The following is a 56,665-nucleotide window of genomic DNA, read 5'->3' on the forward strand; positions in this document are numbered from 1 at the left end:
TGATTTTTTGAAGCACAAGGACATCAATATACTTAACTTGCATAAAGCTGTAAGGAATAAGCTCAACAGTGGTCTAAAAATTGCAAAACAGGAATATTGCGCAAAAGCGTCCGCTAATAAACTTGCCCCTAATCAGATATGGAGGTCATACTACAATTTAGTATCAAAACGAACCGAGCCAACTCCAGTAGAGATTGTGGTAGATGGCGTTCCACTCAGAGGTCGTCCCTTATCAGACATGTTTAACGAACACTTCCTGACAGTTGGTGAAAATAAGTCTGCGCGAACAACATGCACTGCTCCAATGTCATATCTTAAAGGCAGACCAAAGCCTCCGATATTTCTTTCCCCAACAAGTGCAGCCGAAATCTCCTCGTATATAATGCGTCTAAAAAATAACTGTTCCGTTGTAGCTGATAACATCAAGGGTGAGGTAGTGAAAGCCGTATCTGATATTATAGCACCTTTGTTGTCCCATATATGCAACCAAATGCTCAAAGAAGACAGGTTTCCAGATAAATTAAAGACAGCAAGAGTTTGTGTGATACATAAGACAGGCAGCTATAATGATCCTAATAATTACCGCCCAACATCCATTTTGCCGGTTTTCTCAAAAATTGCTGAACAAGTCCTCAATACCCGCCTTACTTCGTACTTCATTAAGGCCGGAGCTATTGCGAAAGAACAATATGGCTTTCAGAAAGGGAAATCTACGGAAAAAGCTTTACTTCGCATAAAGGACAAAATAATTAACAATATAGAAAACAGAATTTTTACACTTGGGCTATTCTTAGACTTTAGAAAAGCCTTCGACTCGGTCTGTCACGAAATTTTACTGCGAAAATTACAATTCTGTGGGATACGAGGCTCCGCACTTAATCTTATTAAGAGCTACTTATCATCCAGAGTACAATTCACAATGATTAACGACATACCTTCAAGCTACGGCCTTATACGCACTGGTGTGCCACAGGGCTCAATACTGGGTCCTATTCTATTCCTAGTTCACATAAATGACATTGTTAATATTCTTCCTTGCTCCGAAACAGTTTTATACGCTGACGACACAAATATTTTCTTTCATGACACAAATTTACAAGCAATAGAATGTAGAGCAAATCTATGGTTAGAAAACCTTACATTATGGTTGAGGGCCAACAGGTTAGAACTAAACATAACGAAGATGAAGTATGTAATATTCAGAGCTAAAAATAAAGTCATAGATGATGAGCCAATCATATTATACAATTCAAATGTTTTACAACGAGTACAGTCAATAAAATTCCTTGCAATTATATTTAATGAATACCAGCTGTGGACTGACCATATTAATCAAGTAAGATAAAAAATTTCGCAATCAGTGGGCCTTCTAAATAAATTTAGGCTTCTATTACCAGTATGGCTCAAAAAGCAACTTTATTTCAGTTTAATTCATTCGCATCTTCACTATTGTTTACTGATATGGGGAGACTCAACACCGACAAACTTAAATGCTTTGTTTTTACTACAGAAAAAGGCCATACGAGCAATACCTAATCTAGGCTACATGGATAGCACGAACCCGTGGTGGAACAGCTTGGGGTTACTGATTCGTGTTCAAGAAGATTTATGTAGGCAGAGACATCATCAGCTTTGTTCCTTAGGCTTCGAGAATTCAGGCAAAATATGGAATAGAGTCCATCTTTTGAAGAAACGGGTTGTAAAAGGGTTTTGAAATCATCGACACTATAATATCTTTTATTGAAAGGGAGGCTATAATGGCACATTTCCATTCTGTTCAGGGATCGCGTATTTAGTTTAAACAGGCATCTTACTAAACGGTTTCGTTCTGAGTGGCATCGGTAGCTACAGATAGTGGGCGTATCTTAGATAAGTAAGCTTCACTAGTGATGAGCAATGCCAGACCACCGTGGAGCCCTTCAAACAAACACTCTGCCGTTGTTTTGCCATGTGAACTGATAAATAATCTCTTGAGCGCGTGTGCGTGCCAACCAAAGCAGGTGTTTGTTTTGCGGTGTCAGGTTATCGTACAAACTAACTTCAGCGCATTTTGCGTCACATTATCATACAAGCTTACTCCTGAGCCATTTCTCCGCGTTTGTTTTGTTTTTTCTTTTCAATTTTCTTTCGTTTTCCGCGCGACAAAACGAATCAAAACTAGTTGCCCGCGCTCACTCTTTGATGGAAGGCGATGCAGGCCATCCAGGTCTTCCTTCAGCGGAGGAACGCCAATGGTTGTTGCCAACTTATTCACTTTAGCGAGAAGGTTCTCATTTTCTTTCAATTCAACACCATGGCTCTCTAGGTTATTTCTCCGACCATGTTGTTCTAGGTTATGGAGTTGTTCTTTGAGGCACAAAACTTCTTTTTCTTGGGTGGATTTTTCCACGCGCTCAATCCGAGCCGTTATGGTGAAAACAGCCTGGTCTTGCTGCACTGTCTTGCTTCACTGGTCTTGCTTCTTGCTTCACTACTGATCCTGCGTCCGTACACGCCAGTGGCCGGAAATAGAATCAACTGAGCTATTCCGGCACGGAATCACCCCCATTGGCGGCTGTGTGGGTACTCTGCTCAGTGTTGGAGCGAAAAGGAAAAAGAAGCATTGCCGAAACCCGGGATCGAACCATAGACCTTTAGATCTTCAGTCTAACGCTCTCCCAACTGAGCTATTTCGGCACGGAATCACCCCCATTGGCGGCTGTGTGGGTACTCTGCTCAGTGATGGAGCGAAAAGGAAAAAGAAGCATTGCCGAAACCCGGGATCGAACCAGGGACCTTTAGATCTTCAGTCTAACGCTCTCCCAACTGAGCTATTTCTTTTTTTTTTCTTTATTGCCTGGCTTTGACACAGAAAATCAACAAACACAATAAACGCTTTGTACATACGCCTCGTGGTCAGCCAGCATGATTCTGGCTTCGTCGAATTAAAATTCACGCAATGTACAGAGCGGCTCTAGTCTTGAGAGCCACTCTGGAGGGTCCGCAGCGGCTTTCTGAATGGCCAGAAACATATCCATACATTCGCGAAAGTAAATTCTGGCAGGTCTTGCGTCTCTGTCACAATGCCAGCCTGCCATTCTGGAGCGCCATATACAGTGGAGGCCTGTCAGCATTATTAAGTCAAAAGGCACCCCATCCTCATTGTCAACACATAAGTACCGGATGCCATACGGGTCTAGTGGAAATTCTTTCTTTAGGGTTCGCTGCAATACATCCCAAAAATAAACCCCTTCCCAACAGTGTAAAAATACGTGGTCTATTGTTTCCGGCTTTCTGCAAATTAAACAGTGAGATCCCCAGGGTAAAAATAAATCCTTCCCCTCTAAAAATTTTTTAACCGGCAAGGTTCCGGTGTGCAGCTTAAAAAAGAAGGTTTTTGTTCCTGGCGGCACCTGCATTTTTTTCACTCTCTTCAAAACATCTTTGCCTTGGCCTCCACTGTACAAGGCCCTGTACAAGGGCACTGGGAAAACAACATCGCACAAAGCATGGTACAGTTTCTTTCGTTTCACAGTCGACAGAAAGTCATTTGAAAACCACGCGGAAAGAAACCTTACACTGGCTACGATTTCCCGATAAAAACCGGTGACCCTACTGTAAATCTCAGCAGTGCCGACTATGTATTCTGGAAGCAGATGCCGCAGCCTAACTTGGCATACGGTACGCAAAAACGGGTCTCTGGTGTCCCGAAAGAACAAAAAACGATTGACCAGCTGTCTCAAAAACAAATGGCCCAGTCCCAGCCCGCCGTCTTGTACCCGTCGGAACAGGTTGGTCCGGCTGCAGCGCTCCCATTCAGACGACCAGATAAAAACGGCGAAAATTCGGTGCAGCTTTTGAATGCTTAGCCGTGAACAGTGCAACACCTGCATTACGTACCAGAGCCTGCTGATAAAGAACAAGTTGCAAACAGTGGCTCTGGCGAAAATCGACAAGGTTGTTCCTTTCCACTTATCTGCTCTCTCCCGTGTGTCTTTGACCTGTCCTGTCCAATAGTGTTCGCTGTCACGATAAGCATCGAGCGGAACGCCCAAGTATTTATCTGGCGTCGTCGTCCAAGGCACACTGGCAAACCGTTCGGGCGTAGATGCCCAGCTTCCGTGCCAAAGCCCGAGGCACTTCGACCAGTTAACCCCGCTTCCTGTAGCTTGGCTGAAATCGCGTACACATTGAACAGCCTCGCTTATGCCTCCCTCGTCAACGGCAAACACAGCTATGTCATCAGCGTACGCCAAGAGCTTTACTTCGGCTGCTTGTAAACTGAAACCGGTAATACTACTGTTTTTCAGTATTTTCAAACAAAGGGTCTCCACATAAATACAAAATAAAAGGGGGCTGAGGGGACAGCCCTGGCGCACCGAACGCTGCACGCTAATGGGGGCCCCCAGACTCTTGTTAACGATCAATCTCGTCGTGCAGTACCGCTATGCCAGGGCCACACCCTCGCTGATAACAGAACCAACATTAACATGGCCTAATACAGCAAACAAAAGTTCGTGGGCAACGCAGTCAAACGCCTTTTCTAAATCGATCTGGAGAATAGCCACCTGACCATTAGTGTCATCACAGGTTTCCAAGACACTGCGCGGAACGTGAATGTTTGTAAAAATAGACCGCCCTTTAATCCCGCAGGTCTGATGCGGACCAACTAATAAATGGATCACGGTCTGCAACCTTCGTGCCAAAACCTTCATGTAAATTTTGTACTCGACGTTAGTGAGTGCTAAGGGTCGGTATGCTGCTACCAGTCGTAATCTGTCTGTGTCGTCCGTTTTCGGAATCAGCACAGTATGGGACGAGCCATAGGACGGAGGCAGTGATTTTAGTTTAAAGGCTTCATTAAAGATGACCGTCCAGACCGGGGAAATTACATTTTTGAATTCTTTGTAGAATGCCGCGCTGAACCCGTCCGGTCCAGGCGACTTTCCTGGGTTTAAACTGTCTATTGCTTGCTCAACTTCCAATTGAGATATCGCCTGCTCTAATCTGTCTTTAGTTTCATCGTCCAGGCGCGGCATCTCGGCCAGAAACGCCTCCTTAAAAGTGACAACATCTACCGGATGCAATGCGAAGAGCGCCTGGTAATGCTCGAAAAAAGCTGCTTTGATATGATCGATGTCCGTTTTAGAAACACCTCTCCATTCTATTTCGTTTATGTGGTTTCTTTCGGCACGGCCTTTTTTCTAAACCAAGCGCTTGTTTCGTTGGCGCTTCCCCTGCGGCCGTGTCTTCTGTCCTAGCCCTCACCAACGCTCCCCGATAACGTTCTTCTTCGATTAGCTCTAGCTTTTGTTTGGTTTTGCTTATGTCCTCCATCCATTTACCAGGCGCTCGGCATTCCTGTTTTATCATCTTCTGAAGCAGTGCCTTAAGCTCCATTTCCTCTTTTTTTGCTTCATGACGTATACAGGTGGCTCTTTCTATTGCTTTTAATTTTAAACTTTCTTTAGTGAGCTCCCACTGCTGCCAAATCCTCATGTTACTACTTGGTTCTATTTTTGCTATTTCTTCCCTTACAACTCGGTTATAAAATTCGTCCTGGAGTAACTTGTCATTTAACTTCCACATTTCCCATGAAAAACCATTCCCCTTCCTAATGAATCCTATGCAGCATTGAACCAAACAGTGGTCAGAAAATTAAACCGGCAGAACTACATAACTATTGCATTTAGGTACAGTTTCCGCGGATGCATAAATTCGGTCTAGCCGTGCGTGACTTGTGCCCTCGAATCGTGTGTACTTTACAGCACGCGTTCCTTCAAGACACTCTGCTACATCCTCGAGGTTGCAGTTCACAACCATTCGTAACAACACTTCAGTGCTTTTATCCCTGAAACCTCGGACGCTTGTCTTGTCGCGCGCACTAAGAACACAGTTGTAATCGCCCATAACAATCAGCTGTCTGTCCGTGCGAAGCCGTTCTTCCACGCTTTCAAAAAACGCGGCTCGGCCATCAACCACATTAGCTGCATACAGACAAACAATGCGCCAGTCGATGTTACAGAGCGAAAAATCGATGGACACGTATCGACCCGACAGGCACGAGTGATGACCGTGTACCTCTATGCCCGGCAACTTCTTAACAAAAAGAATACAGCCAGCCGATGTGCCTACAGCATGGCTAACGACGGCAAAATACCTAGACGTGAAACGTTGCACCATGCTCCCGGTCTCCTCCTCCCCGTCGACTTTGGTCTCCTGCACTGCCAGTATATCGATATCTTGCTCCGTTACAAGTCGGTACAGCTGGCTTTGTTTTCTTTTACCTGCCAGGCCTCTGACATTTAGGGTGGCAACTTTAAACGGAGTTGCAGAAGCCATTTTAACTTACGAAGAAGAGACCGAAAGCATGGTGCTTACCTCCCGCGCCTAGCATGTCGCTAGACGATGCCGTCGCCGCCGGTGTCATCCGGCGCGAGCACGTGCTCCTGGTCAGGCGGCGCCCTCTCGCCGCCACGCTTGTCAGTCGGGACCTTTGGTCGCGGCCGCAGGCTGGGCCGTCGCGCTTGCGGCGTCTTTGCCGGCGGTTCCTCCACGCTGGGCTGTGCTGCCTTCTCCCCGTCGGCCTTGGTCTCGGCGTGCGAACGCTTCGCTGGGGTGGTCACGCCGGTGCTCATGCGGGCGTCGGTCTTCTCGTCGCGGCTCTCGCTGGCCGCCTTCGATTCCACGTCCACTGGTACTGGCGGGTTCGCTCTGTCCTTGGGTGCCTCCAGAGGCATTAATGAAGGGTCACTAACTGGCGGCCCGCTCTCCTGTGAGACCACGGTGTCGGTGCCGCTACTCGCAACAGCTGGCTGAACCGCCGCCCCCTCCGTTTTGCCCGTGTCGTCGGCACCGCTCGCTGCTTCCTCTGCTTCGACGACGTCCATCAGTTCTGCGGAGTCGCTCGCTGCTACACGGCCGGTAGCCGACGCGTAGGTACCAACGCAGTCAGCCTCCGAGTGTCCATAGCGTCGGCATTTCGAACACCTGGGCACCTTGCAATCGCGGCGAACGTGCCCCGTGCCGCCGCAACGAAGGCACTGCATCGGCCGCCCGGGAACCACCACGAGAGCCAACTCGCCAGCGACTCGTACCTGGTGAGGCAGGTCGTCCACCTTCACGCCTGGCTTCAGTTTCAGGAGCACGGTCCTCGTGGTGGACCCCTTCTCTTTCATGCCGGCGACGCGCCAACGCTCCCGGGTGACCTCGGTCACGTTGCCGAACGCCGCGAATGCGGTACGGATGTCCTCGTCGGCGACGCCGTGTAGCATCCAGTGGAGGCGCAGCTTTACCTGATGGTCTTCTGGGTCAAAAACGATGCAGCGGCGTCCCTTCACTTCCAGCTCCTTCATGGCGGCCAGTTTCTTTGCGGCGTCAGCGCTGCTGAAGGTCACCGCCCACACATGGTTTATCTGGTACGTCCCCAACGCCACGACGTCGGGGAGCGCACCAACGTTGGCGAGGGCGTCTCTGAAGTCTTCGACCCTGTAGGGCCTCACACGCACGTCCCCGTGCAAAAAAACCGTGCTTAAAACAACACGTCCGGTGGGCAGGGTAGGCAGAACGATCTCGTAATCCTTATCTGCGTCGCTGGCAAACCTGTTTCCGCGGCCGGCAACGGCCGCTATCGCCGCTCCGTGGGAGCCCATGATTCTGCGTCCGTCACGCTCGGTGGCTGGAAGTAGAATGACTGAGCTATTTCGGCACGGAATCACCCCCATTGGCGGCTGTGTGAGTACTCTGCTAAGTGTTGGAGCGAAAAGGAAAAAGAAGCATTGCCGAAACCCGGGATCGAACCAGGGACCTTTAGATCTTCAGTCTAACGCTCTCCCAACTGAGCTATTTCGGCACGGAATCACCCCCATTGGCGGCTGTGTGGGTACTCTGCTCAGTGTTGGAGCGAAAAGGAAAAAGAAGCATTGCCGAAACCCGGGATCGAACCAGGGACCTTCAGATCTTCAGTCTAACGCTCTCCCAACTGAGCTATTTCGGCACGGAATCACCCCCATTGGCGGCTGTGTGGGTACTCTGCTCAGTGATGGAGCGAAAAGGAAAAAGAAGCATTGCCGAAACCCGGGATCGAACCAGAGACCTTTAGATCTTCAGTCTAACGCTCTCCCAACTGAGCTATTTTTTTTTCTTTATTGCCGGAAAACAATACATGCGCAGGCATAAAAAGTCGCTAGCCAGACTTGGCTAAGGCGACGGATTAAAACATTTTCATTTCGATCAATTTGTCCATAACTGCCACCCACTCCGGTGGCTGAGGCTGACTGCGGAGAACATCTCTCAGAGAAACTACACTTTCTATAAAGTTTTCCCTGACTGGTTTCACATTTGCGTCTGCGTGCCTAGCCGCCATCCTAGTTTTCCAGATGCTGTGGAGGCCCAGTAGCATAAACATATCGTATGGCACTTCGCCACTTTCTATAGGTAGGAACCGGATGCCATATGAAGTAACAGGTAGCTCTTTTTTTAAAGTTCTTTGCAAGATATCCCAGTGGAAAACCGGGTCTCAGCAGTCGATAAAGACATGTTCGATGGTCTCGGGTTTTTTTCACAGTGTGCAGTCGACGTTCCATGGTACGAAAATGCCTTTATCGTTTAGCCATGTTTTCACCGGAAGGGTACCCGAGTGTAATTTAAAGAAAAAGGATTTGACGTTCGGTCTTACCGGCATCTTCTTAACTCGATTTAGCACATCTTTGCCTGGGCCTCCGCAGTAAAAGGATCGGTATAAGGGTACAGGTATAAAGATATCTAACAAATCCTTGTACAATTTTTTCCTGGGTACAGCAGCCAGATATTCAGTCGAAAAATGAGAGCTCAAAATGTGAAAGGCAGCCACAACTTCACGTAAAAACCCAGTTACAGCACGATTCGTGGCTGGGAAACTGGACACAACAAATTCCGGTAACACATTTCCTAAGCGCACCTGCAACATTGTGCGCAACAAAGGATCGGTTTGATCACGTAGAAACAAAAATCTTGAGACAACTTGTTTCAGAAACAAGTTGGAAAGTCCAAGGCCACCTCTTTTGACCGGTAGGAACAAATTAGCTCGACTAGTTCGCTCCCAATTCGAGCTCCAAATAAAAACAGCAAACACTCTATGCAGCTTCTGCACGTTTGCTCTGGTGATGAGCAAAAACTGCAAAAAATACCAAATTCTGGCTATCAAAAATACATTGCACACACTTGCACGCGCGAAAACAGAAAGGTCACATCCTTTCCATCCATCCGCTTTTTTCCTTGCACTCTGCGTTACCTCACCCCACAACTCTGTACTGTTCTTATAGTGCTCTAAGGGTACCCCCAAATACTTCGCAGGGGAGGTCGTCCATTGCATGTTAGCAAACACTGCGGGTGTGCTCTCCCAATCACCGTGCCAAAATCCAATGCACTTATCCCAGTTAACTTCGCACCCGGTCTTTTTGCAATAGGCCCGCGCAACTTTGACAACTTCTTTAACGCTTTCTTGGTCCGCGCAAAAAACAGCAATATCATCAGCGTAAGCAAGCACTTTTACTTGCACCGACTGAAGAGTGAAACCACAGATCCCATCATTGTGTAACAGCGATAACAGAAAAGGCTCAAGATAGATCGCAAAGAGCAGAGGCGAGAGCGGGCAGCCCTGCCTGACCGAGGAACAGACAGGCACAGGTTCAGTAAGCTGTTTGTTCACTATAATACGCGTAACACAGTTTTCCTATGCCATCTGTACACCTTGTAATATTACAGAGCCGACGTTGGCATATTCTAGAACGGCGAAAAGAATTTCGTGTGACACGCGATCGAAGGCCTTCGCCAAGTCAAGCTGCATCATGGCAACTCGTCCCACGAACGCATCGCAACATTCAAGAACAGTTCTAGCAATGTGCACATTCGTTCCAATGGTGCGACCTTTAATACCGCACGTTTGGTGCGGCCCTACAAGGTCCTTTATAACCTTTTGCAGTCTATTGGCAAGAATCTTCATAAACACTTTATAGTCGACGTTGGTCAGGCTTATCGGCCGATAAGCCCCAACGGACAGCAGTTTAGCCTGGTCTTCACTCTTGGGCACTAAAACCACGTGTGCTGTTTTAAATGACGGCGGCATTTTCTTTGTTTCATACATTTCGGTGAAGACGCAGTGCAGAGCATAAGTGAGTTCGGCTTTGAAACTCTTATAAAAATCACTGCCTAGGCCGTCAGGACCAGGAGATTTTCCGGTACTCAGTTCTTCGATCGCTCTTCCCACTTCGCTTACGCTGAATGGTACCTCCAGCCCTTGTTTTATTTCATCTCCAAGCTTTGGCATACGAGACAAGAACGTTTCTGTAAAGCCCTCTTCTTCAAGCTGACGGCGCCCAAACAATTCCCTAAACTGTTCAACAAAAGCTAACTGAATCATCTTGCTATCATTCGTTACCTCGTTTCTGTACCTAATTTGTTTTATTTCATTTTGAGTCGCATACTTCTTTTCGTCACTAAGCGAGCGTTTAGTAGGCACTTGGTCAAGCCAGAGACGTTCAGCACGCGCCCTTATAACGGCAGCTGCATACTTGTTTTTTTCGATAATCTCAAGTTTGCTTTTTGTTTCTCTTATCTCTTTCTTATATCTTCCCGGCTGGGAACTTTCCAGGCTTACGAGCAAGTCAAGTTGGCAATGTAGTTGCTTTTCTTTAACACGTTTATCATGGCAAATAACGCTTGCTCTTTCAATCGCGTTCATTTTCACTTGCTGTTTGAAATCTTCCCATCTAATTACCCAGTTCCCAGGCTCTGCTGATAGCAATGCTTTAATACATTCATTAACTTTACTACCAAAAAGTTCATCCTCGAGTAACTGTGCATTAAACTTCCAAAGATCCCACGAGAAACGAGATTTCTTTTCTTTTTTTCCCAGGGTAAACGCAACTAAGCTGTGGTCGGTAAAAGACATGTTTTTCACCTCGTAGCTGTTGCACAAAGGAACAAGATCAAGGGACACATACGCTCTGTCCAATCTCGCGTGACTTTCACCCTGAAAGTGAGTAAAATGCGATGCTACCGACAGAACTTCAGCAACATCATCTAAACCATTTTCGTGCACAAGCGAATTCAACAATTCCGCACTTTTGTCGCGGACAAGTCTTTTTGTAGTTCTGTCCTCTGCTTTACATACGCAGTTAAAGTCACCCAACAGCACAATTAACCGCTCACAGCATACGTATTGTTCAAGACGCTCAAAAAATTCCTCGCGCTCGTTCTCTTTGTTAGGGGCATACACACATATGATCCTCCACAGTAAATTGCAATAAAGAAAATCAACTACAAGCAAACGGCCAGTTTGACACGCAGTTAAATTCTGTTCGACAATCCCCATGGAATTCCTAATAAAGACAGCACAACCCCCCGATGTGCCAGACGAATGGCACACACAAATATTGTAACGTGTCGCAAAAGGCTGCACCATACGGTCCGTCTGTTCCTGTCCTTCGACTTTGGTCTCCTGGACGGCTATTATGTCGAGGTCATTATCGAGGAACAACCGGCTTAGTTGGTACTGACGTTTTTTAGAAGCCAGTCCCCTGACATTAATTGTTGCAATGCGCAACGCTTCAACAGGTGTCGAAGCCATCTAGTTTAAGTACAGGAGCCGTATGGTGCGTACCTGAGGACACAAAGCGACGGCGGAGGGCGACTTGCCTAGTCCATGGTGCTCGATGGGTACAGTGCCGGTATTCCAACGTCTCTTGCACCTCTGCGTCATGCGTACGGACTGGAGACCCAGCCCATGCAATACGTCACCAAAAAAGGCCATCTCGCGTCCACAGAAGCCACACACAACGCACTCACTCAACTAAGGCGGCGGCTTAGCCGCCGCTCGTTGATCGGCCGGTATATTCGGCCGCGGTTTCAGCGTCGCTCGATCGCCTCACACCAACAGTCTTCGGCGGTGGCTCGTCGCCCTCGCTCGCCTTAGGCTCTCCGTTCGCACTGTGCTCGTGCGGTCGCTTTCCTCCCTGGTTGCTGGTTGACGCATCCGTCACTTCCATGCTTTCAGCATGTTGGGGAACGACGGGAAGTGACGCCCCACTCCCCGAGAGGACTTCGCTCTTTGACGTCTTAACATCTGCAGGCGGCGCTTCCTGTTGCTGCAGCTTACTGCTGAGCGTCTCCGCGGTTGCGGATGTTCCAGGAGTCGACACAGCCGGGGATTTTTCCTTCTCCGCTCCGTCGCCTGCCTCTGCTGCAGCGTCTTCCGCGTCAGCCTCGTCCATGACAAGCTCGGACGAGATGTCATTGTTGACTGGGACGGCAGCGCTCGCGTACGTGCGTACACAGCTGCTATTCTCATGTCCGTAACGGCGACAGGCGCCGCACCTTGGAACTTTGCACTCACGGCGAATGTGCCCAGTACCGTGGCAGCGCAGACAGAGCGGAGCTCTGCCCGGTACAACCACGAGAGCCAGCTCACCGCCAACCCTGACTTCGTGAGGGAGGTCTTCCAGTTTCACGCCAGGATTCATTTTCAATGAAACCAAGCGCGTCGTCGACCCCTTGCTGGCGACACCCTGGACGCGCCACCGTTCCTTGGTGACTTCGCTCACCTTGCCGTACGGGGCGAAGGCTACCCTCACGTCTTCGTCGGGCACGTTGTGCAGCAGCCAGTGTAGCTTGACGCGGACGTCTTGGTTTGCCGGGTCAATAACTAGACAGCGGCGGTCCTTCACTTTTACTTCCCGGGCAGCAAGAATTTTCTTCACCGCATCAGCACTGGTGAAGGTAATAGCCCACACATGGCTCATGCGATACGCCCCCAAGGCGATAACCTCGGGGAGCAGCATCAGCTGAGCCAGCGCATCCCTGAAATCTTCGACCCGATAGGGGCGGGCCCGCACGTCAGCGTGCAAAAAGACTGTGTTTAACACAACATTTCCTGTAGGAAGGGTAGGCATAATCACCTGATATTCATCTTCCGAGGCAAAAATCCTGTTTCCGCGGCCAGACATGGCCGCTGTAGCCGCTCCAACGGAGCCCGTCATCGCACGTCCGTCACGCTCGGTGGCCGGAAGCCGAATCCTGAGCTATTTCGGCACGGAATCACCCCCATTGGCGGCTGTGTGGGTACTCTGCTCAGTGATGGAGCGAAAAAGAAAAAGAAGCATTGCCGAAACCCGGGATCGAACCAGGGACCTTTAGATCTTCAGTCTAACGCTCTCCCAACTGAGCTATTTCGGCACGGAATCACCCCCATTGGCGGCTGTGTGGGTACTCTGCTCAGTGTTGGAGCGAAAAGGAAAACGAAGCATTGCCGAAACCCGGGATCGAACCAGGGACCTTTAGATCTTCAGTCTAACGCTCTCCCAACTGAGCTATTTTTTTTTCTTTATTGCCGGCTTGGCGAAAAACAATATCACTGTACATGGAATGTTAAAATACGTCCTCCGACATTTGGTGGAGCGTTCATTAAAAGTGTTTCAAATTTGCAAGTTCATCCATGATACCAATCCATTCTGGGGGGTCATTTTGGGCCTTGAGTGTATCTCTGACATATAAAATGCTCTCAATAAAGAACTGTCTCGCAGGGCGAGTATCAATGTCTGCATTGCGGACTGCCATACGCACTTTCCACAGACTGTGCAGGCCCAGCAGCATGACCATATCTAGGGGTATACTACCAAGATCTCGGACAGGTAGAAACCGGATGCCGCGAGGTGACAACGGGAGGTCTTTTTTTAAGGTTCTTTGAAGGATGTCCCACAAGAATACGGCATCCCAACACTCGAGGAAGATGTGTTCTGTTGTCTCTGGCTTTCTGCACAATAGACAGTTTGTAGACCACGGAACAAAGATTCCCTTTGCTTCAAGCCAGGGTTTTACCGCCAGTGTATTGCTGTGGAGCTGGAAGAAGAATGTTTTGGCTGAAGAGCGAATTGGCATCTTTTTAACTCTTTTTAGGACGTCTCCTCCTGGGCCAGCACTGTATATGGTACGATACAAAGGCACGGGCATCATTAAATCACATATATCTTTGTACAATTGCTTCTTAGAGACAGTACACAAAAATTCTAAAGAAAAACGAGCTTTCAACATCTGGAAAGCAGCAACCACCTCAAACAGGAAACCGCGGACACACGTGCTTCTTACGTCACTCGTCGACACAACGAAATTTGGAAGGAGTTCACGTAGCCTAACTTGTATGACGCTTCTTAAGAAAGGATCACTTTGGTCCCGCAGGAACATAAATCTGGAGACGACCTGCCTCAAAAACAAATGGGCTAGCCCCACACCTCCCTCTCTCACCGACCGGAACAAATTGGTCCGACTCGTTCGCTCCCATGTAGAGCCCCACACAAAAACGGCGAGAACTCTGTGCAGTTTCTGAACATTTACACGCTTCATGCACATAACTTGAAGCACATACCAGATTTTCGCCACTATAAACAAATTGCATACTGTGGCCCGAGCAAACACTGACAGCTCACGTCCTCCCCAGTTTAGTGTTCTCTCTCGCGCTTTGTTAGTATCGCAGTTCCAATATTCAGTAGCGTCCTTATAATGCTCAAGGGGTACCCCTAAATAGTTTCCCAGTGATTCAGTCCATTGCATGTTTTGGAAAGATACAGGTTTGGACTCCCAGCTCCCGTGCCAAAAACCCAAGCATTTACCCCAATTCACAGTGCTCCCTGACATTTTACAAAATTTGTTTACAATGCTCCCTGTTTCGTTGATGCTGTCTCTGTCTGTGCAAAACACTGCTATATCATCAGCGTAAGCTAAGAGTTTAACTTCAGTCGCCATTAGACGGAAACCCCTCACTTGTTCATTATGAATAACCTTCAAACAAAACGGTTCTAGGTATATCGCAAACAACAGAGGAGACAGTGGGCATCCTTGCCTCACGGATGTCAACACCTGAAAGGGTGTTGTGACGCACTTGTTGACAATAAGGCTCGTGAAACTCTCGGCATATGCCATCTTAACGCCTTCCAATATCACTGAACCTACATTAACGTGTTCTAATATGCTGAAGAGAATTTCGTGTACGACGCGATCAAAGGCCTTTTGCAAATCGATCTGCATCATGGCGACACGTTCCCCCCAAGCATCACAACACTCCATCACGCTTCTGGCCACATGTATGTTTGTAAAAATTGATCTTCCTTTAATTCCGCATGTCTGGTGGGGCCCAACTATTTCTTTCATCACCCTCTGGAGTCTTCTCGCCAAAGCTTTCGTGAAAATTTTATAATCGACGTTTGTCAGGCTGATGGGGCGATACGATGTCACTGAAAGCTGTTTCACGGGATCGTCAGTTTTAGGAATAAGCACAACGTGCGTTCTCCGAAAAGACAGGGGCAGTCGCTTTTCGTCATAAGCCAGCTTCAGTACTCTGTGCAGTGCAGCTGCTAGTTCATCCTTGAAAGATTTATAAAACACCGCGCCTATGCCGTCTGGTCCAGGCGTTTTGCCAGGGCAGAGTTCACCAATTGCTGTCCTTATCTCTTCCACCGTGATTGGCTTTTCTAGCGCAGACATCACATCCTGATCTAACTTCGGCATGAGGCTTAGAAATTCGTGTTCAAATCCGTCGTCTACACTTCTCTTCCGACCGAGTAAATCACGATAGTAATCTACAAAAGCTTGCCGGATTAAATCGGGGTCAGTGGTCACAGAATCCCCGTGCCTTATCTGTTTGATTTCATTCTTTGCTGCGTATCTCTTTTCGTCTGATAGGGATCGCTTCGTTGGTGCCTCTCCTAAAAGCAGTCTGTCGGCACGTGCCCGCACAACGGCTTCCATGTACTTTTCTTGGGCGATAACTTCTAGTTTATTTTTGAGTTCTTTGATTTCATCCGTATACCTGCCCGGATGTGCACTTTCCAAACTCAGGGCAAACTTTAGGTCGCACTGCAAATCTTTTTCTTTTTTCCTTTGACTGTGCCTTAGGAGGCTACTTCTTTCAATGGCTTTCATCTTAATTTGTTCTTTAAACTGTTCCCACATCTCGATTGATCTTTCTGGCCGAGCTTCTAGTAGCAACTGAATACTTTGCTTTACTTGGTTTAGAAAAACTTCGTCTTGTAGCAGTTTAGCATTCAATTTCCATAACTCCCAGTTGAACAGCGACTTCGTTTGCTTTAATCCTATTGTGGCAATTACTATACTGTGATCGCTGAAAGATACATGTTTCACTTCATAGCGCGTGCACACTGGCAAAAGATCAGTGGAAACATACAGTCTATCGAGTCTCGCATGGCTTGTTCGCTGGAAGTGCGTGAACTCTGGTATATCACCACTGGATAAAGCGTATCCAATGTCCTCCAAGTCATTTTCAAGCATCAGTTCGCTCAATAAATGCGCACTCTTGTCTCGAACAGCTTGACTACCAACTCTGTCTTCGGCTCTGCATACGCAGTTGAAGTCTCCAAGAAAAATAACGCATCTGTCACATTTCAGGTAAGGCCCTACGTTTGCAAAGAACAATCTACGTTCTTCCTCCCTATTTGGCGCATAAACGCAGATACTTCGCCACTCAACGTTTGACAAAGAAAAATCACAGACAATAAATCTACCATTTTCACACACAGTCAAGGCTTCCAATTGGACAGCCAAGGATTTGCGAACAAATAACGCACAGCCTCCCGAAGACCCAACAGCATGGCACACACACACGTCGTATCTTTCTCAAAAAGGCTCGACCATGCGGTTCGTCTGCTCTTCACTTTCAACCTTGGTCTCTTGCACTGCAATTAAATCTAGGTTGTTTTCTAAAAAAGCACGTCTCACTTGATACTGCTTACGCCTCGCATACAGCCCTCGCACGTTCAAAGTGGCTACACGCAGTGCTGTGATGGTATTTGCTGCCATTTTCGCTACAAGTGAAACGAGCCGCATGGTCTTACCTTGAGCTCGTCGGCAAATAGAGACGTCCCATGTGCCGCAACACCGTTCCAATGGTCTAGTGGTTGGCGCCTCGGCAACTGCTTAGGTGTCTCGGCCTCGTCACCGACGCCACAGACACCTCTTAGTTCCACGCTGGTAACGAAAACACTTTCCCCCGTCATGACGGGGGCGTTGTTCCCGCAGGTCTCCGTTCCGGTGGGATGGTTGGCTTTGGCTTGAAGCTTGGGCGCCGAGTTAGGACCGTCTTTGCGGGCGGTTCCTCATTCTCGGTGTTCTCTGAACTGCCTGTCAAGTTGTGGTCGTCCTCACGAGTACGCTTCGCCGCACCGCCGCTGCATACATCCTCACTCGCGTCCATGGGGACTGTGTCTTCCTTGGCAACGGCCTCCAAACCATCGCCCAAAGAATTCCCTCGTGCGCTAGAGTCCGGTGCCGGAGCATGCTCATGCTGCACGGTGGGTGGGGCCTGAACGCTGTTCTCGCGGTCTTCAGGCACGTGCTCAGAAGAAAGAGGCGTGCTGGCCGCCGCATCCGCTTTTTTGAGACCCCGTTGGGCCCCTGACGCCTCTTCGGCCACTATTTCGTCCATTAAATGTTCTACAAAACCATCACCTTTGCCAGACTCCGCCGCACTTGCGTACGTTTTCACACACTGCCCCTCGTTATGTCCGAAGCGGCGGCATAGGCTACAGCGCGGAACTTTGCAATCCCGTCGAATGTGCCCGGTCGACTTGCACCGCAAGCAGAGCGGCGGCCTTCCCGGCACAACAATAAGTGCGGGCTCACCTGAAATTCTCAGCTGGTGTGGAATGTCGTCAGTCTTGACTCCGGCTTTCAGTTTCAAGGTGACGGTACGCGTTGTGTTTCCTTTGTCCACCACGCCTTGTGCCCGCCACCTTTCCTTCGTCACGTTCGTCACCTTTCCGTACGGGGACAGGGCCTCGTGCACATCCTCGTCCTCGACGCCGTACAGCACCCAGTGAATCTTTATCCGCAGGTCTTGGTTATTCGGATCCACGAGGATACACGGGCCGTTTTTCACTTGAACATCTCTGGCAGTCAAAAGCTTCTTCGTAGCGTCGGCGCTCTTCATTGTGACAGCCCACACATGATTCATCTGGTACGCCCCCAAAGCCAGCACTTCGGGGAGCAAACCTAGACGAACCAACGCATCCCGGAAATCTTCGACACGGTAAGGCCTGTTCTTCGGATCAGTGTGCATAAAGATGGTATTCAAAACAATTTTCCCTGTTGGTAGCGTTGGCAAGATGACCTGGTAATCTTCATCCGACGGAGCAAAAAACCTTTTTCCGCGGCCAGCAGCGGCCGCTGACACCGCTCCTTCGGAGCTCACGATAGCACGTCCGTCACGCTCGGTGGCCGGAAACGGAATCCCCAACTGAGCTATTTCGGCACGGAATCACCCCCATTGGCGGCTGTGTGGGTACTCTGCTCAGTAATGGAGCGAAAAGGAAGAAGAAGCATTGCCGAAACCCGGGATCGAACCAGGGACCTTTAGATCTTCAGTCTAACGCTCTCCCAACTGAGCTATTTCGGCACGGAATCACCCCCATTGGCGGCTGTGTGGGTACTCTGCTCAGTGTTGGAGCGAAAAGGAAAAAGAAGCATTGCCGAAACCCGGGATCGAACCAGGGACCTTTAAATCTTCAGTCTAACGCTCTCCCAACTGAGCTATTTCGGCACGGAATCACCCCCATTGGCGGCTGTGTGGGTACTCTGCTGAGTGATGGAGCGAAAAGGAAAAAGAAGCATTGCCGAAACCCGGGATCGAACCAGCGACCTTTAGATCTTCAGTCTAACGCTCTCCCAACTGAGCTATTTCGGCACGGAATCACCCCCATTGGCGGCTGTTTGGGTACTCTGCTCAGTGATGTAGCGAAAAGGAAAAAGAAGCATTGCCGAAACCCGGGATCGAACCAGGGACCATTATATCTTCAGTCAAACGCTATCCCAACTGAGCTATTTTTTTTCTTTATTGCCTGGCTTTGACACAGAAAATTGCACAAAACAAACTATCAACAGAAGACAATAAACGCTATGTACACACCACACATGCCCAGCCAGCATGAGTCTGGCTTCGTCAATTTAAAATTCACTCAAAGTACAGAGCGGCTCTAGCCTTGAGAGCCACTCCGGAGGCTCCGCAGCGGCTTTCTTAATGGCCAGAAACATGTGCATGCTTTCGCGAAAGTAAATCCTGGCAGGTCTTGCGTCTGGGTCACAATGACAGCCTGCCATACTGGAGCGCCATATACAGTGGAGGCCTGTCAGCATTATTAAGTCAAAAGGCACCCCATCCTCATTTTCAACGCATAAGTACCGGATGCCATACGGGTCTAGTGGAAATTCTTTCTTTAGGGTTCGCTGCAATACATCCCAAAAATAGACCCCTTCCCAACAGTGTAAAAATACATGGTCTATTGTTTCCGGCTTTCTGCAAATTAAACAGTGAGATCCCCAGGGTAAAAACAATTCCTTTTCCTCTAAAAATTTTTTAACCGGTAAGGTCCCGGTGTGCAACTTAAAAAAGAAGGTTTTGTTCCAGGCGGCACCTGCATTTTTTTTTACTCTCTTTAAAACATCTTTACCTGGGCCTCCACTGTGCAAGGCCCTGTACAAGGGCTCGGGGAAAACTACATCGCACAAGGCACGGTACAGTTTCTTTCGTTTCACGCTGGACAGAAAGTCATTGGAAAACCGCGCGGAAAGAAACCTTACACTGGCTACGACTTCCCGGTAAAAACCGGTGACCCTACTATACACCTCAGCAGTTCCGACTATGTACTCTGGAAGTAGATGCCGCAGCCTAACTTGGCATACGGTACGCAAAAAAGGGTCTCTTGTGTCCCGAAAAAACAAAAAACGATTGACCAGCTGTCGCAAAAACAAATGGCCCAATCCCAACCCGCCGTCTTGTACCCGTCGGAACAGGTTGGTCCGGCTGCAGCGCTCCCATTCAGACGACCAGATAAAGACGGCGAAAATTCGGTGTAGCTTTTGAATACTTAACCGTGAACAGTGCAACACCTGCTTTACGTACCAGAGCCTGCTGATAAAGAACAGGTTGCAAACAGTGGCTCTGGCGAAAATCGACAAGGTCGTTCCTTTCCACTTATCAGCTCTCTCCCGTGTCTCTTTGACCTGTCCTGTCCAATATTGTTCACTGTCACGGTAAGCATCGAGCGGAACGCCCAAGTACTTATCTGGTGTTGTCGTCCACGGCACAATAGCAAACCATTCAGGCGTAGATGCCCACCTTCCATGCCAAAGCCCGAGGCACTTCGATCAGTTAACACCGCTGCCTGTAGCTTGGCTGAAATCGCGTACACATTGAACAGCCTCGCTTATGCCTCCCTCGTCAACGGCAAACACAGCAATGTCATCAGCGTACGCCAAGAGCTTCACTTCGGCTGCTTGTAATCTGAATCCGGTAATACTCTTGTTTTTCATTATCTTTAAACAAAGGGTCTCCACATAAATACAAAATAAAAGGGGGCTGAGGGGACAGCTCTGGCGCACCGAACGCTGCACGCTAATGGGGGCCCCCAGACTCTTGTTAACGATCAATCTCGTCGTGCAGTTCCGGTGTGCCAGGGCCACACATTCGCGAATAACAGAACCAACGTTAACATGGCCCAATACTGCAAACAAAAGTTCATGGGCAACGCAGTCAAAAGCCTTTTCTAAATCTATCTGGAGTATAGCTACGTGATCATTAGTGTCATCACAGCATTCTAATACACTGCGCGCAACGTGGATATTTGTAAAAATGGACCGCCCTTTAATCCCGCAGGTCTGATGCGGACCAACTAATAAATGGATCACGGTCTGCAACCTTCGTGCCAAAACCTTCATGTAAATTTTGTACTCGACGTTAGTGAGTGCTAAGGGTCGGTATGCTGCTACCAGTCGTAATCTGTCTGTGTCGTCCGTTTTCGGAATCAGCACAGTATGGGACGAGCCATAGGACGGAGGCAGTGATTTTAGTTTAAAGGCTTCATTAAAGATGACCGTCAAGACCGGGGAAATTACATTTTTGAATTCTTTGTAGAATGCCGCGCTGAACCCGTCCGGTCCAGGCGACTTTCCTGGGTTTAAACTGTCTATTGCTTGCTCAACTTCCAATTGAGATATCGCCTGCTCTAATCTGTCTTTAGTTTCATCGTCCAGGCGCGGCATCTCGGCCAGAAACGCCTCCTTAAAAGTGACAACATCTACCGGATGCAATGCGAAGAGCGCCTGGTAATGCTCGAAAAAAGCTGCTTTGATATGATCGATGTCCGTTTTAGAAACACCTCTCCATTCTATTTCGTTTATGTGGTTTCTTTCGGCACGGCCTTTTTCTAAACCAAGCGCTTGTTTCGTTGGCGCTTCCCCTGCGGCCATGTCTTCTGCCCTTGCCCTCACCAATGCTCCCCGATAACGTTCTTGTTCGATTAGCTCTAGCTGTTTGGTTTTTCTTATGTCCTCTACCCATTTACCAGGCTCTCGGCATTCCTGTTTTATCATCTTCTGAAGCAGTGCCTTTAGCTCCATTTCCTCTTTTTTTGCTTCATGACGTATACAGGTGGCTCTATCTATTGCTTTTAATTTTAAAGTTTCTTTAGTGAGCTCCCACTGCTGCCAAATCCTCATGTTACTACTTGGTTCTATTTTTGATATTTCTTCCCTTACAGCTCGGTTATAAAATTCGTCCTGGAGTAGCTTCTCATTTAACTTCCACATTTCCCATGAAAAACCATTCCCCTTCTTAATGAATCCTATGCAGCATTGAACCAAACAGTGGTCAGAAAATGAAACCGGCAGAACTACATAACTATTGCATTTAGGGACCGTTTCCGCGGGTGCATAAATTCGGTCTAGCCGTGCGTGACTTGTGCCCTCGAATCGTGTGTACCTTACAGCACGCGTTCCTTCAAGACACTCTGCTACATCCTCGAGGTTGCAGTTCACAATAATTCGTAACAACACTTCGGTGCTTTTATCTCGGAAACCTCGGACGCTTGTCTTGTCGCGCGCGCTAAGGACACAGTTGTAATCGCCCATAACAATGACCTGCCTGTCCGTGCGAAGCCGTTCTTCGACGCTTTCAAAAAAAGCGGCTCGGCCATCAACCACATTAGGTGCATACAGACAAACAATGCGCCAGTCGATGTTACAGAGCGAAAAATCGATGGACACGTATCGACCCGACAGGCACAAATGATGACCGTGTACTTCTATCCCCGGCAACTTCATAACAAAAAGAATACAGCCAGCCGATGTGCCTACAGCATGGCTAACGACGGCCAAATACCTAGACGTGAAACGTCGCACTATGCTCCCGGTCTCTTCCTCCCCGTCGACTTTGGTCTCCTGCACTACCAGTATATCGATATCTTGCTCCGTTACAAGTCGGTACAGCTGGCTTTGTTTTCTTTTACCTGCCAGGCCTCTAACGTTTAGGGTGGCGACTTTAAACAGAGTTGCAGAAGCCATTTTAACTTAGGAAGAAGAGACCGAATGCATGGTGCTTACCTCTCACGTCCAGCATGTCGCTAGACGATGCCGTCGCCGCCGGTGTCATCCGGCGCGAGCACGTGCTCCTGGTCAGGCGGCGCCTTGTCGCCGCCACGCTTGTCAGTCGGGACCTTTGGTCGCGGCCGCAGGCTGGGCCGTCGTGCTTGGGGCGTCTTTGCCGGCGGTTCCTCCACGCTGGGCTCTGCTGCCTTCTCCCCGTCGGCCTTGGTCTCGCCGTGCGAACGCTTCGCAGGTGTAGTCACGCCGACGTTCATGCGGGAGTCGGCCTTGTCGTCGTGGCTCTCGCTGGCCGCCTTCCGTTCCACGTCCAAGTGCACGGGCGGGCTCGCTCCATCTTTGGGCGTCTCCCGAGGCGTCGAAGATGGGTCAATGGCTGGCGACCCGCTCTCCTGTGCGACTGCTGTGTCGATGTTGCTGCTCGCAACCGCTGGCTGAACCGCCACCTCCTGCGTATTGACCGCGTCGTCGGCCCCGCTTGCTGCTTCCTCTGCTTCCACGACGTCCATCAGTTCTGCGGAGTCGCTCGCTGCTACCTGCCCGGTAGCCGACGCGTAGGTACGAACGCAGTCAGCCTCCGAGTGTCCATAGCGTCGGCATTTCGAACACCTGGGCACCTTGCAATCGCGGCGAACATGCCCCGTGCCACCGCAACGAAGGCACTGCATCGGCCGCCCGGGAACCACCTCGAGAGCCAACTCGCCAGCGACTCGTACCTGATGGGGCAGGTCGTCCACTTTCACGCCTGGCTTCAGTTTGAGGAGCACGGTCCTCGTAGTGGACCCCTTCTCCTTCATGCCGGCGACGCGCCAAAGCTCCCGTGTGACCTCGGTCACGTTGCCGAAAGCCGCGAATGCCGTACGGATGTCCTCGTCAGCGACGCCGTGTAGCATCCAGTGGAGTCGCAGCTTGACCTGGTGGTCCTCTGGGTCAAAAACGATGCAGCGGCGTCCCTTGACTTCCAGCTCCTTCATGGCGGCCAGTTTCTTTGCGGCATCCCCACTGCTGAAGGTTACCGCCCACACGTGGTTAATCTGGTACGCCCCCAACGCCACGACGTCGGGGAGCGCACCAACGTTAGCGAGGGCGTCTCTGAAGTCTTCGACCCTGTAGGGTCGCACACGCACGTCGCCGTGCAGAAAAACCGTGTTTAAAACAACACGTCCGGTGGGCAGGGTAGGCAGAACGATCTCGTAGTCCTTATCAGCGTCGCTGGCAAACCTGTTTCCGCGGCCGGCAACGGCCGCTATCGCCGCTCCGTGGGAGCCCATGATTCTGCGTCCGTCACGCTCGGTGGCTGGAAGTAGAATGACTGAGCTATTTCGGCACGGAATCACCCCCATTGGCGGCTGTGTGAGTACTCTGCTAAGTGTTGGAGCGAAAAGGAAAAAGAAGCATTGCCGAAACCCGGGATCGAACCAGGGACCTTTAGATCTTCAGTCTAACGCTCTCCCAACTGAGCTATTTCGGCACGGAATCACCCCCATTGGCGGCTGTGTGGGTACTCTGTTCAGTGATGTAGCGAAAAGGAAAAAGAAGCATTGCCGAAACCCGGGATCGAACCAGGGACCTTTAGATCTTCAGTCTAACGCTCTCCCAACTGAGCTATTTCGGCACGGAATCACCCCCATTGGCGGCTGTGTGGGTACTCTGCTCAGTGATGTAGCGAAAAGGAAAAAGAAACATTGCCGAAACCCGGGATCGAACCAGGGACCTTTAGATCTTCAGTCTAACGCTCTCCCAACTCCGCTATTTCGGCACGGAATCACCCCCATTGGCGGCTGTGTGAGTACTCTGCTCAGTGATGGAGCGAAAAGGAAAAAGAAGCATTGCCGAAACCCGGGATCGAACCAGGGACCCTTAGATCTTCAGTCTAACGCTCTCCCAACAGAGCTATTTCGTTAATTTTTTTGTCTTTATTGCCTGTTTTGACAACGATAGCAAACAAACACACAAACAAACCGCTAAAACACGTGAACCGGCCTACGGTCAACGTGGTTGTTTAAAACTTCTTGAGGGCTGCAAGTTCATCCAGCACGCCAAGCCATTCGGGTTTTTTTTTCTTTATTGCCGATTTTGACGTACAAATCAAGAGGTTACAAGAAATAAAACATGGCGGCCACACTTCGGCCGACACGACTTTAAAATTTTTTGAGCGACATTAATCCATCTAGTACAGTTATCCATTGTGGTGGATCAGGCAGTGCGTTGTACACATTTCTTAAGCGCACAACGCTCTCAATGAAATGTTCGCGAACCGGGCGAACAACCAAGTCCGCGTGTTCAAACTGCATTCGTGTTTTCCACACCGCGTGGAAAACAAGTGAGCCAGGCCAAGACCTCCTTTCTTTACAGGCAAAAACAAATTCGTTCGACTGGACCGCTCCTAAGTCGAGCAACATAGCATAGTGGGCGAGTTGGTATTGCATCTTTAAGAAACGAAACAGCGCAACTAAAACGAAGGACCAAGAAAAAGAGAGACACGAACACGCGCTGACTTACAACTGACTGTTTTAATCGGAAGACCACATATAAATATAAACCACATATCTCTAATCGCTGCGTCACAGCCTCACGTCGTCATCGCAAACTACTAACATAAAAAGAAAGGAAAAACCATTGGCGAAAGGTAAGCACCAACAGGCTCCCACGCTTTTCCAACAGATATATCTCGCGCTTAGACAAGGGCATCGAAGTGCTGCTCACACATGAGTCAACCTCTGTGCAGATATGATACGCCTCTACTACTTCCCGTACCAGTTGTTCTTTATGGCGATACAGCACAACAGTGTTGTCAAAGTACGGAGTGCATAGGCAGGATTTGCAATGTGCAGCCAGTTTTGACGAACCGGAGCCACGCAAAGCCACCCAAGTCGAGGCCCAAATAAAAATAGCAAAATCCGGTGCATTTTTTGAATGCTCATCCTCGCCGCACACAACACATTCATGACGTACCAGATTTTTGATATCAAAAAAAGGTTGCAGACAGTGGCTCTAGAAAACATCGACAGTTGCTTGCCTTGCCACCCGTTCGCCTTTTCTTTAGCCATCAAGGCTTGATCCCTCCAGTACGGTTCAGGGTCGCGATAATTTCCGAGAGGCACACCAAGGTACTGCGTTGGCACCATCGACCAGGTGAGCCGACAAAAGGCTTCTGGTGTGTCCACCCAATCGCCATGCCAGAAGCCATGACTTTTATCCCAGTTTATCTGGGCTCCAGTCGCATCACAAAACTTTTCGACGGCATTAGTTGCCTCTCTTATGCTATCTTTGCTGGCGCAGAACACCGCGATGTCATCCGCGTACGCCAGAATTTTGACTTCGGCAGCCTGTAGTCTGTAACCTGTTATGCGCGCATTATGTTCCATCGCCAGACAGAGTGGCTTAAGATAAGCGGCAAACAGCAGTGGTAAAAGGGGGCATCCCTGCCTCACCGACGAGAGCACGCACAAGCTATCAGTGAGCTCACCGTTAACAATAATACACGTTGTACATTTTTTGTACGCCACCGTGACGCCTTCCTTAATCACACTGCCCACATTCGTGTGTTCAAGTATGCAGAGCAATGCCTTGTGTGAGACACGGTCGAAGGCTTTTGCCAGGTCAAGCTGCATCATCGCGACGTGATCGCCCAGCGCATCGCAACACTCGAGCACGCTTCGAGCCACGTGCACATTCGTCGCGATAGTGCGGCCTTTAATGCCACAAGTCTGGTGTGGTCTAACCAACTTCTTAATAAAGCCTTGCAGTCGCTTTGCTAGAACTTTGGTGAATATTTTATAGTCGACGTTAGCGAGAGTTATTGGGCGATATGAGCCTGGCAACAAACGTTTCTGAGCATCATCACTCTTCGGGATTAGCACGATATTCGAGGTTGTGAAGGACAAGGGTAGTCTTTTCTGGTCATACGCTTCGCTAACAACGTGATAAAGAACTTGGGCAACCTCAGACCGGAAGGTTTTATAGAAAATGGCCCCTAAGCCATCCGGCCCAGGTGCTTTCCCGACTGCCAGCTCATTTATTGCGCATTCTATCTCACTTGGTGTGATTGGTTGTTCTAGCTGTGTCCTTACTTCTTCGTCAAGCTTTGGCATCAACGGAAGGAATTCTTTTTGGAAACAATCTTTAAGGTCCCGTGGATGGCTTAGAATTTCTTTAAAGTGCTCGGAAATCGCATGCTTAATTTCATTTCTGTTAGACGTGACGTTTTCACCTATAGCTAGTTGGCGGATTTCTTTTTGACATGCGTATCTTTTTTCATCTGAGAGAGCCCGCTTGGTTGGCATTTCTCCCACCCACAGCTTCTCGGACCTTGATCTCACTACTGCCGCCTTGTACTTCTCCGAATCTATCCGTTCAAGTTCAGTTTTCACTTCCTTTATTCCTCTAACACACAGACCAGGTTCGACATTCTCCATACTAACAAAAAACTGCAGTTGCTGGCGAAGCTTTGTCTCTGCTTCTTTCTGATTGCGTCGAATGACACTACTTCTTTCAATAGCCATTGTTTTTACTTTCTGCTTAAAATCTTCCCAACGAATGGCGTAACTTTCTGGCTCGCTTGCAGTCAAATTTTTAAGTTCTTTCGTTACAGCGTCGACAAAAGCTTCGTCATCCAACAGCTGCGCATTCATTTTCCACAAGTCCCAGCTAAAGATTCGGTTCCTCTGCGTCTTTCCAAAGGCGGCCGTTACCAAGCAGTGATCGCTGTATGCGATGGGTTTCACTTCGTACTCGCTACACATGGGTATCAATTCGGCAGAGACATATAATCTGTCTAACCTTGCATGGCTGTCTTGCTGGAAGTGTGTAAACTGCGGACGAGTACCGCTGGCGAAAACGCTACCAATGTCTTCAAGGTCATATTCGTGCACAAGTGTATTAAGAAATTCTGCACTCTTGTCACGAACACGCGAATGTTTTGCGCGGTCATCAACATTGCAAACACAGTTAAAATCGCCTAGCAGTATTATCACTTTCCGACAGTTTAGGTACGCCTCAAGCCTTTCAAAGAATGCCCGCCGCTCCATGTCAATATTCGGCGCGTATACACAGATGACGCGACACTCCAATTCACCAAAGACGATATCAGCAATTAAGAGGCGTCCACTGTCACATGAAAATACTGACTGCACGAAGATTCCAAAGTTGTTGCGTATGAATATGGCGCAACCACCTGATCCACCAATCGCGTGAGAAATACACACATCGAAATGAGCACGAAAATTGGACACCATTCGGTCGGTGAGCTCCTGGCTCTCAATTTTTGTCTCTTGGATTCCCACTATATGTAAGTCATTATCTAAGAGAAGGCGACTAAGCTGACATTGTCGTCGTCTTGCTCCAAGGCCCCGTACGTTTAACGTCGCTACCCGTAGCGCTCTTTCGATATTAACCGCCATGGCTACACGGTAGAATGGTGCCCATTACAATAGCCCAAGGGTCTGTGGTCATGATACTGTGGCGATAAGCGCGTCGAAGGCCAGGAAAAAAAAATAAAACTCTAACCAACAAAAAAGGACAGTCCAAGTAAACTTGGCACCTCTTTCCAAGCCCGAACACGACAAACGAACCGCTCAGGATGAGGGCCATGGCGTTTACGGAAACCCCTCCCAACCCACCTTAGCTAGACAAACTAAATTTACGGGGGCGGTTTACCCGCCTGCCGCGAATCGACCGGAATGTTCGGTCGCGGCTTCAAGGTAGACCTCCGCATACCTGGGGCTTTGGTGGGTGGCTCGTCTCCGCCCCCGCCGTCCTCCTTCGTCCCAACGCTAAGGGTCTTGTCGTGTGGTCGTTTCCCCGCCAGCAGGATGGCTGAAGCGCTAAGGATGTCCATAACCTCGGGTGCTGAGGTGCTGGGAGCCGCTTCATAATCAACTGAGGTTTTCAGCTCGGCGCTCGGAGCTTTCGAAGAATCCTGCGAAGGCGGTTGTTGCTGCTCTGCGGTAACCGCTTCGGTTCCGGGTTGCTCCTGCTGCGGCAGTGGAATCACCGTATTTTCGGCTACCTCCGTTCTTCCACTTGCCACCGATGCTGCATCCTCCATGTCCGCCTCGTCCATGAGCAGGTTTGAGGCGTCGTCGGTGGTTGTCAGTCCTGTTACGCTGGCATACGTCCGCTCGCACTGGCTGCTCTCATGACCAAAGCGTCGGCACGCACTGCACTTAGGGATGCGACAGTCGCGACGAATGTGGCCCGTGCCACGGCACCGAAGGCAGAGCGGAGCCCTGCCTGGCACGACCACGAGGCCCAACTCTCCGGCGACGCTCACCTGGTGCGGCAGGTCGTCCAGCTTTACGCCCGGCTTCAACTTCAAGGTGACCCGTCTGGTAGTTGAGCCCTTATCTGCTAGGCCATGCACCCGCCACCGCTCTCGGCCGACGTCTGTGACCTTCCCGTACGGCTCGAAGGCAAACCGTACGTCGTCGTCGGGCACGCTGTGCAGCAACCAATGCACTTTCATGCGAACGTCCTGGTTGGCAGGATCAATTACGATACAGCGGCACTTTTTCACCAGCAGCTCACCCATGCCGACAATCTTTTTCACCGCATCTTCGTCCTTGAAAGTCACCGCCCACACATGGCTCATGCGGTAGGCTCCGAGGGCAATCACTTCCGGCAGGAGCGATAACTCGGCGAGCGCATCGCGAAAATCTTCTGCCCGATACGGGCGGGCCCTAACATCACAGTGTAGAAAAACGGTGTTCAAAACAAAACGCCCTGTTGGCAAACTAGGCAAAACAACTTGGTAATCATTGTCTAAAGCAATATTCCTGTTACCACGGCCCTGCTGGGCCGCTGAAGCCGCTCCTATGGAGCCCATGACACACACGTCCGTCACGCTCGGTGGCCGGAAATGGAATCCGCCAAGCCATTCGGGTAGCTCCGATTGGGCTCGGGAACATTCCCGCACACGCACAACACTTTTTTTTTCTTTATTCCCTCCTTAGACAACAGTTCAAACAATACAGACACGAATAAAACACGCCAGTACAGGCACACCTGGCGTGGTTAAAATTTTTTAAGGTTCACCAAATCCTCCAGAACAGCCATCCATTGCGGCGGCTCCGCTAGTGCGCGATACACCTCTGCAACGTATGTGACACTCTCAATAAAATTTTCACGGGCAGAGCGAACAACGATGTCCGCATGTCGAACCGCCATCCTTGTCTTCCACAAACTGTGGAGGCCCAGGAGCATGAACATGTCATACGGTGTGTCATCACCAGTCCCTGCAGTTAACAACCTGATTCCTGAAGGGGTAATTGGTAGTTCTTTTTTAAGTGTGCATTGTAAAATGCCCCAGAGAAAGATCGGGTCCCAGCATTCAATGAAAACGTGTTCAATGGTTTCCGGTTTTTTGCACAAAAGACAGTTTACTGTCCAGGGCACAAAAATTCCTTTGTCCTCGAGCCATGTTTTTACTGGAAGAGTATTAGTGTGCAGCTTGAAAAAGAAAGTTTTAATAGAACCTCTGATTGGCATCGTTTTCACTCTTTTCAGAACATCATCTCCTGGACCTCCGCAGTACACCGTTCTGTACAGTGGGACTGGCATCATGACGTCAATTAAATCTTTGTACAGTTTCTTTCTGTTAAGCAAAGACAAGTACTGCAAAGAAAACCGAGCTGTTAGTACGCGATATGAGACAACAATTTCGTGCAGATAACCAGTTACACCACGATTCACAGCATCACCAGTGGTAACAATGAATTCAGGTAAAGTTCTATCCAGTCGAACATGTAACATTGTGCGCAAAAAACCATCACTTTGGTCCCGTTTGGTTTGTCTAACAAACAAGTTTGATAAGCCAAGTCCTCCACTGCGAACGGATCGAAAAAGATTTGACCGACTAACCCTCTCCCAACTCGAGCCCCAAATGAATACCACAAAAACCCTGTGCATTTTTTGCACGTTCGCACGTGACATGAAGAGAACTTGTAATACATACCAAATCTGCGACAAGAAATACATTGCACACTGTAGCCCGCGCAAACATCGAGAAACCGCGACCTTGCCATGATGCAGTCTTTTCTTTCAAAGTCTCCATTTCTCCCTTCCAATATTCGTTATTTCCTTTGTAATACTGTAGTGGGACACCCAGGTATTTAGCTGGTGTCGCCGTCCAAGTCATATTTGCAAAATAGCCCGGAGTCATGTCCAAGTTGCCGTGCCAGAAGCCAACGCTCTTTTCCCAATTAATCTGGGAGCCCGTCTGTTTACAAAATTTGTCGGCTACTTGAACCACCTCAAGGACACTACTTCTGTCCTCGCAAAATACAGCGATGTCATCCGCGTAAGCTAACACTTTAACTTCGGTTGACTGCAGTTTGAAGCCATGAATGCTTGCATGGCGCAACAGAGCAACACAAAAGGGTTCAAGGTACAAGGTAAACAACAGTGGGGAGAGTGGGCAGCCTTGCCTCACTGATGATTGAACAGGAACAAGTTCGCTGAGTGTCCAGTTTATTACAATACGCGTTGAACAGTCGCTGTAAGCCATCCTGACACCCTCAGTAATCACGCTGCCGATATTGGTATGTTTTAGTACCTCAAACATTATTTCATGCGATCAAAAGCCTTCGCCAGGTCGAGCTGCAGCATAGCAACTCGGCCTGTGAACGCGTCACAGCACTCTAAAACACTTCTCGCAATATGAGTATTAGTTATGATCGTGCGGCCCTTGATTCCGCATGTTTGGTGAGGCCCCACAAGACTTTTAATTACTGATTGTGCTCTCTTCACCAAAACTTTCATTAAAATTCTATAATCGGTGTTTGTTAATGTAATTGGCCTGTATGACTCAACCGACAACACCTTCTCTGGGTCTTCTGTTTTTGCTATTAGTACCATGTGACTTGTCCTAAAAGAAGGGGGCAGTCTATTTTCCTCGTACGCTTCTGCGTACACACGCTGTAAAATCACTGACAGTTCGGGTGTAAAAGCCTTGTAAAAGGCTGCACTTAAGCCATCGGGCCCGGGTGACTTGCCTACAGGTAATTCCCTTATCGCCGTCACAATTTAGTCCGTGCTTATAGCACCTTCTAGGCTCTCTTTATTTCATCTTCTAACTTCGGCATGTCAGCAAGAGACTCTTCTTCAAATCCACTTTGCACTTGTTTTGCGCCGCCAAAAAGATACCTATAGTGCTCGACGAATGCCCTTGCAATTACCGCGCTATCAGAACTGATTTCATTTTGATAAGATAGCTGTTTGATTTCCTTCTTCGTAGCGTATCGTTTTTCATCGCCCAGCGCCCGTCTATTTGAGCTTTCCCCCAGCCATAATCACTGCTGCTTTGTATTTTTCCACATCAAGAACTTCCAATTCGCTTTTAACTTTGCTTACTTCAGTAGTGTACGCGCCGGGTTGCTCTCCTTCCATCCTTACTAGCCATTCAAGCTGCCGTTTGAGCTCTTTTTCCTTTAACGTTTCGTTGTAGCGTCGGATAGTGCCCCTTTCAATCGCCATCATTTTTACTTGGATTTTTAGTTCCTCCCACGCGACCGCGTATTGCGCGGGCTCCCTTGTCAACACATCGTCAATCTTTTCTTTTACGCTATTAACGAAAGTGTCATCTTCGAGCACTTTAGCATTAAGCTTCCACAATTGCCAATTAAACTTTGATTGCTTTCTTTTCGTCCCTAGCGTAAAGGACACCATACAGTGGTCACTAAAGGATATAGGTGTAACGGAATAAGAATTACAAAGAGGTACCAGATCCAGTGACAGATACGCTCGGTCTAGTCTCGCATGACTTTTCCCCTGAAAATGTGTGTATTGTCGTTTTCCCGCGTTTGATAAAACCATGCCAACATCTTCAAGGTCATGTTCATTGATTATCGTGTTCAATAGTTCAGCGCTTTTGTCTCTAACGTGGGGGTTGTTTTCACGATCGTCCACACAACAGACACAGTTGAAATCACCCAGAAAAATAACAGCACTATTACATTTGATGTAGGGTTCAAGGTTTTCGAAAAACATAATTCGGTCTTGCATATCATTTGGTGCATACACACATATCAGTCGCCATTGCGAACCGGCAAAAAGAAAATTTAAAACAATCAGACGCCCATTTTCACTGACAGTTAGCGACTCCTCAAAAATGCCAGCGCATTTACGTGTTAAGACGGCACAACCACCAGATGTACCTACAGCATGGCAAATAGAAACATTATAATGTGCTGTAAACGCTGCAACCATACGATCTGTCTGCTCCTGGCTCTCAACTTTCGTTTCTTGCACAGCCACAATGTCAAGCTCAATGTCTAGGCAGATGCGGCTGAGCTGGTATTGTCGCCGCCTTGCTGAAAGACCTCGAACATTAATGGTGGCAATCATTAGTGTTTTCTCCATTTTAGCTATCATTTAAGAGCAGGAACAGACAGATCGGGCAGTGGAGAGAGACATGTGACGCGTAGCAATAGCCAGAAATGCTCTTTGCGCGCAGCATACAGTACAACATGCCCAACGCTGTCTCCTCTCTCGTACCTTGGTAACGTCGCGCGAGCACACCGCTGCTTGATCGTCCATTGCTTGGCGTTGTGCTCCTAGGAGCCCTCTCAGGCACAGGTCCCGGCATCTACGGGGGCGGTTGTGCCGCCGGTCTTCTGTCCGGCGGGATCTTAGGCTTCGGGCGTAGTGAAGCCCGGCGTCCCCCCACCGTTTTAGGTGGTGGTTCATCGTTGCTGGGAGAAAGGAGCTCGCCGTCGTTTAACATTTCCTTGCTCGATCTTTTACCAGTTGCTCCGCTTGCCTTGACGCCGTCCATATCGACCACGCCCTCCTCGACCTCGGGTGTTTCTTCCGGCTCACCTACGCTTTTGGCTTCTTGGTCACTGGAACCTCCTTTGAAGTGCTCGACGTCCTCCTGCTTTTTCTCCGCATTGGCGCTCTCAGGAGGCAGTTCAGATGCAGCCTTCGGCACGCTGTCGTTGCCACCTGAAGCTTCTTCGGCGTCAGCCTCGTCGATGAGCAGTTCGGAAACATCCTCTTTCCCTCTCAGTCCAGTGACACTAGCGTACGTCCTGACACATTCGGACTCGTCATGCCCGCAGCGCCGACAAAGCGCACAACGCGGTACACGACATTCTCGCCGTACGTGGCCTGTGTTGCGGCACCGAAGGCAAAGCGGAGCCCTCCCCGGGATAACAACTAGTGCCTGCTCCCCACCAATGCGCACCTGATGGGGCAAATCTTCGACCGACAGGCCCGTTTTGAGCCTAAGAGTCACCAGTCGCGTCGACGACCCTTTGGCCTGTACGCCTTGAACTCGCCACCGTTCCCTTGCAACTTCAGTGACCTTTCCATATGATGAAAAGGCATGGCGTATGTCTTCATCAGGCACGTTATGCAGCATCCAGTGTAGCTTCAGGTGAATGTCTTGATTGGTGGGGTCGATGACCACACAGCGCCGCTCTTTCACTTTTATGTCGCCCACGCTGAGTATCTTCTTCACACCGTCGCCGCTTTTGAATGTCACTGCCCACACATGGCTCATCTGATACGCCCCCAGGGCGACTACTTCGGACAGCAGCGATAAGCCAGCCAGCGCATCTCGGAAATGTTCCACACGATATGGTCGATACCGCACATCTGCATGCAAAAAAATGGTATTTAAAACAACACGACCTGTTGGTAGCTGAGGAAGAAGCACTTGATATTCCTTGTCGTCGTTGGCAACACCCCTAGTACCGCGGCCCGGCTGGGCCGCTAAAACCGCTCCTGAGGAGCCTGACATTCCGTGACCGTCCTGCTCGAAAGCCGGAAATGGAATGCCACACGCACAACACTTTCAATGAAATTTTCTCTTACAGGTCGAATGTTTACATCGGCATTTCGCACTGACATTCTGGTTTTCAATATGCTGTGGAGGCCCAGTAGCATGATGAGATCATAAGGAACATCTCGGTCATCGTCTACCGCTAAGAACCGGATTCCGTACGGCGTGATTGGCAGGTCTTTCTTTATTGTTCTTTGTAGAATGTCCCAATGGAATACTGGATCCCAACATTCTATAAACACATGCTCGACTGTCTCAGGCTTTTTGAAGAGCAAACAATTAACCGTCCATGGCACAAAAATGCCCTTTTGTTCTAGCCAGGTTTTAACTGGCAGAGTGTTAGTATGGAGTTTGAAGAAAAAACTTTTCACGTTAGGATTTACTGGCATACGTTTCACCCTTTTCAGAACATCTTGCCCACTCGTTCCAATCCCGAAAAATCGTCTCAATGGGCTCGCATAATTAGGTAAGCAATGTCAACACTTCTGCCCGTTTTATGACGTCAGCCGGTGACGCTAAAAAACAATATGGCCGCTTGTCACGACCGACCAATAGGAACGGGGCAAATGAGACACTTTTTGAGACACTTTCCGATTGAGACGATTTCGAGCGACTCGTAATCGCGCCCCAAAGCCTGCTGATAAAGAACAAGTTGCAAACAGTGGCTCTGGCGAAAATCGACAAGGCCGTTCCTTTCCACTTATCCGCTTTCTCATGTATCTCTTTGACCTGTCCTGTCCAATACTGTTCGCTGTCACGATAAGCATCGAGCGGAACGGCAAGTATTTATCTGGCGTCGTCGTCCAAGGCACACTGGCGAACCGTTCAGGAGTAGACGCCCACCTTCCATGCCAAAGCCCGAGGCATTTCGACCAGTTAACCCCGCTTCCAGTAGCTTGGCTGAAATCGCGTACACATTGAACAGCCTCGCTTATGCTTCCCTCGTACACGGCAAACACTGCAATGTCATCAGCGTGCGCTAAGAGCTTAACTTCGGCTGCCTGCAAACTGAATCCGTTTATACACCTGTTTTTCAGTATCTTCAAACAAAGGGTCTCCACATAAATACAAAATAAAAGAGGGCTGAAGGGACAGCCCTGGCGCGCCGAACGCTGCACGCTAATGGGGGCCCCCAAACTCTTGTTAACGATCAATCTCGTCGTGCAGTTCCGGTATGCCAGGGCCACCCCCTCACAGATAACAGAACCTACCTTAACGTGGCCCAATACTGCAAACAAAAGTTCGTGGGCGACGCAGTCAAATGCCTTTTCTAAATCGATCTGGAGAATTGCCACCTGGCCATTGGTGTCATCACAGGTTTCTAAGACACTGCGCGCAACGTGAATATTTGTAACAATGGACCGCCCTTTAATCCCGCAGGTCTGATGCGGGCCAACTAAGTGATGAATCACGGTCTGCAACCTTCGCGCTAAAAACTTCATAAAAATCTTGTACTCGACGTTAGTGAGTGCTATGGGTCGGTATGCTGTTACCAGTCGTAATCTGTCTATGTCGTCCGTTTTCGGAATCAGCACAGTATGAGACGAGCCATACGACGGAGGCAGAGCTTTTAGTTTAAAGGCTTCATTAAAGATGACCTTCAAGACCGGGGAAATTACATGTTTAAATTCTTTGTAGAATGCCGCGCTGAACCCGTCCGGTCCAGGCGACTTACCTGGGTTTAAACTGTCTATTGCTTGCTCAATTTCCTCTTGAATTATCTCCTGCTCTAATCTTTCTTTAGTTTCGTCGTCCAGACGCGTCATCTCGGCTAGAAACGCCGCCTTAAATGTGACAGCATCTACCGGATGCAATGCGAAAAGCGCCTGGTAATGCTCGAAAAAAGCTGCTTGGATATGATCGATGTCCGTTTTTGAAACACCCCCGCATTCTATTTCGTTAATGTGATTTCTTTCGGCACGGGCTTTTTCTAAACCAAGCGCTCGTTGTTGGCGCTTCCCCTGCAGCCGTGTCTTCTGTCCTAGCCCTCACCAACGCTCCCCGATAACGTTCTTCTTCGATTAGCTCTAGCTTTTGTTTGGTTTTGCTTATGTCCTCCATCCATTTACCAGGCGCTCGGCATTCCTGTTTTAGCATCTTCTGAAGCAGTGTCTTTAACTCCATTTCCTGTTGTTTTGCTTGATGACGTATACAAGTGGCTCTTTCTATTGCTTTTAATTTTAAAGTTTCTTTAGTGAGCTCCCACTGCTGCCATATCCTCATGTTCATGTTCATGTTCTTCATGTTGTTCTTCGATTAGCTCTAGCTTTTGTTTGGTTTTGCTTATGTCCTCCATCCATTTACCAGGCGCTCGGCATTCCTGTTTTAGCATCTTCTGAAGCAGTGTCTTTAACTCCATTTCCTGTTGTTTTGCTTGATGACGTATACAAGTGGCTCTTTCTATTGCTTTTAATTTTAAAGTTTCTTTAGTGAGCTCCCACTGCTGCCATATCCTCATGTTGCTACTTGGTTCTATTTTTGCTATTTCTTCCCTTACAGCTCGGTTATAAAATTCGTCCTGAAGTAGCTTGTCATTTAATTTCCACATTTCCCATGAAAAACCATTCCCTTTCTTAATGAATCCTATGCAGCATTGAACCAAACAGTGGTCAGAAAATGAAACCGGCAAACTACATAACTATTGCATTTAGGTACAATTTCCGCGGATGCATAAATGCGGTCTAGCCGTGCGTGACTTGTGCCCTCGAATAGTCTGTACCCTACAGCACGCGTTCCTTCAAGACACTCTGCTACATCCTCGAGGTTGCAGTTCACAATCATTCGTAACAACACTTCGGTGCTTTTATCTCGGAAACCTCGGACGCTTGTCTTGTCGCGCGCACTAAGCACACAGTTGTAATCGCCCATAACAATCAGCTGTCTGTCCGTGCGAGGCCGTTCTTAGACGCTTTCAAAAAACGCGGCTCGGTCATCAACCACATTAGGTGCGTACAGGCAAACAATGCGCCAGTCTATGTTACAGAGCGAAAAATCGATGGACTCGTATCGACCCGAGAAGCACGAATGATGACCGTGTACCTCTATTCCCGGCAACTTCTTAACAAACAGAACATAGCCAGCCGATGTGCCTACACCATGGCTAACGACGGCAATATACCTAGACGTGAAACGTCGCACCATGCTCCCGGTCTCTTCCTCACCATCGACTTTAGTCTCCTGCACTGCCAGTATATCAATATCTTGCTCCGTTATAACTCGATACAGCTGGCTTTGTTTTCTTTTACCTGCCAGGCCTCTGACATTTAGGGTGGCGACTTTAAACGGAGTTGCAGAAGCCATTTTAACTTAGGAAGAAGAGACCGAAAGCACGGTGTTTACCTCCCGCGCCTAGCATGTCGCTAGACGATGCCGTCGCCGCCGGTGTCATCCGGCGCGAGCACGTGCTCCTGGTCAGGAGGCGCCTTGTCGCCGCGACGCTTCTCAGCCGGAACTTTTGGGCGCGGTCTCAGACTGGCGCGTCGTGCTTGGGGCATCTTTGCCGGCGGTTCCTCGACGCTGGGCTCTGCTGCCTTCTCCCCGTCGGCCTTGGTCTCGGCGTGCGGACGCTTCGCAGGTGTAGTCACGCCGACATTCATGCGGGAGTCGGCCTTGTCGTCGTGGCTCTCGCTGGCCGCCTTCCGTTCCGCGTCCACGTGCACGGGCGGGCTCGCTCCATCTTTGGGCGTCTCCACAGGCGTCGAAGATGAGTCAGTAGCTGGAGACCCGCTCTCCTGTGCGACAGCCGTTTCGGTGTTGCTACTCGCAACAGCTGGCTGAACCGCCACCCCCTCCGTCTTGGCCGCGTCGACGGCCCCGCTTGCTGCTTCCTCCGCTTCGACGACGGCCATCAGTTTTGCGGAGTCGCTCGCTGCCACGCGCCCGGTAGCCGACGGGTATGTGCGAACACAGTCAGCCTCGGAGTGGCCATAGCGTCGGCACTTCGAGCACCTGGGCACCTTGCAATCACGGCGCACGTGCCCCGTGCCGCCGCAGCGCAGGCACTGCATCGGCCGCCCGGGAACAACCACGAGAGCCAACTCGCCCGCAACTCGAACCTGGTGGGGCAGGTCGTCCACCCTCATGCCTGGCTTCATCTTTAGGAGCACGGTCCTCGTGGTGGACCCTTTCTCCTTCATGCCGGCAACGCGCCAACACTCCCGGGTGACCTGGGTCACGTTGCCGAACGCCGCGAATGCCGTACGGATGTCCTCGTCGGCGACGCCGTAAAGCATCCAGTGGAGGCGCAGCTTTACCTGGTGGTCTTCTGGGTCAAAAACGATGCAGCGGGCTCCCTTCACTTCCAGCTCCTTCATGGCGGATAGTTTCTTTGCGGCGTCAGAGCTGCTGAAGGTCACTGCCCACACGTGGTTTATCTGATACGCCCCCAAGGCCACGACGTCGGGGAGCGCACCAACGTTGGCGAGGGCGTCTCTGAAGTCTTCGACCCTGTAGGGTCTCACACGCACGTCCCCGTGCAGAAAAACCGTGTTTAAAACAACACGTCCGGTGGGCAGGGTAGGCAGAACGATCTCGTAATCCTTATCTGCGTCGCTGGCAAACCTGTTTCTGCGACCGGCAACGGCCGCTATCGCCGCTCCGTGGGAGCCCATGATTCTGCGACCGTCCGCTATCGCGTCTGGAAGTAGAATGAACTGAGCTATTTCGGCACGTAGTCACCCCCATTGGCGGCTTTGTGGGTACTCTGCTCAGTGTTGGAGCGAAAAGGAAAAAGAAGCATTGCCGAAACCCGGGATCGAACCAGGGACCTTTAGACCTTCAGTCTAACGCTCTCCCAACTGAGCTATTTCGGCACGTAGTCACCCTATTGGCGGCTGTGTGGGTACTCTGCTCAGTGTTGGAGCGAAAAGGAAAAAGAAGCATTGCCGAAACCCGGGATCGAACCAGGGACCTTTAGACCTTCAGTCTAACGCTCTCCCAACTGAGCTATTTCGGCACGTAGTCACCCTATTGGCGGCTGTGTGGGTACTCTGCTCAGTGTTGGAGCGAAAAGGAAAAAGAAGCATTGCCGAAACCCGGGATCGAACCAGGGACCTTTAGATCTTCAGTCTAACGCTCTCCCAACTGAGCTATTTCGGCACGTAGTCACCGCATTGGCGGCTGTGTGGGTACTCTGCTCAGTGTTGGAGCGAAAAGGAAAAAGAAGCATTGCCGAAACCCGGGATCGAACCATGGACCCTTAGATCTTCAGTCTAACGCTCTCCCAACGGAGCTATTTCGTTAATTTTTTCTTCTTTATTGCCTGTTTTGACAACGATAACAAACAAACACACAAACAAACCGCTAAAACACGTGAACCGGCTTACGGTCAACGTGGTTGTTTAAAACTTCTTGAGGGCTGCAAGTTCATCCAGCACGCCAAGCCATTCGCGTAGCTCCGATTGGGCTCGGTAACATTCCCGCACACGCACAACACTTTCAATGAAATTTTCTCTTACAGGTCGAATGTTTACATCGGCATTTCGCACTGACATCCCGGTTTTCCATATGCTGTGGAGGCCCAGTAGCATGATGAGATCATAAGGAACATCTCGGTCATCGTCTACCGCTAAGAACCGGATTCCGTACGGCGTGATTGGCAGGTCTTTCTTTATTGTTCTTTGTAGAATGTCCCAATGGAATACCGGATCCCAACATTCTATAAACACATGCTCGACTGTCTCAGGCTTTTCGCAGAGCAAACAATTAACCGTCCATGGCACAAAAATGCCCTTTTGTTCTAGCCAGGTTTTAACTGGCAGAGTTAGTATGGAGTTTGACGAAAAAACTTCTCACGTTAGGATTTACTGGCATACGTTTCACCCTTTTCAGAACATCTTGCCCTGGGCCTCCGCAACCAAGCTGTCGATACACTGGTGCAGGCAGCATGACATCCAACAAATCTTTATACAGTTTCTTTCTCGACACACAACTTAAATAATCTAAAGAAAAGCGCACTTTCAGCATGTTAAAAGCCGTGACAACTTCGCGCTAAAATCCTCTTACGGCTGTCGTTCTTTTATTAGAACAGGACACCAAAAACTCAGGCAAAGCATTGCGCAGGCGCACTTGCACAAAAGTACACAAAAATGGATCATTCTGGTCTCGCAGAAAAATAAAACGCGACACAATCTGTCTCCTAAACAAATGCACAAGCCCCTCTCCCTTTTTCGAACCGAAAGAAACAGATTTGTCCGACTCGTACGTTCCCATGTGCTTCCCCACAAGAAAACAGCAAAGATTCGATGTATTTTTTGTACGGTTACGCGCGACATGAACAATACCTGCAAGACATACCACACTTTTGCAATCAAGAAAAAGTTGCAAACAGTTGCTCGTGTGAACACAGATAGGTTCCGGCCGTTCCATGCTTGCGTTTTCCTTCTGAGATTCTCTATTTCCCTATTCCAGTATTCCTCAGTGTCATTGTATTGGTCAAGTGGTACACCCAAGTACTTCATGGCACACTCGATCAAAAGCTTTTGCTAGGTCGAGCTGCATCATCGCAACTCGTCCATCAAAAGTACAGCAACACTCCAAAACACTTCTCGCCACATGTATATTGGTCGTAATACTTCGTCCTTGTATTCCACAAGTTTGGTGTGGTCCCACTAGGTCTTTAATGACGCTCTGGGTCCTTCTCGCCAAAGCTGTCATCAGGATTTTGTAATCTACGTTGGTGAGGCTTATCGGCCGATAAGACCCCACCAAAAGCAGCCTTGCTGAATCCTCATACTTCGGAATCAATACAACGTGGGCAGCTTTGAAAGATGGAGGCAATCGTTTTGTTTCATAGGCTTCTTCGATTACTCTATGCAGGACCTGACTTAGTTCATCTTTAAAGGCTTTATAGAAAGCTGCACCCAGGCCGTCGGGCCCAGGGGACTTCCCGGCATTTAACTGGTCAATTGCTTTCTCTATTTCTGTCATACTGATTGGAGCTTCAAGTCTTTCCTTCTCACTCTCATCTAATTTGGGCATTAATCGCAAATAGTCACGTTCAAAGCCGTCCTTCTTCACTTGCTCCTGTCTTAGCAAAGCTTGATATTGCTCAAAAAAGGCGCGTTTTATCTTCTCTGGATCAGTGGTTTCTTCATTTCTGTACATTATTTTTTGTATTTCTTTTTTTCGAGTCATAGCTCTTTTCATCGCTCAGTGACCGCTTAGTGGGCGCCTCACCCATCCACAATCGCTCAGTGCGTGCCCGCACAACGGCCCCTCGGTACTTATCTTCATTGGCCTGCTCTAGCTTTCTTTTAACTTCCTTTATCTGGCTCATGCATAAACCAGGCTGCGCAGACTATGTTCAGCAATAGTTTCAACTGGCTGTGCAATTCCTTTTCTTTCTGTTTTTTTTCGCGTCTTAGTATGCTTGCTCTCTAAATAGCTTTCATTTTTACGTCATTTTTGAAACCTTCCCACCTTTCCAACCAGCTTTCGGCTGCAGACGCATGCAATGACTTCAGTAAATTATTTACCTCGCAAACGAAGCTGTTGTCGTTCATAAGTTTGGCATTAAATTTCCATAAATCCCAATTAAATCTCACCTCCTTTAATTTTGATCCTAAGGTGAAGGAAACCATGCAGTGGTCAGAGAAGGATACTGGAATGACTTCGTAGTTTTCGCAGAGCGGCGCCAGATGCACCGATATGCATATGCGATCGAGCCTGTCATGGCTTTCACCCTGGTAATGAGTAAACTGTGCCTGACTGCCGGGTGATAACATGCAGCCAACATCAATTAAGTCGTACTCCTCTACGAGCTCATCGAGAACCTGCACACTTTGTTCCTTTAGAGTACGGACTTTAGCTCAGTCCTCTGGCCTGCAAACGCAATTGAAGTCTCCCATATATATAACATGTCGCTCTGTTTTCAAATAATACTCGAGGTTTTCAAAAAAAATTCTGCGGTCGGTTTCTTTGTTAGGCGCCTAAAGACACACAACACGCCACAATAAATCACAGAATGAAAAATCCAGGATAACAAAACGGCCACTTTCGCAAACAATGACTTGTTCCTCCAAAATCCCAATACTGTTAAGTACAAAGAACGCGCATCACGCCGATGTTCCAACCGCATGAGCTATACAAACATTGAAATGAGTTCTAAAGGGCTGCACCATGCGGTGCGTGTGGTCCTCGCTGCTGACCTTCGTTTCTTGCACAGCAACGATGTCCAGCTCGTTTTCGACAAGTAGCCTACTAACCTGGCACTGCCTTCGCCTACTTGCCAAGCCCCGAGCATTCAATGTTGCTACACGAAGGGATTTTTTAAAGTTCGCTGCCATATTTACACTAGGACACAAGGACCGCACGGAGCTTACCTCGACAGTCTGAGGTACGCCGCTGGTGTTGAAAACCGCGCCACTCGACTTTTCCGCCCCCGCAGCAAGATAGTAGTCCTCGTCGTTGTTTTGGCCCTTGACACAGCTCCATAATGCACGCTAATTGTAGTTTCGTGGGCAGGAACAAGACTGGCCCCCGCTGCTACGAGGGCTCCGTGCCGCCCCCTCTGCGGTCGGGCAGAATGTTCGGCTTGGGCTTGAAACTCGGACGCCGAGAAGCAGACGACTTGGGAGGCGGTTCCACGTCGGCGCTGTCGCCCGCGACGACTGTTTACTTGTGCACTATTTTTCCTGGCAGTGCACTTGTGGTGTCCATGGTTTGCTCACCATCCCACCAGCCCTCCGTCGACACTACTTCCAACTCCTTGCCGGAGTCTTCTTTCGCAGTCCCCGCCCCCGAGGGGGCGGTGTTGCCTTGATCTTGTTGGTCGCCTTTGCTGACGGCGCCTTGAGTGTCCTCGGTGGCTTCAGCCTTGTCGCCCGTTGGAGACTGCACGGGCACATTCCCAGCCCCTCTGGAAGCCTCTTCAGCGTCTTCGTCATCCATAACGAGCTCGGTCACATCGTTCTTTTTCGGCTGACCGGTGATGGTTGCGTAGGTTTTAACGCAGTCCGTATCGTTGTGACCAACGCGCCGGCATCGGGAACAGCGCGGGACTTTGCAATCACGCCGTATGTGGCCCTTACTGTTGCAGCGAAAACACAAGGGTGCCCGGTTCGGTACCACAACCAAGGCCAGCTCACCGCCCACACGCACCTGATGGGGCAGGTCTTCCACACTGACACCGGCCTTCAACTTCAGGGCGACGAGGCGCGTCGTCGACGACCTGTCGGTAATGCCGTAGATACGCCACTTCTCCCTGGTCACTTCAGTTACCTTGCCATAATTTGCCAGCGCAGCCCGCACATCATCGTCGCTGACTCCATGAAGGAGCCAGTGAAGCTTGAGCCTGACGTCTTGGTTGTTCGGGTTTATAACCAGACACCGCCGCTCCTTCACCAGCATGTCGCCTTTAGCGAGCATGCTCTTCACCGCTTCCGCTGTCTTGAAAGTTACCGCCCATACATGGTTCATTTGGTACGCCCCCAGGGCGATAACATCTGGGAGTGCTCCCAGATTAGCAAGGGCGTCTCTGAAACCTTCGACGCGGAAAGGCCGCGCTCTCACATCACCGTGCAAAAAAATTGTGTTCAAAACAATCTGACCTGATGGCAGTTGCGGCAGTATCCCTTGATAATCCTGGTCAGCAGTGTCGAAAATCCTGTTAACGCGGCCCGACTGGGCCGCTGAACCCGCTCCGACGGAGCCCATCGAGACACGTCCGTTCGCTTCTGCGTCCGGAAGTAGAATCCCAACTGAGCTATTTCGGCACGTAGTCACCCCAATTGGCGGCTGTGTGGATACTCTGCTCAGTGTTGGAGCCAAAAGGAAAAAGAAGCATTGCCGAAACCCGGGATCGAACCAGAGACCTTTAGATCTTCAGTCTAACGCTCTCCCAACTGAGCTATTTTTTTTTATTGCCTGCTCAGACACATACATCACAAGAAAACAAGAGAAGTATACACACACTTAATGGTACGTGGCGTCGGTATGGGCTAAAATCGTCAACCAAACCTTGGCTGACGTAAGGCGCTAAAAGCGTTTCATATGTACAAGCGGCTCAATTCTCGGTACCCATTCAGGCACTTGTTTCAAAGTTTTGTAGGTTTCCAAGAATCTGCCTACAGACTCGCGAAAGTACTCCTGCGCCGGCCTTGCATCGATGTCAGCATGTCGGGCCGCCATGCAGGCCTTCCAAATACAGTGCAATCCCATGAGCATTACTGCGTCAAACGGTACACCTTCTTCATTTTCCACTGCTAGGAAACGAATCCCACGGGGGTCAAGGGGCAGATCTTTTTTGAGTGTTCTTTGAAGAATGTCCCAAAAGAACACTCCTCCCCAGCAGTCCAAAAAAACATGCTCGATAGTTTCTGGCTTTCTACATATAAAGCAATGATCACCCCATGGAACATACAATCCTTTCTCTGCCATCCAAGTTTTTACCTCCAACGTTCCGGTGTGCAGCCTGAAGAAAAAGGACTTGGCTCCCGGAGCTACATACATTCGCTTCACACGCTTTAAAACATCGCTGCCTGGATGGGTGCTGTACATAGTTCGATACAGTGGCACAGGAAAAACCAGGTTTGTAAGGTTCTTGTATACCTGTATGCGTTTTACTTTTGCAAGATATTGGTAGGAAAAACGTGCGCTGAGAAAGTTACAGGAAACCGCAACCTCCTTCAGGAATCCAAAAACACCTCCTGGTATACACTCGGTAGATACCACAAAATCCGGTAAAAGTCTGCTCAATCTGATCTGTACTACAGTACGCAAAAACGGGTCCTTCACATCTCGAAGGAAACAAAAACGGTTGACCACTTGCCTCAGGAATAAATGCGACAAGCCCAGGCCTCCTTGACTAACTCTCCGGAAGAGGTTGGTATGGCTTGTCCTCTCCCATACCGACCCCCACACAAAGATGGCCAATACACGGTGCAACTTTTGTACATTGGCGCGTGAGCAGTGCAAAACACTCAGCACATACCACAGTTTGGTAACAAAAAAGACATTGCACACAGTGCTGCGCGCAAACATAGACAAGTCCCCTCCTTTAACCTTCTCCGTTCTTTCACGCACTTCTGCAACTTGGCTCCGCCAGTAGGGCTCACTGTCGCGGTAAAACTCTAAAGGAGCACCTAGGTACCTCACTGGTGTATCAGCCCATTGCATGTTGGCGAAAGTGCCTGGTTTCGTCGCCCAAGAACCGTGCCAGAATCCAAGGCACTTGCCCCAGTTAACAGCGCTGCCGCTGGCATCACAGAAACGCTTAACAATTTCCACCGTTTTCAAGATGTTCTCATTGTCAACGCAGAAAACCGCCACATCATCCGCGTATGCCAACAGTTTCACTTCGGTTAGCTGTAATTTAAAGCCTTTTACGTAGCTGGTGTCTATTATACTAAGGCAGAAGGGTTCGATATATAACGCAAAAAGTAATGGTGAGACGGGGCAACCCTGTCGCACGGATCGTTGCACCTCGATCGGTGCTCCTACCGATTTGTTGATTACTAGGCGCGTTGTGCATCCCCTGTAAGCCATTGCGACACCCTCTGTGATAACTGCTCCCACGTTGACGTGTTGCAAAAGTGTAAACAAGATTTCATGTGGTACACGATCGAACGCTTTCTCCAAATCGAGCTGGAGCATTGCGACGTTCATGTTTAGTGCATCGCAGCACTCTAGCACGCATCTCGCCGTGTGAATGTTAGTGAATATTGACCGATCCCTTATACCGCAAGTCTGGTGTGGTCCAACAATCTCTTTTATAACCGTTTGAAGTCTTTTAGCCAGTACTTTCATATAGATCTTGTAGTCGACGTTCGTTAAGCTGATTGGACGATAGGACTTTACATGCCTTAAAGCGATTCGATCCTCTGTTTTGGGGATGAGAACTGTATGCGTGGCCAGGAAAGAAGGCGGTAGGCGCTTCCGCTCATATGCGTCTTCTAAAAGGTGGGCTATTATAGGGGCTAATTCATTCTTGAAAGTCTTGTAGAATTCGGCGCCTAATCCATCTGGTCCTGGTGACCTCCCTCGTTTTAAGTCATCGATAGCTAACTCTATTTCAGCGACAGTAATCGGGCGCTCTAACACCTCTTTTGAGTTGTCATTAATCCTAGGCATTAAAGCCAGGAATTCTGTCCTGAAGATTTCTAAGTCTACCGCTCTAAGCGCAAATAGACCTTTGTAAAACAGGGTGAAAGCGTTTTCGATGTCGTTCTGTTCGTTCAAAATAATGCCGTCTTGTTCAACTTCGGAAATCACATTCTTGCGGGCCCATTTTCTTTCCCTTGCCAGTGCTCTTTTAGTTGGTGCCTCACCGGTTATCTCTTTATCGGCTCTAGCTCGTACAAGCGAACCGCGGTATCGGTCGATATCAAACTGTTCGAGCTTATGTTTGAGCGAACAGATGTCAGCCTTGAACGTGCCTGGAGCTGAGTTTTCTTGATTTATTAGCATTTGCAGGCTCTTTCGTAAGTTCGTCTCATACTTATCATTCTCGTACTTTATAGCGCTAGCTCGTTCCAACGCTTTCATTTTAGTTTTTTGCTTGAAAGTCTCCCATTCTTCGCAAACCACTGTGGCTGTATCATCCTTAATTTCTTCAAGCATACTTGACACTTGTTCCTTGAAGCCGTCGTCATCTAAAATCTTCGCGTTAAACTTCCATAACTCCCATGTGAATTTATTTTTATTTTCTTTCTTGTTCTTAATATCAAACCAGACAAGACAGTGGTCGCTGAATGACACAGACTGCACATGGTACTCTCGGCAAAGCGCTGTCAATTCGGCCGAAACATACATTCTATCAAGCCGGGCGTGACTGGCTCCTTGGAAATGCGTAAAGCGAACGCAGTGGTCGTCTTCCAAGCATTCCGCTACGTCTTCGAGCCCAAATTCATCGATTAAGCTTCGAAGTTCTGCCGTGCTGGCGTCTCTGTACGGTGTATCGTTCGCTTTATCTCGCGCCGCTAAAACACAATTAAAGTCTCCCATCAGTACTAGTTTCCGATCGACATCGCAATAATTTTTGAGTCCCTCAAACATCTGTCGTCTTTCCTCGAGTACATTAGGAGCATACAAGCATATCACCCGCCACAGCACTGAACCAAAACTAAAATCGCAAAAAACCATACGTCCTGCAACGTCCGACCGTACGGCCTGCACCTCAAGCCCCAAATATTGGCGCACAAAAAGAACACAGCCTGCGGATCTCCCCACCGCATGGCTCACACACGCGTAGTAATGTGACATGAAAGGCAGCACCATACTCTCGGTCTCAACATCTCCTTCAATTTTCGTCTCTTGTACGGCAATAATATCTAAATCTTTTTCCGTTGACAACCTATATAACTGCCGTTGCCTCCTCCTCGCACATAGCCCTCGGACATTGATTGTGGCGAATCGCAAAGCTCTATCTGGGAGCGCCATTGTAGTATGGAAGGAGACCAAGAGGATGGTGCTTACCGTTGACAAGAAGCATCCTCAGAGCCAGAACAAGCGCTCGTCCAGTCACAAAACTTACAACTACGAGGCCGCCGGCGGCGGCGAATGCGTCGGCGGCGTCGGCGGCGGCGTCGTCGCCCTCGTCGTCGTCCTCCGGTCTGGAGGGATGTTCGGCCGAGGTCGCAACGTCGACCGACGCACGGGAGCTGCTTTTGACGGTGGCTCTCCGTTGACAGGCGGGCCAGAAGATGTGTCATCTTCCTCGACGACTTCGTGCGAGCGTTTAGTCGCCGCGGCGGCGGTGCCCTCGTTTGATGTGTCCATGTTCTGCTCCCCCTCGCTGGCGCTTCCCACCGATGTCGCGTTTATCTTCTCGTCCTGAACCAACCTCGCCGTCGATGGGTCTTCTGTTCTCGCAAGTGTGCCATTTTCTTCGAGGTTCGGGGTGCCTTGGCGTACTGATTCGCCCGAGGCTTGCTCAGCCGGCTCATTTCCAGCCGTAGCTTTGTCTTCTGACTCCGCCTTGGCTGCTGCTTCAGCATCAGCTTCATCCATTAGGAGCTCCGAGTTATCGTCACTCCTCGCGGGCCCTGCGACGCTGGCGTAGGTACGCACGCACTCGGTCTCGTCGTGGCCAAAGCGACGACATAGCACACAGCGCGGTACCTTGCAGTCACGACGTATGTGGCCTGTGCTCTGGCATCGCAAGCAGAGGGGTGCCCTGCCCGGCACCACGACAAGGGCCAGCTCACCAGCGATCCTAAGCTGATGCGGTATATCTTCCGGCTTCATACCGGCCTTGAGCTTCAAAGTCACGGTCCGGGTCGTCGAGCTCTTGTCAGACACACCATTCACCCTCCAACGCTCCTTGACCACATCTGTCGCTTTCCCGTACACTAGCAAAGCCGCCCGCACGTCGTCGTCGGGGACGGTGGGCAGCAGCCAGTGCAGTTTCAACCGTAGGTCCTGGTGAGACGGGTCGATGAGAACGCAGCGATGGTTCTTCACTTGCACTTCGTTGTTGGCGAGCAGTCTTTGCACACCTGCGTCACACTTGAAGGTAACTGCCCACACGTGATTCATTTGATACGCCCCCAAGGCCGTAACCTCGGGGAGCAGATTCAAATTCACCAGCGTATCCCTGAAGTCTTCTACCCGGTAGGGCCGTGCTCTCACGTCCGCATGCATAAAAACGGTATTCAAAACCAAACGCCCTGAAGGCAGACTAGGCAAAACAACACGATACTCATCATCCGATGCAGAAGAAAACCTGTTACCGCGGCCGGACACGGCCGCTGATACCGCTCCAACGGAGCCCATTTCACACGCGTCCGTTCGCTATCGCGGCCGGAAGTGGAATCCACTGAGCTATTTCGGTACGGCCGCACATCCATTTGTGGCTGTGTGGGTACTCTGCTCAGTGTTGGAGCCAAAAGGAAAAAGATGGATTGCCGAAACCCGGGATCGAACCAGGGACCTTTAGATCTTCAGTCTAACGCTCTCCCAACTGAGCTATTTCGGCACGGCCGCACCTCCATTTGTGGCTGTGTGGGTACTCTGCTCAGTGTTGGAGCCAAAAGGAAAACGAAGCTTTGCCGAAACCCGGGATCGAACCAGGGACCTTTAGATCTTCAGTCTAACGCTCTCCCAACTGAGCTATTTCGGCACGGCCGCACCTCAATTTGTGGCTGTGTGCGTACTCTGCTCAGTGTTGAAGCCAAAAGGAAAAAGATGCATTGCCGAAACCCGGGATCGAACCAGGGACCTTTAGATATTCAGTCTACCGCTCTCCCAACTGAGCTACTTCGGCACGGCCGCACCTCCATTTGTGGCTGTGTGGGTACTCTGCTCAGTGTTGGAGCCAAAAGGAAAAAGAAGCGTTGCCGAAATCCGGGATCGAACCAGAGACCTTTAGATCTTCAGTCTAACGCTCTCCCAACTGTGCTATTTTTTTTTTATTTCCGAAAACGACACAACACAAAGGCTCATTTAAAATACCGCTTCTGCTGCACTTCAGCTGAAGCTAGTGAGGTTAAAATTTCTTCAGCTTGACCAAGTCATCCAGAAGTGTTACGCAATGAGGTGGGTCAGGTTGTTCCCGGAAACATTCCCGTAGGCAAACAGCACTTTCAATGAAGTTTTCACGTACACTGAGGATATTGATATCCGCGTGCCTTAGTTGCATTCTCGTTTTCCACAAACTGTGGAGGCCAAGGAGCATGAATAAGTCATAAGGTACATCTGCGTGATCCACTGGTAAAAACCGGATGCCATAAGGGTCCAGTGGGAGTTCTTTTTTAATAGTTCTCTGTAGGACGTCCCAATGAAATACTGCGTCCCAGCAACCTAAAAACACGTGTTCGATAGCTTCTGGCTTCTTACATAACAAGCAGTCGGTTGTCCAAGGGACAAAGAGGCCTTTTTCGGTTTGGTTTGGTTTATGGGGTTTAACGTCCCGAAGCGACTAAGGCTATGAGAGACGCCGTAGTGAAGGGCTCCGGAAATTTCGACCACCTGGGGTTCTTTAACGTGCACTGACATCGCACAGTACACGGGCCTCTAGAATTTCTCCTCCAAAGAAATTCTAGCCGCCGCGGCCGGGATCGAACCCGCGTCTTTTGGGTCAGCAGCCGAGCACCATAGCCACTGAGCCACCGCGGCGGCAAAGAGTCCTTTTTCATGAAGCCAAGTTTTTACGGGCAGTGTATTACTGTGCAACTTGAAAAAGAACGTTTTCACTGCCGGCCTAACTGGCATCTTCTTCACGCGTTTTAAAATATCCTGCCCTGGGCCTCCACGGTAAAGCGCACGGTACAAAGGTATCGGCATCATGGTGTCAACCAGGTCTCTGTACAGCTTTTTCTTCAATACATTGTACAAATAGTCCGGGGAAAATCGAACTTCTAACAACTTGTAAGACAGCACGACCTCACGCAAATATCCCGTCACAGCGCCACACATGCTTTCGCCGGACGACACTACGATTCTGGGGAGCAGTCTTTGCAGCCGTGCTTGCATCACAGTTCGCAAAAAGATGTCATTTTGGTCGCGCAGGAAAATAAAGCGTGATACAACTTGTCGCAAAAACAAATGAACCAGTCCAACGCCTCCTTTTTTGACTGGAAGAAACAGGTTTGTTCGCCTGGTTTTCTCCCAGGTGGACGACCAAAGAAAAACAGCAAACACGCGGTGAATTTTTTGAATAGCGGCTCTCGATGCACACAGCACATTCATCACATACCATATCTTCGAGATCAGAAACACATTGCAGACATAGGCGCGCGAAAAGATTGACAGCTGCCTTCCTTGCCACGCGTCCGCTTTCTCTCTCGCCCTTGACGTCTCTTCACTCCAGTGCGAGCTGTGATCGCGATAACAGTTCAGGGGCACACCAAGGTAGCGCGTTGGCAAGCGAGACCACTGCAGTCGTGAAAAAGAATTCGGTGTAACATCCCAATCACCGTGCCAAAATCCAGAGCTTTTCTCCCAGTTGACCTCACATCCAGTCTGACCACAGAACTTTTCAACAACTCTCTGAACTTCAAGAATGCTGTCTCTGTTCGCGCAAAAAGCTGCTATGTCGTCCGCGTATGCAAGGAGTTTGACATGCGCGGATTGCAGCTTGAAACCCGTGACATAATCACTGTTGAGAATGGTCAGGCACAACGGCTCAAGGTACATTGCAAAAAGCAGCGGAGAGAGCGGGCACCCTTGCCTCACCGACGAGCGGACAATGAGGCTGTCAGTAAGTTCGCCATTAACTATGATACGCGTCGTACAGTTTGCGTAGGCCATTTTCACCCCATCTACGATTACACTACCAAGGTTTGAATGCTCTAGGATGCTGAAAAGAATGTCGTGCGAAACGCGATCGAACGCTTTTTCCAAGTCTAGCTGTATCATAGCTACCTGACTTCCAAACGCATCAACATATTCCAGTACTGTTCTTGCCACATGTATATTTGTGGCTATGCTGCGTCCTCTGATGCCACAGGTCTGGTGCGGCCCAACTAACTTGTCGATTACGCTCTGCAGCCTTTTTGATAGAACCTTCATGTATACCTTGTAATCGACGTTGGTAAGACTGATAGGTCTATAGGAACCCACCAACACTCGTTTTTCTATGTCATCAGACTTGGGAATAAGTACAATGTGTGAAGTAGTGAACGACGTCGGGACCTTTTTTCAATCATAGGCTTCAGTTATGACATTCAATAAAAACTGAGCAGCTTAGTTTTTAAAGTATTTATAGAAGGCAGCATTCAGCCCATCTGGCCCAGGAGATTTCCCAGATGGAAGGTCATCTATTGCCGTCTCAATCTCTTCCAAAGTAATAGGCAGCTCAAGACGCTCCTTAACATCGTCCTCTAGAGTTGGCATCAGTCGTAAAAAATTCTCTTCAAATCCTTCAGTGCGCTCGCGCTCATTACTAAGAAGGTCAGAAAAGTGCTCCGTAATAGCACGCTGAATATCTCTAGAGTCGTTTATAATGTTCCCCTCGTGTCTTATTTGCCTGATTTCCTTCTGGCAAGCGTAGCGCTTTTCATCTGATAGCGCTCGCTTCGTAGGTGCTTCGCCTGCCCACAATCTGTCGTTCCTTGAGCGTACGACCGCCGCTCGGTACCTGTCAGTATCGATTCTTTCGATCTGACATTTGGCGTATTTTATTTGTTTAGTGAAGAAACCTGGCTTACTACTTTCCATGCTCAAGAGGCACTCGAGCTGTCCGTTAAGTTTTTTCTCTTTCCTTCCGTTGATACTGAATTACGCTACTCCTTTCTATTGCTTTAATCTTCACTCTTTCTTTGAAACTTTCCTATTCGACTGACACGCTGTCTACAGGCGCAGCTAGCGCACTGTCAAAGTCTTTTGTAATTTCCTGGACAAATTCTTCGTCATCTAAAAGATTTTTGTTCAGCTTGCACAGATGCCATTTAAAGCGTGATTTTCTTTCTTTCATTCCAAAAGTCGCACTCACATGGCAGTGATCACTGAACGACACTGGTTTCACGGCGTATCCAGTGCAGAGCGGCACGATATCAACCGATACATACAACCTATCCAATCTTGCATGACTATCGCGCTGAAAATGCGTGTATTCAGGCAGGGTTCCGGCTGAAAACTTATCTCCAATGTCTTCCAAAGAATAGTCGTGCACGAAGGCATTCAATAGTTCGGCACTTTTGTCCTTCACTGGTCTACACTTTACGCGGTCAGAAGCAGCACACACACAGTTGAAGTCTCCCATTAGGATCAAAACTTTGTCACAACTCAAGTAAGGCTCAATGGAAGAAAAAAACACCTGACGATCACTTTCAACATTGGGGGCATAAACGCAAACTGCGCGCCAAAATAAATTTGAAAGCGAAAAATCGACAACCAAGAGACGACCACTTTCACATGCAAGTACAGACTCTACACTTATACCTAGTGTATTACGAATAAAAAGAAGGCATCCACCTGATGCACCGACAGAGTGACACACACACACATCGAAGTTTGCGCGGAAAGATGACACCATGCGGTCGGTCTGGTCTTGAGAGTCTATCTTTCACTCTTGCACAGCTGTTAAGTCTCGGTCATTATCAAGCATCAAGCGATTAAGTTCACATTGCCGCCTTCGTGCTCCCAGCCCTCTGACATTCAAAGTTGCGACACGCAATGGGGCTTCTAGTTTAATAGCCATGCGATTAATCAAAATAATGCAATCTGCTCCATATGGCGCCTACCTCCTCAGTCGTGCGTGTGGCTCTCCTTGTTCCGCTGCGTTTGCACGCATGTGCGGCCTCCCAACGATGCGTCTGGAGGCACTATAAGCCCATTCCCCGCAGCAGCTTCCATAATCCGCTCACACAAACGCAGAGTTCCAGGTGAGAGCACACTACGTCGGACGACGCACAACCAACACTCCCGCCAACGAAACACAACAAAACTACGGAGGCGGTTTTTCCGCCTGCCGTGTCGCAGCCTCAACGTTCGGGCGCGGCTTGAAGGACGGACGTCGGGTCCCCGTTGTTTTTGATGGTGGCTCGTCGCTGCCAGCTCCGGCCTGCGGCTTGTCGCCGACGCTTTCCTCGTGGGACCGTTTCGCAGCGGTTAAGACAGCCACATCATCGCTGACTTCCATGGTGTCGGCGTTGCACGACTCCACGCTGCCTGGTGCTTGGAGAGTTTGTGGTGGCGTGTCCACCGTTCTATCACCTCCGCCTTCCTGGGGCTCCTGCTCTACTTGCGGAGTAGCCGCTGCGGTGACGGACGCCGTCTTCTTTACGAGAGGCGTCAACGTAGGCCCATCTTTTCTCGCTGTTTGCCCCGTTGTTTTCGCAGCCTCTTCCGCGTCCGCCTCATCCATCAGGTGCTCCGAAGCATCTTCACTGCTTCCAAAACCGGCGATGCCCGCGTAAGAACGGGTACACTGACTGTCTTCGTGGCCAAAACGTCGGCAGGTTCCGCACCGCGGGACCTTACACTCCCGACGAATGTGCCCCGTACTTCGGCAACGAAGACACAACGGAGGCCTTCCTGGAACCACGACGAGGGCCAACTCACCACCGACATTCAGTTGATGCGGCAAGTCGTCAAGTTTGACGCCAGCTTTCAACTTCAGCGTGACAATCCTAGTGGTAGAGCCCATCTCTGACACGCCGTGCACGCGCCAGCGCTCCCGGGTAACTTCGGACACCTTTCCATACGGCACAAGCGCGACCCGCACGTCCTCGTCCGGCACGCAATGCAGCAGCCAGTGAAGCTTGAGGCGCACATCTTGGTTTCCCGGGTCAATCACCAGGCACCGGCGTTTCTTCACAAGCAGCTCACCGACGCCTGCAATCTTCTTCGCTGCGTCCGCATCCTTCAATGTGATGGCCCAAACGTGGCTCATGCGATACGCACCCAAGGCGATAACGTCTGGGAGCAGTGAATGCTGAGCCAACGCGTCACGGAAATCTTCCACCCGGTACGGGCGGGCACTAATATCCGCGTGCAAAAAAACTGTATTTAAAACAAAACGCCCTGTTGGGAGACTTGGCAGTACAACCTGATAGTCGTTTTCCTGTTCCATAGCCCTGTTACCGCGGCCAGACATGGCCGCTGAAGCCGCTCCTGCGGAGCCCTGCATCCTGCGTCCGTTCACTGGCGTGGCCGGAAACAGAATCAGCTATTTCGGCACGGCCGTACCTCCATTTGTGGCTGTGTGGGTACTCTGCTCAGTGCTGGAGCCAAAAGGAAAAAGATGGATTGCCGAAACCCGGGATCGAACCAGGGACCTTTAGATCTTCAGTCTAACGCTCTCCCAACTGAGCTATTTCGGCACGGCCGCACCTCCATTTGTGGCTGTGTGGGTACTCTGCTCAGTGTTGGAGCCAAAAGGAAAAAGAAGCATTGCCGAAACCCGGGATCGAACCAGGGACCTTTAGATCTTCAGTCTAACGCTCTCCCAACTGAGCTATTTCGGCTTTTTTTTTCTTTATTGCCGATTTTGACGTACAAATCAAGAGGTTACAAGAAATAAAACATGGCGGCCACATTCCGGCCGAAACGACTTTAAAATTTTTTGAGCGACATTAATCCATCTAGTACAGTTGTCCATTGTGGTGGATCAGGCAGTGCGTTGTACACATTTCTTTTTTTTCATTATTGCCGTTGTACACATTTCTTAAGCGCACAACGCTCTCAATGAAATGTTCGCGAACCGGGCGAACAACCAAATCCGCGTGTTCGAACTGCATTCGTGTTTTCCACACCGCGTGGAGGCCCAGGACCATAATGAGGTCATAAGGTATTTCCTCTGAGGTATTCACAGGCAAGAAACGTATGCCGTACGGATCCAGGGGTAACTGTTTTTTATAGTTCTTTGGAGTACATCCCAATGAAAGATCGGGTCCCAGCGGTCTAGAAATAGGTGTTCTATTGTTTCGGGTTTCTTGCATAAAAAGCAGTCAGTGTTCCAGGGAATGAAGAGTCCTTTATCGTGAAGCCAGGTCTTAACTGGGAGGGTGTTTGTATGTAACTTGAAAAAGAACGATTTGGCGGAGGGTAGTATGGGCATTTTCTTCACTCTTTTTAGGACGTCCTGTCCTGGGCCACCGCGATGTGGAGAACGGTACAAATGTACAGGGAGCATGACATCTACAAGGTCTCTGTAGAGTTTTTTCTTTGTAACGGTTGACAGGTACTGCTGGGAAAAACGTACATTCAACAGCCTATACGATAAGACAACTTCATGCAGGTATCCAGTCACCCTTCCGCACATATTTTGAACAGACGAGACTACGAATCCAGGCAGAAGTCTATACAGTCTTACTTGTATAACTGTGCGCAGAAAGATATCATTCTGATCCCGTAAAAAAACAAAGCGTGCCACAATTTGTCGCAGAAACAAGTGAGCCAGGCCAAGACCTTTCTTTACAGGCAAAAACAAATTCGTTCGACTGGACCGCTCCCAAGTCGAGGCCCAAATAAAAATAGCAAAATCCGGTGCATTTTTTGAATGCTCATCCTCGCCGCACACAACACATTCATGACGTACCAGATTTTTGATATCAAAAAAAGGTTGCAGACAGTGGCTCTAGAAAACATCGACAGTTGCTTGCCTTGCCACCCGTTCGCCTTTTCTTTAGCCATCAAGGCTTGATCCCTCCAGTATGGTTCAGGGTCGCGATAATTTCCGAGAGGCACACCAAGGTACTGCGTTGGCACCATTGACCAGGTGAGCCGACAAAAGGCTTCTGGTGTGTCCACCCAATCGCCATGCCAGAAGCCATGACTTTTATCCCAGTTTATCTGGGCTCCAGTCGCGTCACAAAACTTTTCGACGACATTAGTTGCCTCTCTAATGCTATCTTTGCTGGCGCAGAACACCGCGATGTCATCCGCGTACGCCAGAATTTTGACTTCGGCAGCCTGTAGTCTGTAACCTGTTATGCGCACATTATGTTCCATCGCCAGACAGAGTGGCTCAACATAAGCGGCAAACAGCAGTGGTGAAAGGGGGCATCCCTGTCTCACCGACGAGAGCACGCACAAGCTATCAGTGAGCTCACCGTTAACAATAATACACGTTGTACATTTTTTGTACGCCACCGTGACGCC

General features: G+C 49.4%; 9 protein-coding genes and 22 non-coding genes across 31 annotated transcripts; all 31 read right to left on the reverse strand.

The window, feature by feature from the left end:
- Positions 1-2,603: 2,603 nt before the first annotated feature.
- TRNAF-GAA (transfer RNA phenylalanine (anticodon GAA)) lies at positions 2,604-2,676 on the reverse strand. Its single transcript has one exon. It is a non-coding gene; the product is annotated as a tRNA-Phe (tRNA).
- Positions 2,677-7,758: 5,082 nt separating this feature from the next.
- Positions 7,759-7,831, reverse strand: TRNAF-GAA (transfer RNA phenylalanine (anticodon GAA)). The gene has a single exon. It is a non-coding gene; the product is annotated as a tRNA-Phe (tRNA).
- Positions 7,832-7,902: 71 nt separating this feature from the next.
- Positions 7,903-7,975, reverse strand: TRNAF-GAA (transfer RNA phenylalanine (anticodon GAA)). The gene has a single exon. It is a non-coding gene; the product is annotated as a tRNA-Phe (tRNA).
- A 71-nt stretch (positions 7,976-8,046) lies between these two features.
- Positions 8,047-8,134, reverse strand: TRNAF-GAA (transfer RNA phenylalanine (anticodon GAA)). Its single transcript has one exon. It is a non-coding gene; the product is annotated as a tRNA-Phe (tRNA).
- A 3,688-nt stretch (positions 8,135-11,822) lies between these two features.
- On the reverse strand, positions 11,823-12,995 carry LOC149327281 (uncharacterized). Its single transcript, XM_089564837.1, has one exon. The coding sequence runs from the start codon at positions 12,993-12,995 to the stop codon at positions 11,823-11,825; it is 1,173 nt and encodes a 390-aa protein (XP_089420963.1).
- Positions 12,996-13,118: 123 nt separating this feature from the next.
- Positions 13,119-13,191, reverse strand: TRNAF-GAA (transfer RNA phenylalanine (anticodon GAA)). Its single transcript has one exon. It is a non-coding gene; the product is annotated as a tRNA-Phe (tRNA).
- Positions 13,192-13,262: 71 nt separating this feature from the next.
- TRNAF-GAA (transfer RNA phenylalanine (anticodon GAA)) lies at positions 13,263-13,350 on the reverse strand. The gene has a single exon. It is a non-coding gene; the product is annotated as a tRNA-Phe (tRNA).
- Positions 13,351-13,419: 69 nt separating this feature from the next.
- On the reverse strand, positions 13,420-14,769 carry LOC149327284 (uncharacterized). The gene has a single exon (XM_089563225.1). It carries the CDS (start codon positions 14,752-14,754, stop codon positions 13,420-13,422), a length of 1,335 nt encoding a protein of 444 aa, XP_089419351.1. The 5' UTR covers positions 14,755-14,769.
- A 2,248-nt stretch (positions 14,770-17,017) lies between these two features.
- Positions 17,018-20,144, reverse strand: LOC149327285 (uncharacterized). The gene is made up of 2 exons (XM_089564839.1): positions 20,138-20,144; positions 17,018-18,264 (listed from the first exon to the last, which is right to left on the reverse strand). The coding sequence occupies exons 1-2, from the start codon at positions 20,142-20,144 to the stop codon at positions 17,018-17,020; spliced, it is 1,254 nt and encodes a 417-aa protein (XP_089420965.1).
- On the reverse strand, positions 18,346-18,418 carry TRNAF-GAA (transfer RNA phenylalanine (anticodon GAA)). The gene has a single exon. It is a non-coding gene; the product is annotated as a tRNA-Phe (tRNA).
- On the reverse strand, positions 18,490-18,562 carry TRNAF-GAA (transfer RNA phenylalanine (anticodon GAA)). Its single transcript has one exon. It is a non-coding gene; the product is annotated as a tRNA-Phe (tRNA).
- Positions 18,634-18,706, reverse strand: TRNAF-GAA (transfer RNA phenylalanine (anticodon GAA)). Its single transcript has one exon. It is a non-coding gene; the product is annotated as a tRNA-Phe (tRNA).
- A 2,274-nt stretch (positions 20,145-22,418) lies between the features above and the next one.
- On the reverse strand, positions 22,419-23,676 carry LOC149327289 (uncharacterized). The gene has a single exon (XM_089565083.1). It carries the CDS (start codon positions 23,667-23,669, stop codon positions 22,419-22,421), a length of 1,251 nt encoding a protein of 416 aa, XP_089421209.1. The 5' UTR covers positions 23,670-23,676.
- A 120-nt stretch (positions 23,677-23,796) lies between these two features.
- TRNAF-GAA (transfer RNA phenylalanine (anticodon GAA)) lies at positions 23,797-23,869 on the reverse strand. Its single transcript has one exon. It is a non-coding gene; the product is annotated as a tRNA-Phe (tRNA).
- A 71-nt stretch (positions 23,870-23,940) lies between these two features.
- On the reverse strand, positions 23,941-24,013 carry TRNAF-GAA (transfer RNA phenylalanine (anticodon GAA)). Its single transcript has one exon. It is a non-coding gene; the product is annotated as a tRNA-Phe (tRNA).
- A 71-nt stretch (positions 24,014-24,084) lies between these two features.
- TRNAF-GAA (transfer RNA phenylalanine (anticodon GAA)) lies at positions 24,085-24,157 on the reverse strand. Its single transcript has one exon. It is a non-coding gene; the product is annotated as a tRNA-Phe (tRNA).
- A 71-nt stretch (positions 24,158-24,228) lies between these two features.
- On the reverse strand, positions 24,229-24,301 carry TRNAF-GAA (transfer RNA phenylalanine (anticodon GAA)). The gene has a single exon. It is a non-coding gene; the product is annotated as a tRNA-Phe (tRNA).
- A 5,035-nt stretch (positions 24,302-29,336) lies between these two features.
- On the reverse strand, positions 29,337-33,901 carry LOC149327294 (uncharacterized). Its single transcript, XM_089564041.1, has one exon. It carries the CDS (start codon positions 33,899-33,901, stop codon positions 32,984-32,986), a length of 918 nt encoding a protein of 305 aa, XP_089420167.1. The 3' UTR covers positions 29,337-32,983.
- On the reverse strand, positions 33,861-38,532 carry LOC149327295 (uncharacterized). The gene is made up of 2 exons (XM_089564040.1): positions 37,523-38,532; positions 33,861-33,996 (listed from the first exon to the last, which is right to left on the reverse strand). Exon 1 carries the CDS (start codon positions 38,494-38,496, stop codon positions 37,543-37,545), a length of 954 nt encoding a protein of 317 aa, XP_089420166.1. The 5' UTR covers positions 38,497-38,532; the 3' UTR covers positions 33,861-33,996; positions 37,523-37,542.
- Positions 38,533-38,921: 389 nt separating this feature from the next.
- On the reverse strand, positions 38,922-38,994 carry TRNAF-GAA (transfer RNA phenylalanine (anticodon GAA)). Its single transcript has one exon. It is a non-coding gene; the product is annotated as a tRNA-Phe (tRNA).
- A 70-nt stretch (positions 38,995-39,064) lies between these two features.
- Positions 39,065-39,137, reverse strand: TRNAF-GAA (transfer RNA phenylalanine (anticodon GAA)). The gene has a single exon. It is a non-coding gene; the product is annotated as a tRNA-Phe (tRNA).
- Positions 39,138-39,207: 70 nt separating this feature from the next.
- On the reverse strand, positions 39,208-39,280 carry TRNAF-GAA (transfer RNA phenylalanine (anticodon GAA)). The gene has a single exon. It is a non-coding gene; the product is annotated as a tRNA-Phe (tRNA).
- Positions 39,281-42,796: 3,516 nt separating this feature from the next.
- Positions 42,797-43,837, reverse strand: LOC149327299 (uncharacterized). Its single transcript, XM_089564840.1, has one exon. The coding sequence runs from the start codon at positions 43,835-43,837 to the stop codon at positions 42,797-42,799; it is 1,041 nt and encodes a 346-aa protein (XP_089420966.1).
- Positions 43,838-43,967: 130 nt separating this feature from the next.
- On the reverse strand, positions 43,968-44,051 carry TRNAF-GAA (transfer RNA phenylalanine (anticodon GAA)). Its single transcript has one exon. It is a non-coding gene; the product is annotated as a tRNA-Phe (tRNA).
- Positions 44,052-47,656: 3,605 nt separating this feature from the next.
- LOC149327301 (uncharacterized) lies at positions 47,657-48,920 on the reverse strand. Its single transcript, XM_089564841.1, has one exon. It carries the CDS (start codon positions 48,893-48,895, stop codon positions 47,657-47,659), a length of 1,239 nt encoding a protein of 412 aa, XP_089420967.1. The 5' UTR covers positions 48,896-48,920.
- A 104-nt stretch (positions 48,921-49,024) lies between these two features.
- TRNAF-GAA (transfer RNA phenylalanine (anticodon GAA)) lies at positions 49,025-49,097 on the reverse strand. The gene has a single exon. It is a non-coding gene; the product is annotated as a tRNA-Phe (tRNA).
- Positions 49,098-49,168: 71 nt separating this feature from the next.
- TRNAF-GAA (transfer RNA phenylalanine (anticodon GAA)) lies at positions 49,169-49,241 on the reverse strand. The gene has a single exon. It is a non-coding gene; the product is annotated as a tRNA-Phe (tRNA).
- A 71-nt stretch (positions 49,242-49,312) lies between these two features.
- TRNAF-GAA (transfer RNA phenylalanine (anticodon GAA)) lies at positions 49,313-49,385 on the reverse strand. The gene has a single exon. It is a non-coding gene; the product is annotated as a tRNA-Phe (tRNA).
- Positions 49,386-53,507: 4,122 nt separating this feature from the next.
- LOC149327305 (uncharacterized) lies at positions 53,508-54,692 on the reverse strand. The gene has a single exon (XM_089564842.1). The coding sequence runs from the start codon at positions 54,690-54,692 to the stop codon at positions 53,508-53,510; it is 1,185 nt and encodes a 394-aa protein (XP_089420968.1).
- A 120-nt stretch (positions 54,693-54,812) lies between these two features.
- TRNAF-GAA (transfer RNA phenylalanine (anticodon GAA)) lies at positions 54,813-54,885 on the reverse strand. The gene has a single exon. It is a non-coding gene; the product is annotated as a tRNA-Phe (tRNA).
- A 71-nt stretch (positions 54,886-54,956) lies between these two features.
- On the reverse strand, positions 54,957-55,029 carry TRNAF-GAA (transfer RNA phenylalanine (anticodon GAA)). Its single transcript has one exon. It is a non-coding gene; the product is annotated as a tRNA-Phe (tRNA).
- Positions 55,030-56,665: the final 1,636 nt, after the last annotated feature.

This window comes from Amblyomma mixtum, chromosome 10, assembly GCF_055824585.1.
Source record: "Amblyomma mixtum isolate Tamu chromosome 10, ASM5582458v1, whole genome shotgun sequence".
Classification (NCBI taxonomy): Eukaryota; Metazoa; Arthropoda; class Arachnida; order Ixodida; family Ixodidae; genus Amblyomma; species Amblyomma mixtum.

Bases quoted from the DNA above. Each gene is read 5' to 3' on its own strand.
- LOC149327289 (XM_089565083.1), bottom strand. From the start codon at position 23,669: ATGGGCTCCCACGGAGCGGCGATAGCGGCCGTTGCCGGCCGCGGAAAC.
- LOC149327281 (XM_089564837.1), bottom strand. From the start codon at position 12,995: ATGACGGGCTCCGTTGGAGCGGCTACAGCGGCCATGTCTGGCCGCGGA.
- LOC149327294 (XM_089564041.1), bottom strand. From the start codon at position 33,901: ATGAGCCATGTGTGGGCAGTGACATTCAAAAGCGGCGACGGTGTGAAG.
- LOC149327301 (XM_089564841.1), bottom strand. From the start codon at position 48,895: ATGGGCTCCGTTGGAGCGGTATCAGCGGCCGTGTCCGGCCGCGGTAAC.
- LOC149327284 (XM_089563225.1), bottom strand. From the start codon at position 14,754: ATGGCGACTGAAGTTAAACTCTTAGCTTACGCTGATGATATAGCAGTG.
- LOC149327299 (XM_089564840.1), bottom strand. From the start codon at position 43,837: ATGGGCTCCGTCGGAGCGGGTTCAGCGGCCCAGTCGGGCCGCGTTAAC.
- LOC149327305 (XM_089564842.1), bottom strand. From the start codon at position 54,692: ATGCAGGGCTCCGCAGGAGCGGCTTCAGCGGCCATGTCTGGCCGCGGT.
- LOC149327295 (XM_089564040.1), bottom strand. From the start codon at position 38,496: ATGAAGGAGCTGGAAGTGAAGGGAGCCCGCTGCATCGTTTTTGACCCA.